This window comes from Argiope bruennichi, chromosome 10 (assembly GCF_947563725.1).
Source record: "Argiope bruennichi chromosome 10, qqArgBrue1.1, whole genome shotgun sequence".
NCBI classification, from domain to species: domain Eukaryota; kingdom Metazoa; phylum Arthropoda; class Arachnida; order Araneae; family Araneidae; genus Argiope; species Argiope bruennichi.
Window position 1 is genome coordinate 15,127,844 of NC_079160.1, and position 72,089 is coordinate 15,199,932.

General features: G+C 28.6%; 3 protein-coding genes across 3 annotated transcripts; 1 reads left to right on the plus strand and 2 right to left on the minus strand.

The window, feature by feature from the left end:
* Positions 1-1,520: 1,520 nt before the first annotated feature.
* On the minus strand, positions 1,521-15,223 carry LOC129989436 (glutamate-rich WD repeat-containing protein 1-like). The gene is made up of 6 exons (XM_056097979.1): positions 14,927-15,223; positions 10,621-10,904; positions 8,841-9,051; positions 5,971-6,113; positions 3,282-3,479; positions 1,521-1,857 (listed from the first exon to the last, which is right to left on the minus strand). The coding sequence occupies exons 1-6, from the start codon at positions 15,147-15,149 to the stop codon at positions 1,552-1,554; spliced, it is 1,365 nt and encodes a 454-aa protein (XP_055953954.1). The 5' UTR covers positions 15,150-15,223; the 3' UTR covers positions 1,521-1,551.
* Positions 15,224-21,966: 6,743 nt separating this feature from the next.
* LOC129988489 (arrestin homolog) lies at positions 21,967-39,178 on the plus strand. Its single transcript, XM_056096729.1, has 10 exons — positions 21,967-22,247; positions 24,596-24,656; positions 26,118-26,380; positions 27,011-27,138; positions 28,274-28,494; positions 30,740-30,812; positions 32,936-33,079; positions 35,114-35,200; positions 36,482-36,550; positions 39,004-39,178. The coding sequence occupies exons 1-10, from the start codon at positions 22,200-22,202 to the stop codon at positions 39,068-39,070; spliced, it is 1,161 nt and encodes a 386-aa protein (XP_055952704.1). The 5' UTR covers positions 21,967-22,199; the 3' UTR covers positions 39,071-39,178.
* Positions 39,179-49,523: 10,345 nt separating this feature from the next.
* On the minus strand, positions 49,524-63,224 carry LOC129989106 (translocon-associated protein subunit beta-like). The gene is made up of 6 exons (XM_056097432.1): positions 63,065-63,224; positions 61,669-61,832; positions 60,181-60,279; positions 57,601-57,712; positions 52,646-52,723; positions 49,524-49,666 (listed from the first exon to the last, which is right to left on the minus strand). The coding sequence occupies exons 2-6, from the start codon at positions 61,830-61,832 to the stop codon at positions 49,553-49,555; spliced, it is 567 nt and encodes a 188-aa protein (XP_055953407.1). The 5' UTR covers positions 63,065-63,224; the 3' UTR covers positions 49,524-49,552.
* Between the last annotated feature and the right edge of the window lie 8,865 nt (positions 63,225-72,089).

The window sequence follows — 72,089 nt, forward strand, 5'->3', positions numbered from 1 at the left end:
TATAAATTTCTATCAAGTTTTGAATGAAATCAATTCTCAGGGAGTTTAATGCCAATCTGAATACAACTGAACATGGTAAGTGATAATTCTCTAAAAATAAAGGCAACCTTGAGCAATAAAGCATCTAAATTTTTTATTATTATAGATATTTCTTCTTTCACTATTACAAAGTAGAAATTGCTTCAATTAATTAGTTTTTATCATTTTCTTCTTGTTATTTGTTTGCACTCTTTACCAATACTTTTTCTACAAATTTATTTGTAAATATTTGGCTTAAATAAAATTTTTATGTCATGTTCATCAAATTGTTGAGTGACCCGAGTGGTCATAGATAGGGGTATGAGATGGAACTACCTTCAGTATTGACTTCTAAAGCCCTGATTTCCATCCTTTATTGCCTTTTGCATCCTTTGATTAATTTTCTTTATTCTTGATTATTTCTTGCTGTTATAACCACCACTCAACCATCCTTTTGAACAAAGTTACTTTTCATGAATATATAGTGAGATAACTTAATTGATTCGATTTAACTTAGAAGCATTTGTAGAATTTATATTTAATTTTGCATTTTACTTAATTTTTTAATTATTAATCAATAATATTAATCTATCCTCACGAATAAAAACAGCATTTATTTTAATTTTACATTTTATTTCCATATAGAATAAAATGTAAATGTTATGATATTATAATAGCCAAAGTAACATCATAACAAATGAAAACATGGAAATAATATCATATACATTTAAGATGAAAGTTTACAACTACTCTATATGATAATCAACTATTTGAGGGAAGATTGTTTCAATAAGATCATTAAGCGTCTTCCATGGAACTGCACTTTACAAAACGAGGTTTAAATGAAGAGAGATTTCATGTCAAGAACAGTGTTAAGCATAACATGATACTTAATAAACATATAAGACAAGTTTTGCATTCAAAAGAAAAGTTCTTAAAAGTTTTCTGGAATTGCTGATTAGTAGACGTTTTGATATGCCTAATTAATGTAATCATTTTTTTTTTCCACAATTTTCACTAAAGTAGCCTCCCATGCATGAAAATAAAATTCAAATAAAGAATTAACTAATAAATCCTGTATACAATTTAAATACATTAAAATTTTGCATTGTTATTAAAAACATACAATTACACAAAATTTTAAAGCTCTAATACATGGATGAAGTACGTGAAAATCGATTACAAAATTTTATTTTTTACACAAAACAGGTAAAATTAAATAGAATTGTTTAAATTTAAATAAATGCCCTGAAATTTGCCTTTTGGAAAATAAAGAAATGACACTAGCTGAGTCCACACCAACTTGTCATATGATTGTCAGACTACTGGCAGGATTCTATTAGCACAAAATATTCAACAATATTTTTATAATATCAACACAATATTCAACGGCAATCCGAATATTGAACAGCATCATAGAATTTTTTATGTTTATAAAGTTGTTACTATGAAAAATTAACCATTTTACAGTGATGGAGAGAAATAAAATTGCACACAGTATATAAAATATAACAAATTTTATTAAATAATATTTTATATACTAATTGTCCTAAAAACATTAAGTCCTGTTTGTGCTGTGGACAATAACACACCAGGCATCTGCTTATGCCAATGCACTTCCTTAACCTCTTTTTGACCTTGGTGGATGAAAAGTAACTGCGGTGGAAGATTCTTCAGTGTTTCATCCTGTTCTGTATCATCTCGCTCCACTGCCAAGTCCCACTGCGTCACAAGATCATCAGAACCAGATGCAGCAAATACCGAATGATCTGTTGGATGCCACTCCACAGAGGTGATGGGAGCAATGTGATATTTAAAGGTACAAATGGCTTCTGATGCCTGTGTAGAAATAATTGGATAGGATATACATATGAAGTTAAGACACATTTAAAAGTAATGTAAAGAAATTAACAATCAATCAGCTTTAGAACTGTAGGTGCGAAAGAGAGAGAGTATTAATTTTGCTATGTAAGAAAATATGCATTATTAGTTTTGTTTTTCTTTATATTGAATAATCATCCAACTTGCTTGCCAACTTTTTCCAGTGACAAAAATTAATAACTATTTAAAATAAATAGTTTATTCTACCTAATGTTGAAAATCAGAATCCAAGCTCTGTTGTTGCCAAGATGAAATAAATGATATACTTATTTTATTATGTGTCTATAGAAATGGTATGATGTTTTTAACAGTTGATTATGGACATTATTTGAAGAAATCTAACAAATTAGTTCCATTTGTACCACTTTGTAACCAGTAAGTAACATCAAAACAGAAAAGATGCAATGATTGATAATGTTTTAAGTGTAGATATAATTACTGATTTCACTTAAAAGTTACTCTTTCAAACTATCTGTGCTTCATTCTAAGGCAAGACCACATAAGCCCTGACATCAAATATAACTGCGCAGAATGATACTAGAGTTACAAAAACTTCTGCAATCTCTTCTTTCAGATTTTTTAAAGCTTTCTCACTTAAAGATCTAAGTAATAAAAATAAATATATAAAGTTAAATTTTAAACATCTTTAAATTAATACTATTATCAATAATTATCCTCTATTTTTTTTTCTCATTTGTTATCAAGATTGTGATCATAAAACATTTTTTCTTAAGAAATACTGCATGTTAAATGAAATAAGGTAGGAGTTCATGTTCTAAATGGATAATAATACAGAATTCATACAGAAGGGACTCTTCAATCAAAACAAACCACAATTAAATTAAAAAAAAAAAAACATTCTTTAAAGAAAGTGTCCAGCTCTTTCTGTACACTGCAATACAGCAAAAATGCAATAATGGGTGAAGATGGAATAACACTCCAATGAATGTCTCAGGAATGATTTTTGCTACTAGCATTAAAAGAAAAATTATAATATATTATGAATGATGGATCAGAATACTGAAAGCAAACTTAAATAAATCTGAACTTGTAATACCAACGCACTAAAACTTATAATTTTTACAATCCTTGAAAAAACCATTGAACAAAATGTAAAGAAATTCCAACCAATATTTCTCAGAATTATTAATGCTTTCCTCACAATTAATTTTAAATTAATTTAAATCAAAAATAATTATATATTGAGCTTTTATTTGCTTACCATAACTTTTAAAAACCTGCATAAATTATCAAAAAAAAAAAAAAAAATGTTGCAAAAGCAAGTATCCTTATTACACTGTTTTAACTCTTTTATAAATGATTATATTATGAAACTACTCAATATAAAGAAATATTCTTTTACAGTATATCTAAACACTTACTGGAAACTGCCTGAGATCCCACACTCTAAGGCGACCATCATCTCCTCCAGACAAAATAAATGGATCACTTTTATTCCAACTGATGACATTGACATCAGAATCATGGGCGTCATTTTTTGTCAACATGCATGCTTTATTTTGCGCAGCCCGGATGTCCCAGATGCGGATGCTTTTGTCAACAGAACAGGAAGCCATTACCTGAAAAAATAAGAGAAAACTTAATTTTATATTGAAATTTTTTTTTTTTTTAATTTGCAAGCAATTTCATATGTATTTATTTGAAAGCAGAATACAATCCTATAAAAACTTATCAAATATAATGAGGATCAAATAATGAAGATGATAATATATGAAATTATAATTTCATGACTTTCATATTATAGCACGTAACTGATAAAAAAAAGTGAATAAGCAGTTTTTTAATATAAGATGAGGGTAATAAGATGAAGGTCATGTGCAGATAAAACAAGCTATTTTAAAAGAATATAATTCCTAAAATCTGCATTAAAATTTGTGTATGAATTGCAACACAAAAAAGAAACCAAACTATCTGCATTACATATGATTTTTCATACAAAATCATAACAGTTTTAGATATTCTGACTTTAAAACAAATTTATTTTGAAACTGTTATAGAAATAATTATTAATAAATATTATCTGACTACAGAAATAGTGTTGAATTATTATTTTTTCTATTCTTTTAGAAATTTAGCAATTTGATCAGATGAATAAACTTTTCCTGCGGTTTATCACAGTTAAATCAAAATACTGAAAACCAATCTTAAAAAAGTAGGAAGGTAAGTAGGGAGATGTTTCTAGTTGAAAGTTACTGCAAATAGAATGTGATACAACACTTACTGCACAAATATCAAGAGAAAATTGTGTAAACTTTTCTGAATTTTTTTATCTAAAATTGTATGATGTATGTTAATAAACCTTTACCACCTTAAATACTAGACCCTCTTGATCTAGAAATTAAACAAAAGTCGAAAGCAATATTTTCTTCAAAGTAATGTACTTTTTCAAGTGAAGCAATATTTGGCCTCTCTTAACTAGTAAATGTGCTCATATTGTAAGTAGACATATAAAATTAAATATGTTTTTACCAGAATATGGTTATAAATCAATATCTATTTCAATATGACAGATTTCTCAAACCATTTGCCCAAGCTACTTTACAAACTCGCAGACAAAAGAGCGTAAAATCTGAAGTGATCTAAACACATGTAGAGATCATTTACTTTTAAAAGATCTAAATTTACAATTCTCCAAAGGAAATATACTTCAGAATAAGCAATTCCAAATTTAAAAAAAGAACAATTTAATGAATAAAACAGCATATTTTAATTTTAAATATGCAAGGAGATTGATAAAGGCATCAATTCTATGGATTCCATTTTCAGAAATTCAAGTTACCTTTAAGGAAATATTGCTTCTGATTTTTTTTTTGGGGGGGGGGGGATTTTAAGTTCCAGAGAGGTTAGTATTTAAGATAGCAAATATTTAATAATTTATTAGTTATTTTTGGGAATACTATTGACCTGAACATAAATATCTTACTTTCTAAATACCAGTATAGTTATAAAACAAAAATTAAACACGCACACAGATATTTCCAGGGCATTTATTATACACCCATCCCTTGTATATGACAAAACATATAAAGACAGAGAAAGATTATAAGGAAAATATTTAAAGCAATTTGAATTCCAGTTTAATACCAACCCTTGAAATTTTTTTAAAAAAAAGAATAAGGTATTAATATTAGAAATAAAAACCAAAAGATGATAAAGACAAAATTTGAAATCTAAATTATCCACAGCATAGTATATGGTTTGCATTAAATATTCAAGAATATAAAGAGCAAGACAAAAATTTAGGAATATGTTTAACACTAATTTAAAAAAAAAAAAAAAAAAAAAAAAAAAAAAAAAAAAACTTAACATAAAAACAGAAACACTGAAATACATTTCGATACTGAAGATTAAAGATTCCAAAACTAAATACAGACAGATTAGTATGCATGTCCACACAGTAATTAAAAACAGTGATCATTGGAATGGTAGATCTTGCCATTGTGAATTACACAAATGGAGAAAAGAATAAAGCAAAATTAGGAAAAAATATAGAGCAGAATTATCCATTCCTTTGTAAACTTAATACTTTTTACCTTTAATGTATTAGCACTTTTTTTATTTATAATAAGCGTTAAGATTTATTTCATTTTAATGTCTTTAAAGATTAATAAATAACACATGTTGACACAATAACTAAATTATTATACAAAGATAACACTAATTTCCTTATCTTCACTATTAGTTTATTTTTGAAAACTTCTCGCTTTTATATATAATCCTTTAAACTTGGCTTATAATCATTAGTTTATTTTCTTCAACATAATGAGTAGATTACTTTCTTCTAGCCACCAGTTACATCCATTACAAGTACTAACAGATGATATACGATTCTAGCCTATTTCAACAGGAAAATAAAAATTATGATAAGGTTTTAAAAGTTAGTTTAAACCCTTTAGATGAGAATTTAAGATTCCTGAAAAGATTAATTATAAACACTGTTCTTTGTATAAGAAAAGCATGGAAATGCATGAGTAACAAAAGTAAATTACAAAAAAGTTTGAAAATTTAAATGAAATAAAGCATTTATAATTCAGTGAATACTTTACATACATTGTTCTCATTAGGTGACCAAGCAATGTCTTCAACAGAATCTGTATGAGCTTTGTAAGCACGTTGGTCAACATGCCAACTTCCTCCTTCAAGGGGTTTCCATAAATGGATGTTACTTTTGCAATCACCTGTAGCCAGTACTCCTAAGAGCATTCAAATAAAATATTATATGAGTACCAATTTTTGGTAAATATATATATTAATTTCATATGTTAAAATAACTATGATAAGATAGTAAAAAAATTAGTTACTTAAAGAAAATCTTAAGTTAATAGTAAATATAACCATATCTAACTTGAAGCAAAAAAAAAAAAAAAAAAAAAAAAAAATCAATATTATATGAATTATTGATATATATTTTTTCACTATCACCCAAAATAAAATATATAATCATATCTATAACAGAAATAGTATGAAACTACAAAGGCAGGAGACAAATAATAAAATTAATATTGAATTATGGAATTAACATCATTGATCATTTTTTTTCCAAGCATCTATTGAAGTATAAATTCAAATACAATCAAAATACAGATAAAAAAAGAAGAAATTACAAATTTGATAGTATTTATTATGAAAGTGGATGCCAAATTTATAATTTCTAAAAATCTTACACAAAATTTATATTTAAGAGAATTTATATGAATCACAATTACAGGAAGGATTAAAAGAATAATTCATGAATTATTCATAAATTTAATTCTACTACTAAAAGATATCATTTCCACCATTTATTCACCGAATGGTTTAATTTTATGCCCAGAATGGAATGAATTTATGTCCAAAGAAAAGATCAGAATAATCAATTATAATTAAATAAGGTTTATAAGTTCTATAATTGAAAGATATAATTCATTGCTCTAATTTTAATAATCAGATTAATTTGTTTTGACAAAACATTTCAGATAGTATCAGAAATAAAAATATTACCACTACTTTATATATCATATTAATAATATACTACAATTTCGATTTTGTAATTTCGGCAGTATCACTCATCACCTATATTATTATTCATAATGATTTACAAATGTTTAATTTTGTCCTATCAATAAAATTAAATATGTGCAAATTTATTGAAAAATTTAAAATTGTTGTATTTTATATTAATAATTTGGGTTCAAAGTAATATAACCAACAAAGTAATACCTACCAAAAATTTTTAAAGTAAAACCTAATAAATTTTATACCTGAAGAATGATAGAAATGAAGTTTCAGACACATAATTAAGCAATTAAAATGTTTTTTTGGTTTATTTATTTTAGATAAAACAAGTAATTTCAAATGAAATGCAGATACATCTGGTATTAAATAATATAATCGGATCATCTTCAGCACAATTAATTCAAACTTCAAAAGATTGCCAATAAATAAATTAAATCTAACTTAGAGCTGTAAATGATTGCAATCATCAGCAGTTACCCAAATATTGATTTTTTTTTGTGTGTGCATTATTGATACATTTCAAAATATTGACAAAAATAAAAAGTAGAATATTTTTGTAAAAAATAATGGAACTGAATTCCTTATTAGATGGCATTTAAAAGGTAATAATGTGAAACGAAACAATGTCTAGAAATGCATATATATATTTTTTTAAATCTCAACACTGTTTTCATTTAATGTTATAGTACTTGCTCTATTCCATTTGTTGCACTTTAGTTTATTAAAAGATTGTGTTAGCATATATAAAGCAAAACAGGACTTCAGTACAATTTCATACTGTAAATATCTGCATAAGAAATGCTTTACATGTAATATGCATTTAAAATGTTTAATAGTATTAAAAAAATAAAGCTTTATTTTAATTTAATTCATCAAAAATTTAAAATTTGAGGCAAAAAACATTTTTTGTTCGTGCATATATCATGCAACCTTGAGAATTAAGAACAAAATGAGAATGCAGTAGCAGGCTCTTTTCCTTTAATTCAAAGAGGGAAAAACATTTTTTGGGCTTCTAGAGAAATGTTTATTGGCTGTCACTGAGTTGTGAGTAGTACAAGTTGTTTTTGAAAAAGAAATTTTAATTAGAGTAAATACTCAACAGGGTTTAAATTATAAACTAACATTTTTGGAACAATAAAAAGTACTTTTAAAATTATATAAAAATTATTTCAATACTTCTTTTAGAAGTTATAGATAAATATGTCAAAATATGAGTTATATTTTAAATATTCAAAATTGAACAAGCTAATGCAAACCTTCAGATTCAAATTTACATATGCACTAAATATATTAACAGTTAGTTCTGTAGACTGCCAACAAACAACCAGGTTTTCATCTTATTGGTTTTAAAGATATATAGTATATAATCTTTTCTACTAAGCTGTGCATTGCCTTTACTTGATATACTTTAATTTTCTTAATTAAACTGATTATCCAGGAGGATTCAGCTTTTGTATCTACTGTCATCTCTTTTTAGAATGTTGCATCAGCAAATTATGACTTAATATTACAATTTGGAAGACTATTTTATTTATTCTTTAACTTTAGAGGTCAATTAAAAAGGGGTGATAATGCTGTTAGCAGGACAATTCTTTTTATTTTAAACCAAATAACCCACTAATTTTATAGGGAAGAAAACAATAAAAAGTTCTCAAAAAAATTAGACTGGTCTTTCAGAGTTTATCTTGAATATTTATATTTCAAAACCAGATGAACATCGTGATTAAATGTTTTAAGTCAAAGTCCAAAATTCAGAGTTCAGTTTATTAAGAGACATTAAGACATTTAAATTAAAGATCACACATTCAAAAATTACAAAAACAATCAATTTCAATAATTTTTTTTAAATATTTGTTACAGAGATAAAAACACGTCAGCTTTAGAAAATATTTTCTTAAAAAAAGGTTGCAAATCAGTAATAATACCTGGTACTAAAGGTGACCATTCCATGGCGAAGCCTTCTGCTTGATGACCAGAGAAAGTGTAAGCTGGTTCAACAGTTTCATTGTTTTGCACATATGCAGCCATTACTCGTTTATCATTCACTGCATTCAAAGGTCGGGATAAGTTCCAAATATGGACTTTTTGTAGTTCAGACCAAGATGCTGCAAATACCTCATCACCCAGATTTGTCACCTGGAATATAAAATTGTTTTTGTTTTTGATAAAGAAGAATAAAAGGAAACAAAAATAAAAGAAAGACATTAAAGAAAAGTTTAAGGAAGAGTTCTTAATTTATCTTGAAAAGCATTTGAATATTCATGACATGAATAGACTGCTTTTACAAGCTTTAATACTTATTTTTTCATTCTCTCATTAAACTTGTTGTTACAAAAAAAAGTTTTTATAAATATTTCTTTAAAAATGAGAAGAGGAAAAGAGCTTTCAATCCAAATTTTAATCCTTATTGGAATAAAAATAGAAAGACAAGATGGAAGAAATGGAAGAAAATTAAAAATACCACATAAATAAAAAAAATTCACACATTTAAAAAACACAAAATGTATTATTTCTGCATTGCTCTAATTTAGTTGAAAAATATCCTAAACTGTACATGAAACTACTTTTATTCCCAAATTATTTTATTTTTTTAAACAAATAAATAAATAATGCAATATATTCTAACTGAAAGCTGTTTCAAATAAGTAAATAATGTTCAATATTAGACGATGGGGGGGGGGGGAATTTCAATGCATAAAACAGCTAATAATAATAATAATAATAAGTTTAAGGGAAAACATTCAACAATATAAAATGTTTGATCTCTGATGCAATGAACTGAATATTTACAGTAAGTAATTTTACAAATAATAACTTTTTAAAACTCAATACGCTCCTCTAAGTGATGAGTACAAGCTGATTGCTAGTACTTTTATGGAGTCCTTTTATGGATAGTGTTAGGCAATTTCGGCATTAAGGTTATAAATTCCAAATTATTTTGTCTCCTGTACTTTATTGAAAAAAAAAAGAAAAAAAAATGATGCAATGCATTTTGAACCTGCTTTTGTGCGTCATTGGTTTGAATAAATCACTTCACGTGACATTAAACATTTTACTATTTAATCGGTATCGCATCTGATATTTATGTAACTTGATAACTAAGTATTATGATAACTTGAGAACTAAGACATGAGATTGAATACATGTCGTTATTTTTTTTTGTAAGATGTTTTGGTTCGGTATTGGACTCAGGTCCTGTAATGACTGTTTATGTTTTTATAAGTTTTCCCCGTCATATCTGTAAATAGTTCATCATGTGTTCAATTCTATTTCCTCGTAATAAATTGTATTTAAATTAAATCTTTCCTTTTGTCGAACCCAATCTTTGGAGACTTTTTATTCATCATCATTTCCACTGCAATACTCTAATATCAAACGGCTGAATTCCCAGCAGTTTTATAAAATATCATTGTAACAGATAGCATAACATGTGGTAAGCTAGTTATAAATTATACAACTTAAAAATTTCAGAGGCACATACTTATTTTAAGCAGCCAATAGTTTGATATTAAGTAGATATCCTAACCTCTAATTCAAATGCAATGTTCTTCCCTGTTTGATAAAATATACCAGGCAAAATGAAAATGAAGATTCATATTATGAGCTTCCACTTATTTTGCTAGGATTCTTAAGAAAAAAAAATTATATTAAGTGCTAAAATTTAAAATTTGTCATATTTTAAATTACTTAATAATTAAAACATACCTTAACCCTGTTGACACAACCTGCATGTTTTATTGCAGCAGTTTCTAAAACTGGTTTATTATCTTCTTCATCGTCACTTTCAGATTCAGATTCTTCATCTTCCTCATTGTCACTTTTTGGAGGCTTATTTTTTTGCATATTAGATAATTTCATCACTAACAAATTATTGTTACGGATTTTTTTCACTTCAGTTCCACCAACAAGTGTCATAGTCAAAGGAAACTGATCAGCTCGGTTTTCTCCTAGATTATCTGGGATGATGTCAAAGCTTAGACAAGGAGAACCTAAAAAAAAGAAAAGAAAAGAATTTCAATGCAAAGGCAGAAATTTTTTTATTTAAACGCACATACACATTTTTTCTCCTTTCTTCTTTTACTGTCTTACATAATATGAATCAAATCAAATATCCTGATTTCAAAGTGTTACTGTGCAATAGATAGTTGCTCATTTATTTATATAAATAAAATTTAATATTTCATGGTTTTGACACTACCATTGCAGAGATTCAATATTGCTCCTTTTGTTATATGGCATGCATAAAGTGCATAATGCTGTATTTGCTAACCTTCTGCAGCACATCTTAGTTTGCATCTGATAATAGAAGTTGTGATGCAGGCTTTCAAACCATTATGTTCCTTGGACATAATAGCACATCACGTGACTCTTTACAAACTGGTGATTTAAACAGAGTGTAATTTGGATACTGTAAAATCAAAAGTAACACTTCTCTTTCTCTCTCTGAGCAATTAGACTTTTGGTATGGTTGCTTATATTTTTGAAATACTATCTACATGTTCAACAACAATCACTAATTCGAAATCTATCATATCTGCTATTACTAAAATCGAAAGCATAAGAGATAAAATTTTGTAAGAATTGTATTTTAAATTTGATATATGACATGTAACAAAAAAAGTATATATAAAAGATTCTGTGATAACTGCATTTGAAATTTGAATTATATTTCCTCTTGAAACCTAAAACTTTAGATAAACACAGTAACTATCAGCTTAATTTGTAGGTACTAAATGTAAAATGATTTCTTTCCTATTATTTAAAAGAAGAAACAACTTAAAACAAAATCAGCCAACTACAAGGGCAGATTTTACATTAAGAAATATGATCAAATCACAAATCAAATTATTGACCAGAATATACAAAATGATCAGAAAAGTCCTTTTAGGTCTTTTAAAACTAGGACATCATTTTGCAAAGCCAGGGAAGTATTGTGCACTCTTAGTAAAGTGAACTATACTGAATTTATTGACAGGTTGTAATGCCCCAAGTGCCAAAAAAAGAAAGCACTACAACTAAACAAAAATAATAAGGGTTATCAGCCAAAAAGTTCATGGAAATTCATAATTTTATTCACAAATATCTTTCCTAATTTTACAGATAACTCCATGAAACTTTTTCCTGTGTTTGAATTATGATATAATTTATACCGTTTTAATAGGATTTTTTTTAGCTGAAATCATTTTTTTTTATTTATTTATTTTGTAGTTGTTGTTGTTAATGTAATTTCCTTATTTTGTCACTAGAGGCAAATAAAATTTTGTCAATAGAGGCAAATTCTCAATAAATTCAATACATTCACTTTACTATAGGTACATGCTATTTCTCTGGCTATGAGAGACGGCATTTCAAATTTTAATAGCTTAAAAATACTTTATAAATTATTCTGTATATTGGATAACACGCAAGTCCCACCATGAATGTAAATAATTTGAGCACCCAATGACTGTTCAAATTAATAGTATACAGAAACCTGTAAGAGACTTTATCATTAGCATAAGAAGATACATGGGGTTCAAAACATTTCAGAAATATAGGAAGAATTGCATGAAGTAAAACAATTTTCATTTCATATTTATATATAATGTTTTTCAACAGAAAACTACTTATTAGTGTTTAAAATTAAATTTTGCAAAAATGTATGTAACAAGCCACTTTGGTGGCAATCTGGTTCATCAGAATTAATTATTGCTAAGATTTTCTGTTAAATTTTTCATTAGCTCTTTCCTGGTGGCTTCCTCAGCAAAATACTTTTAAATTTCAGGTTTAATGAACATGTACTCAATTAAAAACCTCATATCATTCCATACATTTTACAATGAATCTCTCCAATTTCCTGTCATTTCATCTAAAATTTGAGCTTTCCTTTTTAAAACAATGGAGCTGTTTAAACTTCAACTAATCAAAAACTTTCTCACTAAGCAAAACATTTTTATTTAAATCATAAGAACAGAATGTAATAATGCTCACTATTGAAATTTGTTGTGTAATATATAGTACTTTTTATAATTTGAGTAACTTAGATAATTCAATTGAATTTCTCTAATTCAATAAAAAATACAGTATAAAATATGCAGAGTAATAAAGAAAGTGATATGAAAGTATTATGAATAACTCTATATACATCTATACATCCAATTATACTACAATTAAGGCTAATAGTATTTAAAAATGGATGCACATAAAAACAATTTTCATCATTGCCTATTTGAAAAACTAAACCTTGATTCTACGATAAATTTCAAAAAACATATTAAAAATTAAAAAGATAATTTTTCTTAATTCCAAGATGAGTAAAAAATCATTCTTAATATTGTATAATTTTTGAAATTATGGTGAAAATTTTACTAAATTTTCATTAAAACTTTTAAAAAACCATTACAAGCTACATGTCTTGGCATTCCACTGTATATTTGTACAAAAGTTGGTAATTCTAGGTCAAACTGTGTGATATAACATCAACACATTCACATTCATCTTTATTATTAGTAGAGAAGATATAATGGTAAGAATGTAGCATTTACAGGAAGATAGCCTGCTTAGATAGCATGTTGTAGCTAACATTATAGCATGTTAGCTACACTATAATTTTAATATAGTCTTTTATTTTTAAAATGGATGAAATTGTGAGATTAATAATTTAAAAGATGCAATTACAAATTTGTGAATGCTGTTTTATGAATTCTACATAAAGAGGCAAACATATAGCATTTTCAGATTTTACTTACTCAAATGAGCATGAACATTGATCAAAAACATCAAAATACATTATTAAGAATTAATATCTATTTTAAGATGCCCCTTAAAAAAAAACAGTACCAATATTGTAATCCAAATTATTAAGTAAAGTAATTCAGCTGATATTACTTTGGCTAATATTTTGTTATTGTCGAGTTTTTCACCTATTACACACATTTTATAGAACTGAAAATTATAATTTGTTAAGAAATGATTGATTTGATAAATAAAATGTGAGTGTCTAATTTCATTCAAATAACATTATTTTCAATAATAAAATTTTAACCCTAATTTTGCAATAAATTCTTTTTTTTTTTTTTTTACACTAATGAACAAACAAACAGTTGAATTTACTATTCGAAAGAGTTGCTTGTTCTTTGAAATTGGTTTTATTTCACGATTCTTCATTTTTACTATAATCTTCATTTCAATAAATTTTTAGAGCTCATTTGCATGGCTTTATGACTCCTTAATAACATCAGTACTTCACTGAGAAATAAATAGAAGATGTGTGGTATTTTTTTTCTTAAAGAACTGAAAATACCCCGATTCCTTAAGAATGAACTTTTCTTCTTGCAATTGTCCTCTGCTAATATTTTCAGAATCCTCACCTTCAATGATCTAGCGAAGCTATAAAGGGCCCATTTCTGCTCCTACTAAGCCATAAGTATTTCTATCTTTTAAGCTAAAAAAATTTTGCCTGATGCTTACAAGATGAGGTGGCTCACAAGCACAACTTAAATTGGTTCATCAGTGTCATTTTAAAAAAGTACACATTTGTTACTTTGAGCATAGCAGTGCAGCTATCACAGTTTGATCTTGCAGTTATCAAAGTTGTAAGGCTTTTGTTAAGTTAAAAAAATTCTGTGTAGTACAAAACTGAGATGCTGTAGATAATATATGTATATATATAATTCTCTATTATAAAGCAAGGCACAGCTGAACCAAAGAAATTCTTACATTCATAATTAAAAAGAATCATAGCAATCACTGCCCAAACAATTTCACAAAGTTCATTTTGGAAAATAAAAAAGTCCCAACCAAATAAAGAAAATATTTTAAAAGTATATTTAAATTTTCTAGTAAAAGCCACATTATAATAGTGTACAATCCTGAAAAATCTCAGATATGATCTTAAATAAGGGTTTCAATTATCATAAGATTATATATAATTCAAATATACTCAAACGGTCAATAATCAATCAAGATAATTAATAATTTCGAACAAATCAAATTTTGATGGTTAATGTTTACTAAAATCTAAAATACTTGCCTGTCTTGACAGCATAATAACAAATATACGCAGATTCGTCACACTCTAATTCAACATCATCATTATTTTCATTATTAGGGAGATATACCCGAGAAGTAGCATTTTCAGTTTCGTCGTCAGAGGTATTTGTTTCTTCCTCATCACTCTCATCATCATTAACTACTTCCATTTCCGCATCATTTTCTTTATCGTCATCAACAGTTGAAAAATTTGAATTAGCCATCACATAAATAATACTGCTGCTGCAGGAATTTTTGCCAAGTGTTGAAATAACACGTTTTTCGGTGTTTTGCTTACTATTTTAAGAAACTGTTGCCAAATTACAAAATCGAAATATATTGAAACGTCAAAGTTGCTAAACGCATTATTGAAAATTTTAATTGAAATCAAAAAATAAAAAAGAATTGATTAAATTTTGAATAAGAATTAGTATTCTACCTTTATGACCCAGTTATAACGGAATTAATAATTTAGAGTTAAAAATGATGATAAGACAATAGCGGCTATTTGAATTTCACTACAATACTGATGAAACCAGCTCACTTAGACAGAAATGTGAGAATGAATTTACCTTTATTTTTGAATTCTGATTAGAGTTACCTTGATGGAATAAGGCAATTCCTGTTTTGTTAATATTCTCATCCTGACTGCTGCTCTCCTATAGATTAATAAGTTTTTGATCCCATATAATATTCTTTTTAATATAGGAATTAAAACATATTCGCGTGATATAAATATGGATATCAGATTTTTAGCAATTTTGCGTCTAATAAAAGTTTTTAGGAGGAAATTAAATATACTGAGTTAGTTAGTTAGTTATTTTGGATTTTATGGCACAAGAGCCAAATCTGGCTAAGCTGCGCCAAACATATGGTTAAATATAAAAAATATTCAGTTCAGTTCTAAAAAGTTAAAATAAAATTTGCAAAACCAAGAAATATGGAGATAAAATTTTACTAGTTAAATAAAATGGAAAAAACCAATTTCTTTCAAGAAAGTAAAAATATTTGGATGGGGATGTTCTCCCACCAAGTCACGAATGTTTGAAGATGATGTACCGAATAAATGTAATCGATGAGAATTAAAAATTGGACATTCTGATAAAATATGAATAACAGTTAAATTAACATCACACGCATTACAGACTGGACATCGCTCACCAGTATATACTGAAGTATATATTAAATACTCACCAGTATATATTAAATATACTGAAAGAAATGCAGTCGCTTCTTTCACTTTTTTTTTTCTGTAATACTATTAATGCATTAAACATAGTTGGTATCAAAAAAATGTTGTACGATTTTTCTGTAAAAAAAGATTGAATTTCCCAAAATGACCCAACTGAATAAAATTCTTTACATTACCAATTCCTCTGATACTGCTTTAAAATGATCAAAAGTTGATAATAATCTTAATATTCCTATGAAACATGAAGCATCACATCAAGATTCCTTTTGTTAAAAAAAAATAGCTCATGAAATTGAATATGACAATGATTTATTTTTGAAAGAAATTAAACGATTTTCTAAACGCACAAATGTTACCCTCTAGCAAATTTCTGATTACAATATATTGTACTTCTCTTCCGCCACATTACTACTTAGTCTACTAGTAAAAAAAAATTGATTATTTATAGACAGGCCATGAAAGCACGGCAATTTCCAGGTATTCTATCATTCCATTAGTTCTTATAAATCTCATAAGTTGTGGTAAGCAGTGGCGGATTTTGACAACATGAGGCCACATGCACTACATTATTTTGAGACCCCCTTCTAGGCAAATTCTATTTATAACAAGAAAGTAATAAGAATTAAACTTATTTTAGCTTTTAGTTTTAACTTTGTGCTTACTTTTTAGCACTTTCTACAATATATGTATATATTAAACAAATGAAAAAAACTTACCCACTTTTTATAATATAAAATGTTAACGTAAAAGAATAAAATGAAAGTTCTATTCAGTAACAATTAGAAGAAAATATTATTATTTACATTTCTTCCAAACTTTGAATTGGTATAAACAGTGTCAACATCCTTTGACCACAGAATTGAGTGGTATTTTCTATTAATGCAGATTATAAAAATAAGAAAATATATAAAATTTTCTTTTCCAAGATTTTTTTTTAAATAATACTTAGAGAAATTTTAAAATATTTCTTAAAAATATTAGCTAATTGAAGGAAAATTGCTTATTTAAATATTTTTCTCCCATCCTTCAATTTGATGTTCCGGAAATCGCCGTTGCACCTTGTTAATTTTTAGCAAAAATGCATATTAAAAATAATACTTATTTTAAATATATTATTAAATTTATTACTGTTAAAATTATAATTAAAAAATATTTAATAGACTAAATTATTTATTTAAATATTATTGAGTAGCTTAAATGTTTTCGAATAAAAGATTTTTTAAACGAAAAAAATGTAAAAACAAGTCGAAATAACAGAAAGATTTCATTTCCTTTTGCCGAGAAATAAAGACCAAATTATGAAAAAAAATTACGAAAATTGACATTATTACTTTAAAATTTGATTAATCTATACTTATATAAAGCTCAATGTGTGTGTGTGTGTGTGTGTGTGTGTTGGCCTCTACAGCCAGACCGTTCGACCTACAGCTATGAAATTTGACACATGCATACCTTGGAGGTCGGGAATGTGTACCTTCGGTCTCTTTTTTTGAATTTTTAATTATAATTTTAATTATTAAATAAAAACTAACTTTCCCGCCGCCAAATGAGTAAGGCTTCAGTGTTTTTTTTTCCCCCACGCTAAGGAGGATAGGCTTAATAAATTTTCGGCAGATTATTTCAAAGGATTCTGTTTATTTTCTTAATGTTTAATGCATTTAAAATTATACATTGTTAATCAATCGATCCTTCAGATTCATTCTGAAGTACTTTTGAATTAAAATAAAACAGAATAAAGGAAATTAAAAAGTTCTTATCTGCATAGCGTTACCCCAACTGGAGTAGAAAATTCACGCATGCGCATTGTGTTCTGAGTGTTGACAACTGGATGCGGACTTGGTTTTGAAGGCTTAATATGTTTTCGGTAGATTATTTCAAACGATTCTGTTTATTTTTTTAGTGTTTGATGCCTTTAAAACTAAACATTGTTAATTACTCAATCTGTTCACGATGAATCTGAGAAAATTTTGTCGAAAACTTCTTATGATATTATATAAATTAAGAAAAATATTCTTTAGTGCCCATAAGGTTTAAATACTCAGCGACTCTGTTTTCAGTACTCATATTTAAAAAAAAAAATGCTTCGTTTCAGTAAAAAAAACATATTATTATATTAATTGCAGTTTAATCATTTCCACTTTAATTTAAAGCATAAATTCTACGGGAGCTAACAGAAAATTAGAGAGATACATATTACGTTACGACTGAAGGCTTTTATAATATTATGAGTGAATTATATCACTATCAAAATTTGAAGTTTTAAAATATTTTGATGAAGAATCTATTAAAGTAGGAATTGGGTAAAATATTTAATTATTAAAATTTAAACGAACATTAAGATTGGCGAACCGGCTGATTGCCAAAGGCGACTAGTCTGTTATATATCTCTTTCACCGTCTCTTTTCTTAAGCAAGATTTTAATTTCAATGTTATTTATTATGATTACGAAGAACATTTTTATTAGGCTTTATTCTTTGATTTTATAACGACAGTCAACTTTTATTTTTTAAGATTTTCTCTGAATAATTACAAATTAAATGAATAATTAATACAGTTAAATAAATAATCAATACAGTTATATAAATAATAAATATTCCAATGCATTATAAATAAGTAATTAATTATTCTGTGATTTATTTAATTTTTATTTTAATAATCAAAGTAAACATTTATTGCTGTCCTACAATTTGTTACCATATCGAATTCATATATTTTTTATAAATTTATTTATATAAAAACTAAGCTAATAATAATTTTAGGCTCACTGGGCAGAAATCAAATCCAACAATTCAAATCCAGGAGTCAAATCCAACAAGTGACTAACCATCTGTCTTGTAGACGTCTATTAATATTTGAGTTAAATCCAACAAGGGATCGATCATCTGTTGGTTTATACTTTCAGAAGCTTGTACACGCGATAACTCAAAAACGCCATGACTTAATACTTGAAACTTAACATGTGCATTTGTAACTATGATTGCAGTTCTGTATCATTTTTTTATCGGTCGATGAAGAAAAAAGTTTCTAAAATATGAATTCGGTCTTCGGATGCTATTTACCTAATGCTAGAGAATAGTCGCCAAAATTCTTGCCAAGTATCACCCGATAGATTCAGTAACAATACTAAGATAAATATTTCTTAATTATTAGACACCAATGCCAAGCGATGCGTTCTTTAGCACAGCACCTTTACTAGAGAATATGCGAGAAAGTTTAGGTAGGCCATTTCTGCTGGTTTTTTTGTGCATTAAAAGGATTATTCTCATTACTAAATATTTGCTCTCAGTACATATTTCGTTCAAGTATTTGTATGCAACCATATAGTTTTCTTTCCCAAGTTATTCCATTTTTCTTTGATTTTTTAAAAAAAGAAAACAACGTCTGGACTATTAGTTACTTGTATTTATTAATATTCGAATATATTTTATAGAATTAACTCATAAATCTATAGGCTGACATAGAAAATATATCATCTCTGGATCTGCGTATTATTCCAGAAATGTGGCTACACTTTTGATACGATTGATTTTGGAATTAGTTGTGTGAAAACGGAATTCGAGTCTTATCTTTTGGCCCCTAAACGTTTGGAACATTCCAAAGAGCCATACGCCATTGTTTACGAATTGCAAATTCACATTCTTCAGAATATCAAGATCAATACGCGGTAAGAGTCGAAAGACAACATTTATGTTGCTAACCGATCACGCGTACCCAAATCAGAAAACCAACATGCGGCAAGAATCGAACCAAATGGAAAGTCGAATGGAGAAGATGTGCTCATTTCCCGCATTCCCATTATTCCCACCGACATGACTTTTGATTTCAAACGACTGCAGTTCCCCATTCGATTTGTATTCTCAATGACCATCAATAAGGCGCAAGATCAATAACTGCAAGTGTGCGTATTGAACCTAGAAAATCCATGTTTTTCACATGACCAATTGTATGCCGGATGCTCACGAGTCGGACATCCAAGAAATGTGTTTTTGCTGAAATCGGAAAAACAAAAAATATTGTCCACCCTAAACCACTTAAATAGTAAATAAATATTATTTATACTTCTAATTTATATATTATTCAGTTTCAATGAATTTATTTTTGTCAACAAGAAAATAAATATTAATCATCCCATCATTCCTAATAAAACAAGATAGCTATTTCAAATGATATTTCCAAAATTATTTCTTCTGCGGCAGCAACGCGCCGTGTACCAGCTTGTAAAACATAAAAACGATGTGAGCGTCTTGAATAGTACCTGAGAGGAAACATCCGAGTGCGAAAGATCAAATCTTTGACAGGAAACATTTTACTTCTTCAATGGCCGGATGTAAAACTAGATTCAATTTCTTTAAATAGTACCTTAATCCTGTTAGTCTTCGTCTTACAAAATCCTCGCGATACCTTTGGATTGCATTTCGATTGATTTTCAGTTCATCTACGTTGTGTCTTAAGGACTTAGCTGCAGCTTCGAGCATAAAAACGGCATTTCTTTAATGTAACATCAATCGAGTACAACGTTTGATTTTAGAGATAAAAGAAGATTTCTTCCCTCGTACATTTTTTATCCCTAAACGTATCTGCACATATATGTTTTCTTCTAAATACGTCTGAATAAGATTTGCTGAAGGCCGGACGACCAGAAATATCCTCGATATCTCACTATTTGTTTGACGAATCCATATAATTACCAGCAATCGCCGAGCCTTCAGTTTTCGTGTTCCCTAATTCTCAATAACGCCCTTTTGTCCACATCTTTTCCAACTTCGTATCGATTTCGCTAAGATTTCATCTACCCCGCATCACTCTTTGATTCACTAAAAACTGACCGTCTTCAAGTTTTGTAATATAATTTGAAGAAATGTCAAATAAATATTCTAAATCTATTATAAACTTCATGTTTTGACCAAAAGCGGTCATTTTATTTCTCATATACATAGAAAAGATATTGTAATTGTCAAAAAAATTTTAACTAAGTTTTACGTTTCAGATATCCTAGAGTTTAAAAAACAAAATTTTTTGCATTATGTGAATCTTCTCTCCTACCTATCCATGGCAAAAATAATTAAAAAATGCATTGAACTAAACGGAAAAACAGTTTACCACTTCTACCGTGATGGGGGAAAAAATTTCAATTTTTGATTTGAACATTTCAGGTCATTAATTGTAGTTTGCATTAATTTCAATTTGTCCGCCATCAATTTCCCCCCCCCAAAGGGGGGGGGGTTATATAGGGGAAGTTAAGCTATCACAATTTCCTAATGCCTTTTTTTTGTAATTTTATTTTAATACAGAATGGTTTTATTTTCGTTTAATTATTATTAAATGAAGCTTTTCTAATCTGATTAGCGATTCTGAACGAAGTTGCGCAGAAATACATCATAGTGATGAAATATAATGTATTTCTGATGAAATATAATGTATTAACAAGCATTAGATTTTTTAGAATTAATTGAAAAAAGTAGAAACGGCAGTTATGGAAATACGTTAATCGTATGATAGAGTTAATTTTTTTTTTCTGTTATATGTTTAAATAATTATATTTAATCAATATTTCATTCAAATATTCTGCAGACGTTTTCCGAACTGAGAAAAATATTTTGGATTTTTAAAAGTAATTTGCTGTTTAAAAATATATTTGGAAGATAAAAACTTTAAAAAAGCCCTACAAATCTATAAAAGGAAAAACAGTAAGCTTAAAAATATTTCAAAACATTTGCATTCTCTCTTTCTTTTCTCTCTCTTTTTTTTCCTCCTTGGCTCAAATTGGCAAATTCGTCAGTCGCCAAATATGTGAAGTACGACGCCAAATGGATGTGATGCAGAAACCATAACGAAAGCATTTCCTCTGCTGGATGGTGCTGCATTTAGTGTTGGCATTTCTTGCATCTTCCAGATCAGCTGGGGATTGTTTTTTTTCTCGCAGCCACCGAAACCTATGAAGGTCTAATTTTAATCGAATCAGCGGAAAGTTCGCTTCCTCCTCCAATCGATCTGCAGAATCCCCTCAAGGCTTCTAATTGGATGAGACAGTATCGTACACTTGTTTGATTTCGAACCCTCATACCGATCTGGGACTCCGAGGATGGTGGCCACCTGCCGAATCTACAAGAAGGCCTGTCCTAATGGGAAGGTAAACACATTTTTAAAATGGATCGATCTGTACTTATCTATTTTTAGATATCCTTCAATAGCAATCACATTTTTTCGAGTAGATCGAATATCTTTAAAAAATTTAAATGAAATTGATTTCTTAGACAATTCGGGACAAGATCAAGATTTTCATACGAAGAATCTTAAATTTTGAATAATAATAAAGAAATTATTTTTACTACTAATAAAAGAAAATATGTTTGTATGAGTCATTAGGAATGCTTGTTTTGGTGCACGATAGAACAGACTGGTGGTGGGAATGTGTTTCGCAGAATGATTTAAAAAATTTTTTAATTGTAATTTGAATTAAATTACAATTCATTAATTAAAATTACATTTAAGCAATAATTTTTTTTACCGCGATAAATATTACTGCATAAAATTCATTCGATTACTGTACAAAATTCATTTTATATTTTTAATTTTTTTAAAAAAATGCCTTTTTTGTCACCAATTTAGTTGTGCATTTTTTAAAAATATGTTTTTGCCTAATTTTCAACTATGTATCACTTCTATTGCCAATTTCCAACACTATATTTCTTTTCATAATTTTAATTAATTAGAATAAATAAAATTAATAGAAAATAATAAAAATCAATTAATAAAAATTTAATTTAACAAATATTCAGCAAAATTTTGATATTTTTTTCTCAACAGCATCTGACAATGTTGCAGATCAAAAATAACTTATATACAATCTAAAAATGCAAATTGTTTTTTCAATGATATTAATTTTTTTGCAATATGATTTTTTTTTCTATTGCCCCAAAATGAAGATATTAATCGTTAGTCGCTAGTAATGAATAAAAACATTTTGTGTTATAATTTATTTCATACCACAGATATTTAAAATTTTTCTTCCTTATTTTGGCTATTTTTGTCCATTATTAAAAAAAATCCGTTCTAAATTTTGGTAAGAATGGATTTAAACATCTATTCTAAATTTTAATTTGGAAACAACTGTTTATTCGTACTGATATTTCTATTCAAATTTTATCCGAATATGATTGAAATAAGAGTTTTAATTCAATTAATGCTTCATTTTGTAGCAATGTGACGTTTTATTTTGGGATAGATATCGTAATTCGGAATCATGTTGAGATGATGAGGACATACCATTTCTTTCTCTCCTACTTGTAAGAGATACCAGCAGAAAGCACGCTGTGTGACCCCAACCTATTTAGCATGCTCTAAACCTCGATAAGTGTATTACAACGCCGTGTAATGCGGGATATTTCTTAAATTGAATCTTAATTAATATATAACTTGTCATCCCTGTCACAAAATATTGTAAATAAAATTTTAAATGTCTCTTATGTATTATGTCAATTTTTTTTATCCAATATATAAATTAAATTTATGAAATAATAGTAGAATATGAACATAGTTTAAATAATATTTTTTTTATTTAATAACTTGTCACCTCAGATGACCAGCTGGTTCGCTGAGAGTATTGATTATTTTAATTTCAGAAAAATCCTTTTTTAAAACTCCATGTTCATGACACCGACAATTGTTTTATATTAAAGTTGTGTTATATTTTCTTAGTCAAATTCTGTTTATCGTACGCATGGATCTTCTAAATTTCGCGATACTGTAACTTCACTTTTTTGTCTTAAAAAACACAGATGTTTTTTTTTTATGTTAAACACAATCCTTCTTCTTTGGCTATCAACAATGGAAGAAAATCCTGCTATTAAGTGTTTAATGAGACAATGAAAACGGTTTAAATGTTAGGGCTGCAATTGGCAAGAAAAAAAAAATATTTTAAAAAATTGCCAAAATTCGGCAAACATTTTCATGATTATTAAATTGACATTATTAAAAAAAAAACCTTTTTTTAAGTTTGAAACGGTGTAAAATTTATTTTTGTCCAATAATTTTTTTGGAAGTTATAGTGGAAGGACGCCAAAATGGAGCTTCATTTTTAATTAAAATACTAATTGAAATTTAAAAAAAACCGTTCCGAGATGCACATTGCCAGCTTCCAAGGTATAAAATGTACCAATTTTGGTAGCTGTATTCAAATATTTAATCCCTCCCACTTGTTTTTGCTATATTACGAAGCATAAAACTTTCGTGTGTTGATTCATTTTTATCTTCCTGCCTCTGAAAATGACAATCTGTGCCTTCAATGCCGATCGCGGTTTTACCCAATAACAACAATTTTTATTCGATGTCAAAAAGAGAGGACACTTTTTTTTATGGAGGCGTGAGAAAGTTTCCGGAAGGTCTCTCCCACTGACTTTATTTTTTCTTAATAAGTGCTGACTATTTTTAAAATCGGGATATTTCTTTAGCTATATTATTATTATTTCTTATTTTAAGGTTACCCTTTATCTACCAAAAAGGGAATACATTGACCACATCACTTCTGTGGATCCTATTGGTAAGTTGAGAATCTTTTGAATATGCATTAGTATCTCCACGTTTCACTGTAAATGCAGCTGAATTAGATGGTGAATAACCACAAACAGCACATCCCAACCCTGACTCAGTATCGGGAGTGAAATGAATAATTTGGCTTTTCTGATGTTTCTCAATTCACAGCGATGGACCCATTAATCAAGCAAACAATACCTCTATTGTACAGAACAAGGAAGCGAGAGTCTTGTTTCTAAGTTGTAATTTCCTATAATGGTAACTAAAAAGCTAATTTGTCTTGTCTTTTTTTTTATTTTAAATATAAAAGTATTCAAAATTATTCCAGAAAATTTAGACGTTTGAACATCCATCGAATGTTTGTGACTTTTCTTTTCGGTGTAGTTTAATTTTCTATTATTTATTTCCCATTATGAAGCAACAGAAGGTTGATTTTTTGGCGTATATTTAATTTTGAATCGTGGTCAGACGACAGTCTTAACAACTGAGCCGGTACGCCTTTCCCGTCTCCTAACTTCAGAGTCACAGCTGTAGGAAGAACCTTTAACTCACAAAATCAGATTTGGATTATACCAGCCCGATACATACAGCAGTTTTTCAGTTAATTTGATTTCGACTTCTGATTCCAAAGCTACCAGAACACCAAGGAACATTTTTTATGAATGTTTTAATTTGATGAATATCTTGTAAGAAATTTGTTATTTTAGGATGTATATTATGCAGGTTATCTATTGAACTTCTTCTATCCCAATTTAATTTTAAAATGGCAAATACAAATTGGTATCTAAATATCAGAAACTAACCATGCGCTTAAAAGGTTAAAAAAAACCACCCTTGCGAGCAATAATGTTAAAAGCAAAACATGTAAAACGCGCATTTGATTGGTAGTGACTTTTCAAAGCCGGTGACGTAAAAACTCACTCAGTAGAACAGAAGATCATATTTTGAACGATAACCATTAATTTGATAACGTAGAATATTACGAATACCGAAAATAAAAGCATCCGCTAATAACTAATTGTTCTGTTTCATTTCTAACGCTTTTCTGGCATAAAAGTATTGGAAATTATGGTCAAACAAATGCGTTCTATGCACAGAACAGAACGCCGTCTCATACCCCCGTATCGGCGACCATTCTGCCGCATTATTATGTTTAATTATGTTGTGTTTCGTATTAAATCGAAGCTTCTTTACAATTTTATAATTGACATTTTACTCATATCTTGTTCCATTTCCATGAAAGGAATGCTGACTCCGTTGTTTGTCGTCAGATAGAGCTATAACCGACCTCACTATGCAACGCTTGGTTACTTTATTATACTTGAACACCAAGTTTATGGCAATAATTGTCGCCGTTCTCAAGTTAATGTAGGGTATATGAACATTTCATAGGCACTGTGAACTTATTATTTTAAGTTGTGTATTAAATGTTCATTGTCTTTATGTATGTATTTTTATGGTATGACAGAGGGCATCGTATTGCTGGATGATGAATATTTGAAGCAACGACATGTCTACGGTCATGTGATCGCCACTTTCCGCTATGGCAGAGAAGATGATGAGGTGATGGGGCTGAAGTTCGTGAAGGAGCTCTACTTGGCTTCAGAACAGATATATCCACCGCCTCTGCAGGATGATGGACAGCCCATGCCTAGCGCTCAAGCGGTATCCAAGACACAGCAGAAGCTCATGGAGAAGCTCGGCTCTAATGCCTACCCCTTCACTCTGCAGGTGAAATTTATCATTTCTATAATTCTTTATGAACTTCACTTTCTTATTTTAGAAGGAATCAAGTTTTCGTTGCCTTACACGTAAACCGTGCTACCGTGCCTTATATCAATTTTTGAAACAGCATCAAGTATGGTAGTTTCTTTTTGGAAATACTACCTTTTGCATTTGTTCTTATGATTCGACATCTGAAAAATCTCTGCACATCTTCTCTTATTATGATTGGTAGAGCCTAAAAGCCCCTTTCTTTCAAAAATTTATACCTAAGAGTTGTTTATGTTAATTTATGAGTATAATAACTTAATTGTTTTGATCGTATTTGAATAGACGAGAAATATTGTGTAGGAAGGGTGAAAATCTCGGTTAGATAATCTATTTTAAAAGAGGAAGAGATAGTGAGTGGAGAGTGAAAATGTTCATAATTTTCTATAATTCCTTAATTGCTGAAGATGGAAATTAGAAATTCTAATTATCTATCATAATGAATAAATTTTATTCTGAAAATTTATTGATGACTATCACCTATTAGAAGTTAAGAATCGATTTTAAAGTTGTAATTAACCTTTTATTGATCTCATTTTTTTGTTTTTTCATTGCTTATTTGTTTGTTTTTTATTGCCTTGCCTATTTTAGCTTCCAGAGAACGCGCCCCACTCCGTGGTGCTGCAGCCCGGCCCAGAGGAGCAGGGGCAACCTTGCGGTGTGTATTACGAAGTCAGGATCACTGTTGGGAACTCTCAGCACGACAAGGGGCACAAAAGGTGAGCTTTTATCAATAGAAATATTGCCCATATTTGCATGAACATTAATTGTTGAGCGCGAGATAATAAATAGGCAAAATAGGCTTCTTCCAAAGTACAACACTGGTCTGCAGAAATCCGAGATCTGCAAGTCCTTTTTTTTTGCGGTATTTTCAAAATATCATGCATTTGATCTTGTTGGAATAAAATCGTTTAGGTTTTGCATTATTATTCTAAGAGCTTTACAAATTATATAATTTTTTATAATTTAAATTGTTTGATTATAAAATTGAGTAGTATTTAGATGATTTTAAAAATGCTTTGATATTTCCTTTATATTTTATTTAAACTTACTTTTATATTTTAATTTTCTTATAGGCGAATTATTGTAACTTTCTCAAACATAAAATGAAATAAAATATTTTCTTCTTTAGTTTTTTAAAATTTACTACTTAAAACTGCATCTATAGAAATTAAAATTAAAATCAATAAAAAATTATCTGGCTTAATTGTCAGTTTGGGAAGAAGAAAAGAGTTTTAAATGAAAAAAATTGAAAGTGAAAAAAGGTGACCAGCTTTGCCTAAGATCCCCAAAATACTTAATTCATCATAGGTTAAAAAAAAAAATACATTTCACAAAACTGCATACAAATCCCTAGGACAAAAATGATTGGAATAATTTAACCTTTTTTTGCTTGGTGTGTTGAAAAAAAATTGGTCAAACATTGGCACTTGTCCGTGATAATCCCCCCAAAAATAATAAAAAAGTTATTAAATTACTATACAAAAATATTTTTGCTCTATTTTAAGAATTAAAATATTTTTCGAAATTAATAAAAAATAGATAAAATATTTATATCAATGGTATCAATGAGAATATATAAATATATATTTTTAATTTTAAGTTGGCGGTTTTAATTTTAAGATAATGTATTTTTGTGAAACAGTGCCGTGGGGAAAAAATCAAAATTTCGCTTGAATTTAATTAATTACAATTCTTATAAAATTTTTAAAATATCGCTTTAATATGCCTATTTCTACTACCTCCCACCCTCCACCCAAAGTTTAGCTATGCCTCCTATATGGAGCTAATACACACACATTTCTTCTTCATTAGTAGTAGAGATAAAATGTTGTTTCGATTCGTCCGTTGCAGGAACTCGGTGTCGATGTCGATTCGCAAGGTACAGCGTGCCCAGCTCGTCGGCAGTCGTCAGCCGTGCTCCGTCATCAAGAAGGACTTTCTGCTCAGCCCGGGACACTTGGAACTTGAAGTGACGTTGGACAAGCAAGTCTTTGAGCTCGGAGATCCGGTCGCCGTCAACATCGCCGTCAGAAATTACTCCAGCAAGACCGTCAAGAGGATCAAAGTTTATGGTAAATAAGTATATCCCTTTCCTTCCACCAAAGTAAGTATCCACAACAAAACACAATTTCCTAATTTATTTCATCATTGAAATTCATTTGATCTGGATACAGCGGCAGATGCATGAAAGGAGGTATGAGACATAGGTTGTAAAGATTCTCAAATGCGACTTAAAAATATCCATACTTTGTAAAACACAAGAATATAATTTCACTTGCAAATGTATATTTAAGGAGATCGAAAATAAGTAGAAACCGGAAAACAATGGGGATATAGATCCCCTATGCACCAGTCTTGAGGGGAGGTATGGAGGTAAAACAACAGTACGTTTATTCCAATTTTACTTTTTTTGCTATTAATAAAAAGAGAAATTACTACATCCTCTAAAATATTCGAACTCTAGATTTTGACGAATCTCCACGTTTCATAACCTCTTTGAATTTGAAAACACATTTTTAGAATAATATAAGTTCTCTTTATTGTGCAAGGATTAACTCAAAAATGCTTCGAGATAGCCGGAAGAAATTTGTCACGAGGCTTTTATATCAAATTTATAGTTTTCTACTCAATTTTAAACGAAATCCATTCCCAGAAAGTTCGTCTGTCCCTATTGCAGAGTGATAATGAACGCCATAACTTCAAAACTCAAACTAATAGAAAAACAGAATTTGGTAAATTTTTTTTATTTAAAGCGTAGCTGCGTATCAGATTTTAAGCCAAAACTATCAAAGGGTGATTGTTTATCATTTTATATTTTCGCATTCATATAAAAGCAATAACTCAAAAACGCAACGACTGAAATAAATGAAATTTGGTGCGCAATCTTTCACTAAAAATGTAATTCTGTATCAAATTTTATTTTCAATCAATCGATAAATAAAAGCATCCAAAATGCATATTCTGTTTTCTTGATTATAATACAAAACACAAAATTATCATGTACCAGACTTCGCAAATAAAAATCATGAGGTTCACAGCCTCATGAGTGCTAGTCCTCAAAGTCCTCAATTTTATGGGGGAGAAAGGGGAATAGGATATATATTATAGAGTATGGAAGAAAATTTTGGAAAATTTACGCCCAGAAAATTCACCTCCTCACTTTCTCGTATAGGAAGTATAGAGAAAGTATTTTAATCGTCAAAAATTTCGAACTCGAGATTCTGATGAACTCAAAAAGCTATTTGAACACGAAGAATGAAATTTGATGTATGGTCTTTATGCCAAATTTCTAGATCTCTGTAAAAAATATGTGCAAAATCCGTTCAGAGGAATTCATTTATACTGCCTGGCTGTTGGAATATAAATGAACTCAATAATTACTAAGCGAAAAAGATAGATAAAATTCGATGCACAAATTTATCCTCTATGGTATAAGCAACTATCAAATTTTGAACCAAATACAAAGCGAGTTTGACAGTTTGTACTTTCAGAAGCAGCCGGCATCTTGGCGTAGGGGTAGCGCTTCTTCCACGTGATCTGAACGTCCTGGGTTCGAGTCCCCGTTTGGGCATAGTTGTTGTTCTATCTGTGAGATGTGTGAATGTGCCCTCATGTAAAAAGGGGTTCTGCAAGCGAATGAGTGATGTGTGAGTAGTAAAGTCGTACTCTTGGCCCTAGTTGGCGCTACTAAAAAAACAAGAGACGCTGCCCCACCGGCTTAAAATCGCTGTCTTCGTAACAGCGGGCTTGTCTGTGGCAAGTGCCATAAGAAACAACAACTTTCAGAAACATGTGAAAAAGTAACTAAAAAACGCAATGATTTAAATGCATCAAATTTCGTCTGTGATTTTGAGATTGCATTTATAGTTCTGTATCAAATTTTTGTTTTCATTCGTTTCGAAAAATGAGGTTAAAACACAAATTCGATTTTCGAGTTGTATTAGCCATGCCAGAAATTAATTGTCAAAAAAATTCGCCAAGGATTACACGATAGATTGAATAAAAATGTTTTCATAGTCAAAGATCAATATTTCGTAATTATCGTTTGCAAATGGTATACAAAGTATTTTCAGACTTGTCCAGAATTGTATACGGATTGAAAGAGATAGCAACTTTTTCAGAGAGTAGAAAGAAAGTTTTGAGGTGACTACTCTAGCTGGTTTCTTTTCGACATTCGCATTCATTTTACTTAAATTGTTTGCAATATGCAGAAATGTATCTTGCATAAATAGCTGCTTGTATTTTGCTTGTGGTGAAATAATCTGTTGGTAGAATAAAATATCCTTTTTTTTTTTTCTTTTTTCCCCCCTATTTCAGCTATTCAGAACGCTGATATCTGCATGTTTGCCAGCGGTCACTGCAGAACTATCATTTCTACACTGGACACTGAGTAAGTCGTTCCAATCCTTTTTCTCGACTAGTCCTTTGTGATTTTCTTCTCTATTCAAAATGTTCTATTTTAGAGTAATTTACATTATTTATTTAAAAAAAAAATGGAATATTATGTAAGTGTGTGCCTAAAGACTTTTTATACAAGCATGAATATGATCATGCATTAAATCTATTGTAGTAGTAAATAATATGCTTCATTCTCTTTTCAATCTATTGTTTCCAATAAATGTAATTATTAATTTTGGTAATGGTAATTATGTCAAAAAGATGATAATAATAATTTTTAGCAATGGTAGAAATAAAATGGCTAAATGCATTCTAATGCAATAAACAATACTCATCGGATGCAGTGGTAGACCAAGCAAGAACTGATTTTTGGCCACTAGGTTTAATGAGGTTGCACGAAAATTGGTATCATAAATGTTATTAGCCTAGTTACCAAGGATATTTTTAATTTATTCATAAATTTGTAAAAAAAAATATTAATGTTTTTTTAATATGAAAAATACGAATTATAAAATTTTAGCGTGTTTATATCAAATTATTAAAAATATTATTCAATAAGTAGAGTATAACTAATTACATATTTTTAATACGTGGGAATATTAATTATCCATTTAACTACTTACATTTTATTCCATTTAAAATGTTGTGGAAAATAAAATTAATTTTTACTATTTAAAATTTTGGGAGTTTATTATTTCAAGAGAAACAAAAAGTTTAGAATTTTATTACTTCTGCTATTTTTTCCACGATGGACTTTTTAAAAAAATAAATAAATAAAAACAGATATGTTTTCACGAAGTTGTTAAAATAAAAATATAAACTTCTTAAAATAAATCATCTACATATTAATTAAACTGAAAAATGGATGGAATGTGAAACTAGTTGATTATTTATTGATAGAGGAACCTCATAAATCTTAAAAAGTCTACATCTGCCACTGTATAAGTGTAAAATTCTAAAAAAAATTCTAAAACATTTATCCATTTATTCAGCAAATAGTGAAAGATGAATGATGACAAAAAGTAATTAGTAATTATCCAAACATTAGATTGGCACCTGCATCATGGTAATTCATTTCCTTATGTTTCCACAATTATCGCGTAGTAACTGAGATAAAATATTGAACATGTGTCATATCGTCCATACAATCCGAATCCAGCTCTATGTGACATTTTATTGTTTCTTCAATAGTAATTGATTCTCCATGCCAGAAATATATATCAGCAAAGAATTGTTTTGAAGATACTAAGGGTGGTTCTAAGGTGAAGATTATTAAAAAACGCACTCCAGTATGCATGTTTATGTCAAATTTGAACTGATTGGACCAAGTATGCATAATTCGAGGAATATCGCTTAGGAAAATATCATATCTAATTGAGCTTTATTTAATATATTAGGTAATAAACATATTTTCTTTCTGCTTTTGATTTGTCCTTGTAAATCAACTTATTTTTTATAAGAAAATAAATTAAACAATGTAAAACTAAAAAAAAAATATTTTAAAAACTTCATTTTAAGCACTTACGAATTTTAATAACTTTAAATAAATAATAATATAGTTTTATAATTTTCATTTTTTTAAATAATGCAAATAATAACAACCCTTTCCCATTATTCAATTAATACAGTTGTAGCTAGGTTTGTGCAAAAATAATTACATTTCTTTCTTTGTGAAATAAAGAATTAATTTTGGAATAGATAATGATAATTAGAAATGAAATACATTAATGATTTTTATCAATGGTGTTCTTCCTATTTAGGTTGATAACAGTTTGACTGATAGCAATTTTTGCACATTTATTATGACTCATAACATTTCTAGTTCTTATATTTAAGAAAAAAAACTAAACCAAATGTGATTTCAGTAAATCATTATCATTGACTTTTACCATTCAAAGAATTTGCGATAACTTAAATAAGAGATAATTTGATGGTGAGAAGTCCAGGTTTCATGATGAATGCAATGTCACTTCTCGATTAAACATCAGTCACTTTTCTACGAATCACTAAAGATGTGCATGATACCCTGATGTCATGAAAAAACAAATTCCCAATTAAGTTGAAAGATTCAGAACCTGTTTTTTCATCTTCACATATATATTTCATTTTTTGCAGATCCGGCTGCCCTGTGTCCCCTGGAGGAACACTCCACAAAGTGGTGGAGATCTACCCTACTGCAGGAGACGCCCTTATCACAAGAGGCGTCGCTTTGGATGCTCCCATTGGAGATGAACTTCAAAGTCTTGCCTCCTCCACAATGTGAGTGTTCTGTTTTTTCTTCTGTGTCTTTCAATGCTAAGAATGGGAAAACGGAGACTATTCCTATATATCTTTCACTTTTTTAATGATACATTATTACTAACCACCAATAAATATAATTTACTTAATGCAAATTATTTCTGACCTGCCTTTAAAGAAGAAAAATTTATTTATAGAATCTAAAAGTTTTGAAAGCTTCCATAGTAATGGATATAGATGCAAGTTTAATGGTGCCGATCTGTGGAATGTCCTTGTTAAGATTATCGTCAGGAATAGTGGTATAAATATTTTTAGTTATACATCACCAGAGAAATCAATAGTATTAATTATCTAGATTATTAATTGTCAATATTTTACAAAGCGTTCAGTCATTGCAATCAGAACTAATATTTTTCTCACTCAACCGTTCTCTTGAAGAAATGTGTTCTTCCATGCTTCTTCCTTATACATTTTTGATGCCATTCCACTACCTCTCTCTACGTTTATAATGGTAATGTACGTGGAACAGATATCGCTATTATTCCTTACTGCCGAATGGCAACTGTCAAATGTGAATGAATTCCGAAAAATGAATTTCAGATTTCTTCACTAAACATTTTTACAGCTGCAGTGATTTCAGTGGTTCACTTAGCTAATTAATGTAGCTGAAAAATGCTATTATAAATGTCCTGGAGAGTCTTCACAATGTTACCAAAAAGAGAGAAGAATCTAGAGGGAGGAAGATATAAAAGAAATCAAGAAATAGGCGTGAAACAAAAAGTTTAATAGAGCGCAAAAATAGACTTAACCATCGCCTAATGGATGATCGTTATGACTTGCGTATGGAAATCGCTGTTCATGTCTTCCAAAACAATTATGATACAAAAATTATTCTTATATTAGCTTAAAGCTTTAAAAAAAAAAAAAAAAAAAAAAAAAACTTTTTAATGATATTAAACTTATCTCCGTAAAAAATTTTTCTTAATTTTAATAATAATTTTTTATTCAATTTATTACTCAATCTAAACAATGACTTTAAATACGAATCTGCGATGCGGCTTCCCAGCATAGTGAGTTCTATAGGAGGTCCCAGAGCTTGGCGACAAACTTGGCGACTTTGGTGCCAAAATAGATTATACCCGAAACATCGAGAATTTTCCCGATACGTCCAGTAGGAACCGAGTTACGCCTCGAACGTTCCTGATAGGTTGAGAGGCTTCTAGCCCCGCCTCCTGAGACCTATAAAAGGAAGTAGCCGCAGCTGCCGAGCAGTTGCGAACCAGTGGAGTCGAAGAGTAGTCGGAAGCGAAAGAGTAGTCGTCGTGATGGACCAGATCGGAGTCGTAGTCGTGGACCAGTGGAGTCGTCGTCGTAGTCGGAACCGACGGTAAAGAACTGGCCTTCCAAAGATAAGTGGAGCAGCGACAGAGTAAAGCTAGTGCTGAACTAAGCTGTGTGCTACTGTCTGCAGTAGAATCTGTTGTACACGTCTCGGCTGAAGATAATCGTCTTCTGTGCTGTATATAGTTGTCGTCTTTGTGCTGTCCTGTGTGTCTTCGTATAAATAAATGTCGTTGTTTTATTTTCTACTGCCACCTGGTGATTGAGCGTTCTTCACACCATATAACTCCCTCTATCCAAACGAACCCCGGAAATTCCGTAACAATACTTTAAATATTATGATGGAACTTAAATTCATTCACCAAAACATTCAAATGCTTGCTTTTAATTCCGTAGAAGGATTTTTTCTTCACTTTTACTTCACTTTTATTTCTTAATATACTATAAATTGCTATAAATTAAATATATATATTAATAATAATTGCTATATATAATTGCTATAAATTAAATATATAAAATAAATATATTGCTTTGCTATAAATTGATTTGATTGAATTCATGTTTTTCAGTCGTATCATAGAAGATGCATTTTTTTAAATGCTTTCCATATTATTCATTTAATAGCCTTAGGCGAATAAGCTAGCCATAAAGGCTGCTAATTCAATGTTAATTAAGTTAATATGAAAGTTGATAAGCATGAAACTTTTTTTACAGACTCCCCGAAGACCAGGAAAAGGATCCTTTTGGAATAATCATCTCTTATTCCATCAAAGTTAAACTCATCCTCGGAGCACTAGGAGGGTAAGGCAATCCAGTTCTTGAAATTCCTAAAATTTTACAATAAACCCGTGTTTCTTAAACAGTTTCCACTTGCAAATTATTTTCGGTTACCTTTTCTTTTGAGAAAATTTTTCGTATTTTAGCTACGAATTTCAATTAAATATCTTGGAGAGTACTGTTTATTATATATTTTTAAGAAATTGTGGATATTTATGAAATATATATGGGATAATCGGTGTAGATATACGGGTTTGGTTTGGTTATATTAACGTCTCTTTTGAAGCAACACTAGAGCTATTTTGGGATGGACCTCGTAATTTTGAACCTCGGTCAGATGACGAGGACGACACCTGAGCTGGCACCCCCCTCTCCACACCACACCACACCACACCAGCGAGAGGACGTTTGGTCATGACGAATTAAATGTGCAACAGACCCCCTTACACGACGGTTCTTCGGTGGAATCGGGTCATGAACCAGAAACCCCCCGGTTCCGAAGCCGAGACCTTACCACCAGGCCACCGCGGCCTGTAGATATACGGGAGATTGGTAGGGCAAGTTAAAAACAGTCGAAGTCATTCGAAAAATATAATAAAGGTCTTTTATTACAATCATCAAATAAATTTCAATGTCAAGGAAAAGCGATAAACGCTTTTCATAATATAAATATTTTCCGTAATATAAATATTTTCAGTTGATGTTTTACGTCATTCCGACCCATAATTATTTGGGAAATATTATGAGGGAAAAAGCATATACCATGAATGAATGTCAAATCATAGAAAGAAGTTGCCAAGTTAGTGCCTAAAATTTTTATAACCTGAAATTGGGAATAAAGGGAAATATAAAGAAATTAAATTTAAAACTAACTTTGAATTTATTAAACTTTAAAAACAAATTGAAAGAAATGAAATTGAAATCACTGAAAAATCAATTTTTTAAATTTCAAAATGACGTAAAAATGTTTTTGAGATAATTTTAATAACTTCATAATTAATTAAAAGTTCAATCAATATTTTTAGACTTTTGCTATTTTTAATGAATATTTATTAATTTAGAAGTAACAATATGATCGATTTGACATCGAATTTCAGCCGTTTTGAGGCTTTTGAATGATTTTTGCAAGACATTAGACCCAATTCTGACATAGTATCCAACCTTTAAGCATCTGGTGTTAAAATTCAATCTAGCATGTATTGCTTGCATGGTTTCAAATCATATTATAAATAATACAAGAAGTTTTTTAATGTTGTTCGCTTATTAATATGTGTCCATTGATCTGATGTGTTTTTTCCCTTGCAGAGAAGTGGTGGCCGAACTGCCCTTTGTGCTCATGAATTCTGGAGACAATAAAATAGCGGTTGAAAATACGTAAGTTTAAATACAACAGTCACTGCAGTTTTACTTGCATTCGTATAAAATTCCCATCATTAACATTTGCTAAGTAAGCTCCAAACAGAAGTGCCTGTAAAGATATGACTACTATCAAAATTCGTTAAAGAAAATATATTCTTGGTATCATAGATTAGGAAGATACTTACTGCTGTATAGAGGTACTAAACTTCATTCAAGTTGAAGGAAAATTTTTTTCTCTTTTTAATTTTCTGGCATCGCATGACGTTATATCTGAGTTTGTAGCATTTGGCATTCTCGCAACCTCTCAGGGAAACAGAAGAGTGCATCCAAAACATTATATGGCAAGCCGATTTAGCTCTAGGGTGATAGCACTACAATTCTATGGATTTCTTTCCAAAAAATGATTCCAAAAATATATCATGAACATATGGCTTAAATATAGGGTAGTCACTAAATACTATAATATATCCAAAAATAAGAATTAATTTTAAAATTTAAATAATTTAATTTTTTAATTTTTAATAAAAACTACTTTTTTTCGCGGCTTCTGAAATTGGCAATTTTCTATAGTAGCAGACGAATTTTTTTTCAAAAAGCAAAAATTTAGAATTATTTTAAAGATGGAAGTCAAAAAAATAATGGTCAAACGGGTTTTTATCTACAAGGTTATTTTCTATAGGAAAAATACTTAAGAAATTAAAAAGCTTTGAATTTAATAAGGCATATATTTATAAAATTATAAAGGGCTTATTAGATACTAATAGCTATAAATATTGACCATAGGTATGGTCTTTCGTGCTCATCGTACAAATGAGCGCATTCAAACGAATTCATCTAAAAAAATACGAAGAAATCCATATTTTACAAATAAAATGGTTGCAGAGAAAAATACTACCAAGAATTATGCATGCCATATCACAAAAGGAAAGTTTCAGGCTTGATTCAGATATAAATATTAAAAAGATACAAAAATATCAGCAACTTCTGAATAGAAAGACACTAAAATTGTTGACAGAACTATATTTTTCGATGAGAAACTATTCCACATTAAACAACGTTATGATGCTAAATATGATATTATGTATTCAATACATTTCAATGATGCATATTTGTTAGAAAAAAAACTTTGTCTGCTGAAGTATCAAACAGAGAAAATTTGTCTTTGTGATTAATCGATAAAGAGGTAAAAATTAGTAAACAATTTTACAAACAAGGCACAGTGGCATGTATTTATTGCCAATTACTGACTTATTTTATCAAAATCAAAACTGCATACAAAAATAAGTTTTGCACCATCGCAACAGGCCGAATCAACACACTTTTCCGAGAGTCCCGATAATCGAAATAACTAAAAGTCCATTATAAAAATATATATTGAAATACACAAAAAATTTATTCAGTACTGGATTCTCTTTGCAATGAAATTTCTAAGACTAACACAAATTTTCTTATTATCAACAATAATTTCAAGAAATAACTGTAAATACAAATATAAAAAATAAATTTATCCATTTTCTTAACTAACAAAACTAAAATAAATTTAGACTTAACAGTTACCAAAAAACTAATGTGCGAAAATGTATTCTAATTTCGGAAGCGAAGTCTTAACATGACCTCCATTCATTCTAGTGGTATACGAAGTCAAACGTGAGAAAATCCAGAATGCTTTCTCGATTGTACCAGCAGTCTGAAAAAATGGTATGTCCATTTATTATGCATGTGGTGGGGGTCATTTCTTATATTTGTTTTGTTAGAGCATGCTAGCAGTTAGATTAACTAACTCTCCATTTTTAAATTTACAAACGATTCTTAACATTAATTTACAAACGATTCTTAACGAAAGTTTTATCTCCTAGCTCCTGAAATAAAATATAAGCTGCACTTCCATCCACGCTTGAAATATTGGATTTCGACTGATAAATGACTCGAAATTTTCTTTTCTTCTTTTTTCGCACTGTGAAGCATTAAAACAACTATAGAATATTTCTAATTATTTATTCTCTAGTCCAAGAACTGCTGAACATATTGAGAAATTATTATGCCAAATTCAAACAAAAAATATGTATTAGATTTCAATTTTGAGATTTTACGTAAAAAAATTTTACAACAGATAAGAATTAGTGAAAACAAGATTTAAGGATGTAAAACAGCATTAAAACAAAAATAAATGTAAATATAAAAACCAGTGTAACTTCCAAAAAAATGGACTTAGAAATAAAATTCAAACGGTTTTATAAAGAAAATTGTTCAAATATTAAAATGATTAAAAATTTTTAAAAATCCTATTTTTGCTAAGAATTAAAAATATCTTCGCTAAAAAAATGACTGATTTTCAGATTTCCTAATACCTATAATAATTAAATTTAAAATTAGAAAAAGTAATTTCCACTTTATAATTAATTTTTACCAATGAAAGTGCCTTTATAAAAATTGCTTTCATAACGATACATTTTATTTCTTCATTTCAGTACTCTCACTGCCAACCGGGAACTGTCTTCTGAATCCACCAAGCCCCTCAGCAAAAAGGAAGCATGAAAAAGAACAATTTAAAAAAATGACTCTAAAGACGATTTCAAAGAGAATAAATTATGTATCGCAGTAAAATTCCTGTAGAATAGAAAATAAATAACTTTTAACTCTTCAGTTTATTGTTATCTATATATTTTTTTGTTTTTACAGTATATAATTTACGAGTTTTAGATCAACATGTTAGCCAGAAAATTAAATTTTGCTTAGCTTGTTTGACAATGAACTATTTCATTACACTCGGTTAAGAAGTTAATATATTCTTGCGTGCACTTAACTTTTGACTGCTAACTGCTCTAAGTTGAAGCGCTTCGCATGGATCACTGAGTAATGAATACTTTTTTTTTGTAATATGGATCTTTACAGTCCGATATTAACACGTTATAATAAGTACACAATCCAATTACTATTATTTTTTCCACTCAAAAACGGATTCGGACATTTTTTTATTTTCTTTATATATTGTTTTTTCACCAACGGAAAAGTTTTAAAACGTCATAAGTTGATAATTATTATGTATATATATTTGGATAGTGAAAATTGATGAATAACAAATAATATAAATACTCTCTCTACATATGTACATATTTTCTTAGAAATACTCTCTCTACATTGTACTACCTATTTTCTTAGAAAATTGTACTCAGAATGTTACGATTACATAAGACACAATCAGGGCCGGCTTTTAGAGACTTATAAGCAATACATACTTCAGGGGGAAACATATTCCTCTTTATCTTGTCTACATCCGAAACACTAAATATTTTTTTATCGATTTTAATTTTATTTCTATATATGTAGTTCTTAAGTGATAATTATGATGATACACTGAAATAAAAAACGTATTCAAATGCTTCAAAATGTTTTTATAGAATATCTTAGACGGAAAAAAAAAATTAAAGTCTAAATCTGAATATAATTTTGAAAAGAAAAATAGACAATTTCTTTAATACAATGAAAATATATTGAAACAATATTTGTCAAAGTTGTAAATAAATCAGCCTACAGCAATACAATTTGTTTACGCTATTTTTTTTTTTTCAAATACGCTAGTTTGCAAGCTGATATGAAAATAATATGGGAAAATATGGAAATAGCTGATATAGAAAAAATTTCTAAGAATAAAATCTTGAATTTAAATGATATGTGGATTGAATTTGTGAAGCTCGAACCCATATATGGTCAGTCAAGTGAAATTATGACTAAATTATCTTGAAAATAATGCTGTAAAAAAATAGAAAAAAACTTCAAAGCTTCCCAAAGTTGTGGCGCATCTTGACAATTCCTTATTTGATAGCCGGTCCTGGACGTCTAGATACTGATAACCTGTATGCATTAAAGAGCCAGAAAAATTGTACAAGTGTGCATATACAAATACAGAAGCTATGCAACTAGTCAGCGTAATATGATACGGTAGGCATCGCTTATATAAGACAACAGTGTTTGGGATAGGTGTTAGACCGACTTTTGCTGATACAATGGCCGATTGTCAAGATTTAATTGATTTTCTACATGACGTCGACACACTAGATATGGGAGCATCTTCGAAATAGTGTAATTTGGATTTTCGAATATGACTTGAATAGAGTATCTGGTGAAACATCATATCTCCGATATCGGTGCGACTGAAAAAAAAGATCTTGAAAGAACAGGACCATCGACGACTGACGACACTCCTTAAATTATATAGACTTGCAACATATTCTCAAATTGTCATAGATTTTAATGCTGGGATATCAACAAGTATCAGAGTAAAACTATTCAAAATACCATCATTAATATGGCTTTTAAAGCCGAAAACCCCACTCGTGTGCCATTTTGATTGCACGTCACAAAGCTTTACATTTTGCTTGGGATCGCTAACACCGTTATTAGATTATTAAAAAACACATAGCCTTGCCTTAAAAATTTCGTTTCTAGTTGTATCGAGCGGATGGAGGTGTACGGATATCGAGACAACTTCATAAATCCATGGACGTTATATGTCAACAGGGGACGGTTCAATCTGATTGAGCCTCAGAGACTGCATGGGGCGTATGCATTTCGCTTGATATGGATCCCCTGATATGTCAAGAGATGACCATGAAAAGTGACAGGTAATTAAGCATCCTGTCCATTCACCTACACTCATTCATCGCCATTGTGCATTTTGACAATCCCAGCAGGACAGTGCGACACCCCACATGTCGATAATTGTTATAGAGTGATTCCAAGAACACTTTTCAGATACTTCTATTGGTCACCTAAATCCACATATATGAATATTATTGAATATATATGTGATGCCTTACAATGTGTTGTTCAGAAGAGATCCATCACATCGCACTCCTATAGATCTGTGGACTGCCCCCCGGAATTCATTATGCAAATTCGGCAGGGAGTGTACCTTCAGAGGTAGTAGAGTCGAGTCCATGCCACGTCGCTTTGCGGTATCTCTGTGTGCTTCTGGGGATAGGTAGGTAGGTACATGATATTAAGTAGGTTTTGAGTGAGATTACAGCTCATTGGGGCTGCTAGGTAGGTGTACTAGTTTTTCTAGTTCTTCAGTGTACCTACCAGAACTCAAAATTAAATAGCCCAATTAATAAAATCAATGATGGAATCAATATTCTGAGTTTTAGGTCAACTTTTAGACTTAAAATAGAAATTATTTATCTACCAGGAAATTTGCAGATCTACCGATTATAAAATATCATTTTCTCAAATCAGGTCTTCCTGAATTGTGTTCTGCTTTGATATAGTTTTAATTTTTTTCTAATCCCACTGCTAGAACCAAAAAGTATATTTTCAAAATTAAAATTAATAAAATCACATTTGAGGAATTCCAAAGGATAAGAAATGTACTCCATCTATCAAGATTTGATAAGTTTCATTTCAATAAATGCAGAGACTATGGAGAGAGAATAAAAGAATTTTCTTTACAGATTAGATGTCGTATTTATGATAGAAGATGATGAAAGTTTTGGAATTCAAAAAAGAAAGCTTACCCTTTTAATTAATTTGATTTATTTTTACTTTTAACTTATGTTTATAAGGAAGGAATATTGCAATATTAATTATTTACTCATTTCCTAATCTGTTAGAGGTCTGCAATTTAAATAGAAAATCTGAATAAAAATTGAGTTATATTAATATTCGTAGAGCTTGGACATCAATTAATCATTCATTAAACTGTTGATTCCTAATCAGTGACGCACGCTTCCTAGTAGAGAATATGAAAAGTAACAGATTTCAAAGAATTTTAAAAAATAAAAAAAATTCAGTTAAAAAATCTGTTATTTAATTTATTTATAAAAATGGGTTTTTAATCAATTTTTAAATTTTTTCCTTTAAAACTATATGTCTTGAAGCTTGCTCATCTCATTCTCTCTCCCTCGTATATACAAAGGAAAAAATACTGTAATCGTCAAAAATCTCGATCTCGGGATTTTGATGAATTTTAACGTTTTAGATTACCCACCCGCAAAAATCCATTTTTAGAATTAAATCTGCCTTTTGAACTCAAAAATGGTTAGAGCTAGACAGATGAGATTTGATGTACAATCTTACTTCTAAAATCAAATTCCAAAGTCTCAAATTTTAGGTAAAATACGTCAACTAGAATGCTATCTGCTTGTACATTCTTAAATATAGAAATGCGAGAACGCAATGAGCTATACAAATTGAATTAAATGCATGGTTTTATCATCTAAATTTTAGATCTATTTCAATTCTTGTTCTAAATTTGTCAAAGGGATGACCTTCTATCTTTGTGTCTTTTCATACTCATGCGAATGTGTCCCTCACGCAGGAAACATGAAAAATCGAAATTATTATATTAACACGAAAACTGTGGAACCGAACTAAATTTTGGGCTAAATCGGACAAAGGAAAAAGAAAACTTACCAAAAAGCATATTCGAATCAGTACAATATATGACCAAGATAATCATTAAAAAAAAAAAAAAAAAAAACTTTCCATACTGGGGAAGTATGGTAAAAAAACCGATTCCATTATTTTTTTTTTCTTCCGACATTCGAAATAGAAATTTCTTTTATACCTGTTTTTCTTATTGAAATAGAAAAAACAAATTAAAATAAAAAAAAATAATAATAAAAAACTAAAATTTGATTATTTAGAGAAAACGATAAACAGAATAGAATTATTAGTCAAAAAATGTTAGATTCAGATAAAACGTGATCAATATAGACAACTAGAAATTTGAACAAATTGCAATCTCTTGCTATTCAATCACAAATATAGAAATTTATCCTCAGCTCGGTTAAACAAGTGTTCACCATGTAAAATAGAACTTATCATAAAAGTAAGCATCAATAACATTATAAAAAATCAACAACATTAATAAAGAAATCATAAAATTTCTAGAATAAAAAGAAAAAAAAATGTGCAGGAAAAAAAAGTTACGTAAAAATTTCTGACATCAAACTGATCAGCGAAAGGAAATTTTTAAATATTTTTTTCTTAATAAGATCAAGAGAGTAAAACTGATTTTAAAAATTAATGTTAACAAAATGAGTTTTAAAAGCCGACTTATTTTAGTCAGTTGTTTGAAGAATCCATATTTTAAACGAAAATAATCGCGATCAAAAGAGGAGGTTCAGTGTTCTTAGAAATGCCGATGCTGCATCTAAAAATAGAAACAATCATTTCTCTCAGGAAATCCTAGAACAAAGCAAATCAACAATCACATGAATACATTTTTACGAGCTGCCCACGCCTTGGCTACGGATAAATCCTCCGTTGCCATGGGGATTTAGTAGTTATAGCAACCATCTGGGCTTCTCGATCTATACATGATAAATGACTTTAAATTCCTCTCTCGGTCATCGGATCAAATTATTGATTTTAACCATTTGTTAAAGTTAAGATGAAGAAGTTTTTATTATATTATATTTTTTCCAATACAGATTTATCGGTCGAGAATCACAAGCTTAACTCTTACTACATTAACTCTTTTATTTACCGAATTATTTTAGTATCAAATTTTCAACTTTATTTTTGCAATGGTTAAATTTCGCTGCAGTATAAACCTAGGGAAAAGGAAAAAACAATGTTTAATCATTTGTTTAATTTAATATTTTGATTTTTGCCTTTAACTTTTTCCAGATATCTGCTGCGTGCTGTCTGAGTTGCGTGTTTTTAAACCTTAACTAGGGACGTGCGGTCTGTGAGACCGCTAGCGATGGATTTTCGGTTACCCCTATTCGATTTTTAGCACAATTGAATGGATTGACCTTGTAGCTTCCTGTTTTGTGATCTTCAATACACGTGCACTTTTTCAACCAATTTCAGCGGAATTTTTTTTAAATAATTCAGTTATTTCTTTGAGCGCGGTCTCTAAGACCGCATCCCCCTGTTAGTGTCCCAGTGATAAACAAGGCTTAGCAGATGGCGCTAAAACTTGGGTCCCAAATCCAATTTACTGATCCTATTATGAAGCAGTGCTCCAGACACTTTTAAATGAAGCAGAAAGTGATAAGGAAAATTGGACAGAAGAGTTTTTCGATGAAAGTTCGCATTCAACTGATTCTGATATGTATGTTCAAACAAAATTAATTTTTCTAGTGATAATGTATTTTGAAAAGCTTATAAAATATATTAATATATACAAGGATACAGAATTGTATACAGAATTTATCTATACTAGTTCTTAACCTGTAAGTTTAAAATGCCCTAGAAAACTGTGGTATGAAAATCACACAAGCCGATAAAAAGGGACAATTTTACCCATTGTCAATTTTTATTTTTTTTATTTTTCACATAATTATTGAATTTTAGATTATATTGTCTTCTATATACCTTCAATACTGTAAAAATAAATATGATTTAAAAAGTAATATGTTTTTTCAAGAATATTATTTATTGTAACATGTAATTTGAGAAGAAAATGTATGTTCCAACGCATTTACTTTTTTCAATGACAATATATTTTGAAAAATTTCAATTTAATTTGAGTGTAAATAAAATGCGGTCTCGTAGACTGCACCTCCCCAGTTAATGGTTAATACCGTCAGAAAAAATAATAGTCACATTACGAAGATATAAAATAAAATATGAATAAAGGATCAACCACAAAAGCGTTGTCCTTTCAGTTTTCCACATACAAAAAAAAAAAAAAAAAAAAAAAAAAAGCGTTTTTACAGACTTGTAGCATTGACAAGAATCGAATATACATTTGGACCTATTTTCTTTGGTAGATTATTCCCAATATTTGATATAAAATTACAGTCATGCCAAATTTTATTTATATAACTTAGCCGATTTTCTGATTTATTGCACTGATAATTCCATGAATACGCAAAATGAAAAATAGCCAACTTTTTGATATATTTAGTATTGTGAAAACGAGCTATTAAAATAATCAGTTAGAGTAACCTAAAGTAGTTCTAGTATACCAACTGCCTATACCAGTGAAGTCTGAAAAGTACAGATTCATTCAAATCTTGAATTGGCATTTTCAATATTTTTTTTCTCTTTGCATTCATTCTCAATGTTAATAAATTGCTCGGTTGACAATTGATCTTGCAAGTTATGTATAAAATAGATTTTTAAAATTCCTTAAGCATGTACTGAAACTAACATGGTTATTAAATAAAACTTCCATTAAAAAATACCGATAATCATATGTCCCAGATGTAAAAAAAATGTCAATAACATCATTCAAAATATCATACATCAGAAATTAAAAATCTATCACTGAATTCATTACTGAAACTTCATTTTGCCAATAGATACCAAGTCGCCAAAGCTATCTTACTTTTCAACATCTATTTGATTTTTGAAATACGATCGTTTCTGCTTTTAATTCAAAGTTCGTTGCTTTCAGTTATTGTAAATTGTATTAATATTATCAAAATGTAATGAAATATTTAAAGTATCTCAAAAGATTAAATACAATTTAAATAATTCTGTTCTAGTTTTTGTCTCTTACAAAATAATCTCCTATTCATATTCCCAGGATTTTATTTCAAATTAAAAAAATATATATATGCTCTCCCTTTTTTTTATAGAAATTTTTTATCTTCTTTATTACTTAAATTTTCATTAATAAGCTGCAAGGTTGTTGTTTTTTTAAATTTTACAATTATTCGTTTTATACTTCAGATAAAGTTCAAATATTTTAAATTAAAGATATCAGGGGAATCTGAATCATTCATTTCTATATTTACGAATAATAAAGATAAATGTTGTGTGCTGATGCTCTACAGACTACATCGCTTGATTTACAGCTACCAAACTTGGCAAATATATAATTTAGAGAATAGAAATGTGAACCTAAGAGAAATTTCCAAACATTTTAATTAAGCCTAATTGAAAATTATGGGTATAAAACAAAGTTTTGTTTAACTTTGAAAAATATCAGGACAAAAATGATTTTTACATCATCTTAACACAAGCATGTATATATTTCCAATGATACTAATTCTTTTTGATAATTTTCTTTCTAGTTTAAAAAAAATATTTTAAGCATATTTCACAGCATTATATTTCATTACTGAAATGAAACTCAAATTGTTTTCAAAACTCTACTAATATTTAATGCTATTTTTTGTTTCCTTCTTTTTTCATTTGTTTATGATCAAGATAAGATTCAAACTTACTGAACATGGAAAAATAAACTAAGTTCAAGAACATTTTGAAATTAAACTGGAACTAAAGTAACTCAAAATTTTGCTGTATTAAAGTTAATTAAGAAATGGTGAAATATTTTTTGTGTCCAATTTCAAACACTTCTGTTCTTTCCTATAACATTACCGGATACACAAAGACATAGAACAGAATATAAGGAAAATGTATATAATATTAAGCAAAATGGTATTAAGGCTTCTAAATTAGTATGAGCTGTATGTCTGAATTTGAAATTAAATATTTTACTCAGAAAGCCATTAAAATCAAATAACACAAAATATTTAATTGAAATGTCTAAGAAACATTAATCCAATGGGTTGCCAAAGATGCCTAGCTATTAATAAGCAGCTGCTTTTAGTAAACAGCTAGATCTCTAGGAATGTTGGTTGAAATTAAACTAATGTTCATGCTTCCTTCAATATTTTCTTTTTTTAATAGATGGATTTGAGATCCATATTTTAAGTTGCATCATTTTAGTAGCTTTAAACCTTTTTGTGCACAAGAAACTGCATAATAAATCATAAGAAAAAAATTTGTTATCTAACTGTATAGTGCCATTTGCAATGCTTCATTTATTTATTCATTATAAAGCATTTGCAGTTATTCATATATTAAAATGGCACGATACATATTACTCGTATTAAAAGTGTATGTCAAAAAGCATGAACTAGATTGAAAAAAAGTAGAGAGTGAGAGAGAGAAAAAGAACAGTTAGTGCAACCTTTTACCTTGTTTAATATATAAAAGAGGTTTAGACACCAGAAGTGTCGAGAGAATAAACAACTAAGCTTCATTTAATAATACTGTTTCAAATGGTGCACATGCATGAAATTGAGTATGTGTACAAACACTCAGAATTCCTCATGCAGAAATTAATATCATTTGTGAATCTAATGAGAATAAAATGTTAAAGAGAACAGAGTGCCTCGCCAACTGTAAAATACAGTCAAATCTCCAATTATTAGCAGCAAGAAACAAGAAAGATGTGATAATCATTGCCAGAAGTGTTGAAGATTATGAGAGTATAGTGATAGAATTGTTCAAAATCTAGAAAATACCTAAAAAATATCCACAATTCAAGCTAACACAATCAGATTCAAAATCTGTTTAAATCTTTTGGATGGGAGGTATTTGATAATAAGCCAGGCAGTTTAGCCCTTTCACCTAGCAATTACTGCCTCTTACTTACCTCTTCAGTTATCTGAAATTTCTGGGTGGATAGCAATAGGACACACTTAAAATGAAATCAACAGGAGATAACAAGATAAAATTGAAGGCTGCAGAATTCTATTATTAAAGTATCCAGAACCTCATTATTCATTGTGATAAATGTTTAAATTGATGAGAAAATTATGGAAAAAAAAAAAAAACTGAAAATTGTATGTATCATCGGAAAATATTTTTTGTTTATTAAGTTCGTTTTTTTTTTTTTTTTTTTTTTTAAATTTTAAAAAAGATCTTGCTTAAAAACAATTTTTGCAATACTATATGAAAGCTTAATTAATATAGCAAATAATGATAAGTAAATAAATAAATAAAATGAGAAAGCAAGAATTCATTACCAAAGAATAAGAAAAGATAAAATTTCAACAATGGAAGGAAATTATGTAGAAATAATAAAATGATTTCAATTTCATTGCAGCAATGAAAAATATTGCAAATTGCACATAAACACTTTTTTATAATGTTTTTAATGTTACATGGCATCTATATAGATATCATTAGAAATATATTTTTTTAAATTTCAAGTTGATATAAAAATTATTTTTGAGTGACAATTCTTCGAAGTTATTTTAAAACACACAAATGTTTAATTTTTAATAAAATTTTGAAAGAGGCACAAAGTTTCATATTCTCATCCTTCAAAGCACGTTGGTGTACTATTTAATAGCTCTAGGTCAAATAGTCTTTTCTGTAGAGTGCTTTTATTAAAAAAAAAAAAAAAAAGATGTAATTTTCAGTGTTTCTTTTACAAATTTTTCTTTTTTATTAGTGTTTTATTATTATTTTTTTTTAGAAATAAACTTTTTTTAATAAATATATTTTTAAATGGTTTCTGTCTAACATTCAAAGATAGAAATTCATTCTAAATAAATCTTGCCTTCAAACTATATAATCATAACACTAACATATTAATATTTAACCTAAAAATTACTTAAGTAATAGAAGATTAAAAAAATAATCATTAAATATTTTTTTTAATAGTAATATTATGGATGCAGATTTCTTTTCAGAGTATTTCATTTTAAATCTTTTAGAAGTTTAAATCAATTGCAGAAAAAACAATCAAGTACATGATATCAGACAAAAATTTTGAAGATTCTTCAAAAATATACTTAAAATGCAAACACTGTTTAAAAACTGTCAGTTTCATCATTTGAAAATTATTATACTGTAACTTATTAAAATATATAATTTAGTACTTTAATAAAGTACAAAAATTAAACATTCCATAATTTCAGGATATGAAAGATGATATTCAAATGTTGTGGTGCAAAACAGACAGAGTGCTTTTCCAAAACATGAATTTTTAAATGTCGCATAATGCATTAAATCACTGACAAGCATATAACTTGTATTAAATAATCTTTCAAATTCTATTTTATACATTTTGTCAGGTTTTAAGAATAGCATATTAATAGAGCAAAATGATAGTTGTTGGCATTAAATGCAATTCTATATAATAGTCAGATGATAAAATTAATATTCTATGGGATTCTAGAAGACTACTTTCTGTAAAAATACACTTAACTGTTAAAATTTAGTATTTGAATTCGCATATTTAAGAGAAAAGGAAATTTTAATTGCATTATGGACAATAATGAGTAAAAAATGTTAAAAAAGTCAATTTATTAAAGGCCCCTAATGCTTCTTTTGCTTGACAATGTTTTCATATTTAGACTTGCTTCTGTACCACAGAAGGAAAGGGATGCCAAGTGAAGGCAGTGTCATCACAGCAAAGGCAGCCCAGTCAGTCTGAAAGGAAAAATTAACAAAACAGTGATTAAAAAAAGTCTTAGTTCTAAAATACTTCTGTAACAAAGTTCATGTACCCTATATATATAAAATGCAGTTCAAAAGAAGCATGTGTAAAATTTGGCTATAACCAAAAGGGAGTAGTCACCCCAAAACTTTCTCATACATTTTCTAATAAGGGTATTTATGAAATATTAACCCTTGATATGAATTTAGTTTTTTTGGTGACTAATGCCTGACATGGGTTAATAGTATACAAAAATCAAATTTGCGTTTTAGATACATTTTTTCCAACTGATTGGAATCACAATTTGACATAGAAATGCAATTGTACACACAAAATTGCATACCAAATTTGATATATTTAAGTCATTGCATTTTTCACTAATTGTATTTACAAGCAGCTTTTGATAGTAAAGGGTGACAGATGGTCAGCCAGGTATTAAAGTTAATACAAAACTTGAAGGGTGTCTATACTATATATGTTAAACTTGTGAACCAAATTTTATTCATCTAGCTCTTTTCATTTTGTAGTTATTGTATAATAGAGCAGTTGGACAGATTTCCTCTGAATGGATTTTGCTCAAAATTTGACAGAAATCTAAAAATTTTGTGTAAAGACCTTATTGTGTAAAGGCTAAATTTCATCAATCTAGTCTAAAATGGTTTGTTTGTTTTTATTACAGACATTCAGAGTTTATTTTTTCAGACATTCAGACATTTTCCAAAATTGCTTATCTCAAACTCAGAGAGATCTAAAATGTGCAGATTTGTCAAAACCTCACTTTTTTTATGATTACAACAGTTTCTTTAAACTTTGTAAAGCAGAAAGTAAAAAATATATATAGAAACTATACACCAGAACAAGGCAATCTACGAAAATCAAACTACAAGCTGTCGTAATAAATAAGATGCTTTGAATCATAGTAATTACAAATATATCATTCCATTTAAAAACTGTTCATCAACGTACAAAAGTCATGTGACCAAAATTTATTGTTCAATATTTTAAATCAAAAATTCACCACTAATTTTACATGTGAGAATCAAAAAGATTTTTAAGCATCTGTAGAGCTGAATTTATATTAACACATATTTAACTGTAAATAGCTTTATTCTGCAAATTTTAATAATTAGAATTCAGCAAAATGATGAAGAGAATAAACCCTCATAAAACAAAATATTTTATCAAAAATAATAAAATTATCTTCATTCTAAATTATATGTGAAATAATACTTGGAACAATAAATATAAAAATACCCCTATTCAAAAACATTTAAAGCAACAATCGGAAAAGATTTTATGCCATACCCACAGTGAAACTTTCAATTAATAATATGATTTATGGTAATTAGATAAAAATTAACACAAATGTAAATTCCCAAAAGTAGACTAAATGTAGATTGAAAATTAATAAAAAGGCTTCCATGCATAATTCCATCCACGATTAGAAAATATTTTTACCTAAGCAGGGCTGTCAGCTAACAAACATTTTTTTTTTTAAAGCAGTTCAAAAACAATCATTTTGCTGCTGACAAATCAAGGAAAGACCAGACATTTAAGACTACTCCACAGATTTAAGCCTGACACTGGATTTTTTTTTTTTTTAATATCAAAAACATCCAAGGATTACTACTTAAAGGAAATCATATTTCAATTTTAACATTATACAAACTACAATATCCAAAGAAACTTTGTTAAATCCTTGAGGATGTATGACAGTAATTAACATTAACATTTTTTTTAATAATTATTAACTGACAAAGAATTTTGCAATTGTGTTCTTTCCCTCCTTTTTAAAATGTTCACCTTAATAACTATTGAAAAACACTTAGCAACATAACACAACTTAATTCTCTATTAAATATAGATATTATATATATTTCTAATGTGATCTGCAATTTTTCAGATTGCATGCTTTAAAACAAAACTGCAATATTTGAATTTTTATAACACCCAAAATTATTTTTATGTCTATGAAGACAGCTATAAGCCAATTGAGTATACATATCTAAGTGATCAGAGAGATTACCTATGCTTAATGGAAAGTTAATTTATAATTTAATATTTATATTTCTCAAAAAAGAACTATGGACCATTAAATATTAAAAACTAACACTTGCCATTCACAATTTGATCACTAATACTTACTTCTCAAAAGATTTAAATCATTTTTCTTCATTTAATTACTTTCTTGTGTACAAAGAGTAAGTACTTAAATCGTTAAAAAAATTCAACCTTGAGTTTTTGACAAATCTCCATGTTTCATATCTACCTAATTCCAAAAAACACCTCAGAGATTATGTTTGTAGGTGCTCTGCGACAAAAATATTAAAAAACTATTAGTTAAACAAATTACATTTGGAATGGTGTCTTTACATCAAATTTGTGGAGTTCTATGCAAAGAGAGAGAGAGAGACAAAATTTGTTGCATAATTTCAGTATATAAAGTACAGAATTGTATTAAATTCTAAAACCAGCCCTTCAATGGGTTTGATTATCTGTCAGTTGGTGTATTTTCATGCATATAAATACTTAGATCACCGAAATTGGTATATGTTCTTGTTTTTAAAATTATAGGGTGAAATATGGTTTTAATCAGTTGAGAAAGCATTCAAAAAGAATACTTGATTTTCTTCAATAAACTACCCTATACTCACTATAAATGGTCATAAAGTACTATGAAAATAAAAATGTGAGCACTTATGGTATTTACTATCTCATTGAAAGTCCCTCAATTTTTTGTGAGCGAAGAGGAGAAGGACATCTTTATTACACAATATGCAAGAAAATTTCAGGAAGACCACTTCCACTAATTTAAAAATATAATCGTGAGCAATGCGCATAAAAATACTTTCTGCATTTTGATAAGTATTAAATGTTACTGAAAACCAAGCTAATTATATTAGAATCATAAATTAGTATACTCAAATATATTAATATAGATTATGTCTTTAAACAAAAAGAAGATTTCTTACAGTGTGTGGTGAAAATTTTCTATCAAAGTCTTTGGCAGGAATGATGACAGCTTCACCAGGTTCAGTTGAATAGCAGACCTAAAAAGATATAGAGTAAAAAATTATTTGTCTTAAGACTCTGAAAGGAGGAATAGAAATAACTTATAAATAGTTTTAAAAGATTTTTTCATTATGTGATCAAATGGAACAAATTTTGAAAATTCTCTTAAGAGTTTTTAAAGGTTCACATATGCACAAAGAGATCTTTCTCCTTTCCCCTTGCAATCATATGTAACTTTAAACTGGTGAAAACAGAATTTATTTTCACTTCTTAACTAATGCTCTATCTAAAGCAACAGAGAAAATAAAAATTAATAACAAAAAATAACAGAAATAAATTTTAATTCTGAAGTAATCAAAAACTGATAAAATTTTCTTTTCAAAACTTTTTATACATATTTTTTTTTAAAAAAAATTAAGATATAAGAATCATTATAGCAACTTATATATATATAATTATGATTGAAGAAAAGGTACATCTCTTAGCAACTTTAGAATGTTACTTGTTAATAAATGACCGAGAAGGACATTTAACAAAGCAAAACAAAAAAAGGAAAAAAAAAAAAAAAAAAATTTGGGAATGCATTTAGCTTATAAAATTTCAAAAGGAAATTTCTCCAAATATTAGCAGCACAAGCATCTATTTTTACAAAGTGACTTTTGAGTAAAACATCAACTTCCTTTTAGGTAATTAGCATTACAGAAAAAATTGTTTAAAAGCCATATGCTCAGTATTACTTAATTAAAACTCGAGTGGTAAAACAAAGAATGTGGATAAATAAAATATATTGCCTGTATATTATTTTTTTAAATATAGTAAAATATCAAAAAGACATTCTTGAAATCTTATAATACATCAAAAATAAAATAGAGGAAAAAACAAATCTAAATTGACGACATTTTAATTTAAGATATTGTTAATGGATATGTACAAAGGCAGTTTGTCATTCAGAAATTAGTGGTGCTGCAAAAAATATCTACCAAGAGACTGCAATCTTAAAACTATTTTACCTATTAGTAGGATAAAATTAATTTCAAAGCCAAATATGAAGCTTGTTGCATTTCCAAAATATTAAATAGCTAGTAAATACTATAATTTTTTATAGTTTCAACAATAGAATATGTATGGTTAATAACTGATTCAGCAAATAAAAGTATCACTCATTCACACACACACATTTCAATCTTTGTCCATTTCACTTGAAAACCTTTCTTCAAAAATGAATATCAAATAAGACAAGCAATAATTGATTTGCCATTAATACCATTTTCAGTAAGTAGTAATAAAAATAATTGGTATCTCCTTATAAAAATATAAGTTAAAAAATATTTAAGAAAATTATCCATAAATGTTTTTTTAAATGACCTTGAACAAAAGAAACCAAGTAGCAAGAATCAAAGCTCATAAACAGCTAATAAGGGAAAAACAGAATGAAGACAAACTTTGAATGGGAATGAAAGGTGGAAGAGTCGATTTGTCATATTCTAAGCCAAAGGAAGTCTGAATGCAGCTCAAGCACTTTTGAATAAAAAGAGTTACTTTCAGATTCAAACAATTAGTCAGTTGGGTGAACAAAGGTCTTTAATGAGTTACTTGCAATCTAATCCCTGTCTTATTAGGACTTTTTATTAGTTCATCATTGTACTCTCAGAATTAAAAAGTAAGCAAAGAGTATCGAGTACTCAGAATGGAAAAGGAAGTAAATTAGATTTTTAAAAAATGTTAATAATAAATTAAAGGGATGTGAAAGTTCTGCAGCCCTTATGGATAATCCATTGCAAGGCATATACAACCTGAAAACTATTAAAGTGTTTAAGAATGTATATTGACTTCTGCACCACAACTAAAAAGAACAAAGGTGTTTAGCCAAGAAATAAAATATACATGTCTTGCAAAGAGGAGGTTCATATATTAATCAGTTAACATGATGAATGTGGTGGGAGATCATCAGTGACCGGCAGGCTTATATGAATTACACTGTAAGAAATTTAGTGTGGTAGTCAATGTGTTAAAGTACAGAATTTAAGAAAAAAGAAACATAAAAAATAAGCAATAACTATGAAGACAATGGCATAACTATAGGGTGGTAGACCTACAAAATGCCTATGGTTTTTGGGACTTAAAATGAGGTATTAAATTACATACACTACTTCTGTTCATGCTTTCAGTACTAAGAAAAAATAAATTAATAAAACCAATGTTGTGCTTAATAGTGTCAAATTATAAAACACAGAAAATTAACATTTAAATTTCAAAGAACATAGGTTATTTAACTCTTTAACATCCAAGCACTTTTCAAGTGGCACTCCCTTTAACATCCAGACTTTTTCAGCGTGGCTCTGAAAGACATGGACTCTTCCTAGCTGAGGGGCAGTTACCCCCCGCACTCTGAAGTAATAAAACTGTCGACGCTCTACCTTGAATAATTGCCTTGCGGTTTTCGACAACGAGATTCATTTTCCATCGGCTTAAGAGTTTTATTCTAATGTATTTATATTTTTTAGTGTGAAGTGTTTCGCTCATCATCTTTGTGGGGTATTTTTTTTTTACAAAAAATTTGAAATTTATTCTATAATTTAGAAAATAGTTTTTTTTTTTTTTTTTTTTTTTTTTGTAAGTTTTGTTAGGCTTACATACCATTTAAATAAAAACTTGCTTTACTAGCAATTTCAAAAACATTTTTATGTTTCATTTGATTCTCAATAGGCTTTTACATTTTTTTGTTGCCAAAATTAAATAATATGTCATATATTACCATGTAAAATTTTTTTGCATAGTAATGTGAAACATACATTATATATATATCAATGCAATTAGTTAATTTTTTAACATAGTATAGATGTGAATGCTTTTCAGTGATAAACAAGATAATGTATTAAATCTTCATTTAATACCAAAATAAAAACAATCGTTGGATAAAAAAATGTTATTGCTCTTTTTGAAAGATGTTTCGAAAATAATATGTTCTTTCAACACTCAGCTAAGATTTTTTTTTACTGTCTTTAGCATTTTTTTTTCAATATAAAGGATTATCTTTATTGAATTTTTAAATATAAAATATTATTTTGCATTTACAATAGTGATACTAAGAGAAAAGTTTTAGAAATTTTTTTAAAGAAGTTTTCACATTTTTTCCCCCAAAACCTTACACATTCTTGCTTTTACATTAAATAATCGAAAAAGAATGTAGGGTAAATATAAATTCCAAAAATATCTTTATTTTGCCACTCATTTTTTACTAATCTTTTAAAATATAACTAACTATTAAAATTTTTTTCTAACCAAGGGAATGTATTACGTCAAATCTTATATATCTCATCTATTGAATTGTTTCGATAGATGAGTTAACATATTTTTAAAACTTCATTTAATAATGAAATACAAACATTTATGAAATAAAATTCAGGGGAAAAATTACCCAGCGAAATATATTTCGAAAATACATTCCTTCAGTTTTCAGCCTGAACATTTTACTAAAACATTACATTCTTCATAAACTAAATATGAAGATTTAACACATTTAAAATTACATTAATCATAAATATTACTTTTTTAGTATGAACTGTCATGTTGAATTTTTCAAGCTGAATTTCTGATTTTAAAATGTTATGTGAAGTTTTCTATAGTATTGTTAAGACAAGATAAATTTTTGAACGAAAGCTTCATGTTAAATTTCCACAAATTTACCCACGAGGGAATGATTTGCAAATTTTTGATAATATGTACATTATATAACATTTTTTGACTCCTCATCTCTCTCGTTCATCTGACCGACGTTAGTTTCATCTCCTGCTTCTTTGCTTAGAATAAACGAGAGATCAGCTAAAGTATCATTTTTTGGCCAACCATCATCTGATAGATCACTGTCACTTTCATCAGAATCAAGTAAAATTGCTTTAATTTCTTCTTCAGTGTGTTCACGATTTCTTTTACTCATAATGAAGAAATAATAATCGTTTCAATAGAAAAATTACTCTGATAATCCAAACACCCGATTCACAGTACATAAAATAAAGAGAAGCAATTCACAACTGAAGAGAAATTTTCAGAATGGCATTCTAAAAAGGAAGTCAGTATTTATATAACTTATCTCACTCTTTAAAGAGAGTGATAAAGAATATTCCCAATCTTTTTTTTTTTTTTTTGTCTTTTAATTCTAATTTAAAAGCGGTAGTTTCTACACGGCCTCAGAATTTCCGACAGTCCTTTGATGAAAGAATAAGATGCTTGGAGTGTAAAACGACTTCCTTCCATAGTAACAACTGTCGCTACCCATTTTGTGAGAAAACTGCGATGTGAATAGGCCGCTGTGTCAATGCAATGGTTTGTCTTTATATCATTACAATAGTTTTACTACTGAAAAGGGCTTCTGATGCTTGTCCGAAAAATAAACAACGTGTCGGTATCGTTATATATCATTCATCGTTACCAGAGAACTTCAGTGGAAAATTTCTTTTATAAATGGCCATAAAATCTTTCCAATTTTGAGCTAACAACACGTGAAAATAGAAACAAAAACCCTTTCAAAATACAAAATGTACACCAACAACCTATTTACTGAATCCCTCCTCAACCCCTACCGCCCTAAGGCACAGGGGAAACTACTGTGAAAAAGCCGCGATTGTTGAAGATAACGAGGACCTCCTGGAGTGTTCAGTAGAGGAGCCTCTTTTAATACCCATCTCCCCTAAAACGGCTAACAGCCGCCGCCCCAAACCGACCCACGTGGATATTATAGGGTAAATTCTCAAACCGCCCCGCTGGAATCGAGAGGGTTAAAAACATCTAACAGTATTATAAAAAGTAATTTAATACTTTTATATTTAGAAATAATAATGAGCAATCTTTCAAAAGGTCAATAATAAAAACATGAAAGTTAACACACTATCTAGCAACATTATTCAATAATTCAGACCTGAACTTCTTGACCATTTTCAGACAGATGATATGTAACCTCAGCAGCAGTGAAATTGAAGAGGCCAATCCTTTTAGGACGCAGGACAACGGTATGAGAAACATTGGAATTGCTATTAAAAAGGAAGTCAAGGAAAATAAAATCTAGTTAACTTTAATATGAAAAGAAAATTTATTATTTTAATTATGAAATATAACAATGCTAAAAAAATAGCGTGGTTGTTTAAAAATAAATTTTCATTAAAAAAAAGTTTAAGTTATAGCACATTTTTTTGATTTTTCATATGTGCATGCATATAATGAAATTTGTGCGTGTGTGCATGCTCTAAGTGTATAACTATCAAATATGTTTAAATGTCTGTCACACAATATTAATATGGAACTTATGCAAATGAAATACAACAGATTAGTTAGTACTTTTTTTTTATTATTTATTTGTAGAACATAGAACAAAGTAGGAATGTATATACAAGTGTATATATTTTAAACTTTCTAAACTGATATTTTGCTCACTGTGATATTAACACGGCATATACAAATGCAGAACAAACTTTTACTCAATTATATAAGATTTTATTCACACATTTCTATTATGTTGCAATAAAATCCATGGAAAACAGCTCAATTTTAAAAATTAAATTTCCTCTTTTTTTTTTTTTTTTTTTTTTTTTTTTGCAATTTAACTTTTTATAAAGCTTGTTAATCTCAATAAAAAAGTAAAATGTGTGTTTGAGCATGCTGGTAATCTATAGAACATATTATTGGAAGCTAATCATGTGGTACAAACACATTGGGAGGTGGAAACATGCTCCTTTGAGTAATTATTTTGAAATTTATATTTGTTTATGTTCTACGAAACAGACTGCTGGAACTAGAACTCTGAACACAAGAGGCATTTAGGAACAAATATTTTTTTAAGATCGACAACTTGCATTTCAGCATTTTTTTGAAAAATTTAAACAATTAAAAATTTATCAAAATTTTTGCATTTTCTCTAGATAATTGAAAATATATTTTGGCAGAAAAATGGTTTTTAAATTGTCTGAGAATCCTAAAAGCTACCTTTTCTATGATAACAATTTAGATATCATACAATATTTTTCTCTGGTTTTAAAATTAAAAAAAATATTTTACAATACGATTTTTGTTTATTGTAATGAAATTCAAATTGTCTTCATTATTACTATAATTATTCTACTTTTGGTTTTTCCTTCACTGATGATAGTCAAGTGATAGATGATAGTTATTAGATAGTTCACTGATGATAGTTATTATTGATGTGATGGTTATTAAGATTTATATGTGGTAGTTTATTTTTCATTTTAAATAGTTTCTTACTTAAGCAGGACTTTAATAAAATTTTTAATATTGCTTTAATTTTGTAGTAATTACAGATAAGGTTTAATTTAAATGTAAGAAATGATAAAAAAAATTATGGTTTAAAATTTCTAAACACCATTACTTTTCATTACAATATTACTGGATGTATATAAAATATATAACTTTTTAAAGTTGAAATCTTGTTCACTTATTGTAAGGCCCCCAATTTTTTTTTATTGAATCAATAAGCAAAAATTCTCCAAGATATTACAAAAATTATAAAATATATTGAATACTATTCAAAAATAAATTTATAAGTTGAATGATGTCTATTATAATCTTCTATGAGCATGTTTTAATTCAGCAAGGAATTTACTGGATCAAATAAAGAATTTATTTCTGGTTTTAGCTGAAAGCACAAATTTAAAGCAAGTTGACTGAAAAAAATAGGGCAGGTGCATAGAAATTTTCAAAATATTTTGATGGAAGAACTAGCAGCTTAGTATAAGAAAGATTTTATATAAATTTTAGGAAGCAATTATTCTGGCAAACCAATTATTCCCGTTTCAAAGGCAAATAGTAGTTCATATTAAAATCAGCTAGTTGAGAAAGACATCTAAATTTTTTTAGCAGTTTCATGGCTAAAGAGAGAGAAGACGCTTTGAATTTTTTTTAAACTTCGCATTATTCCATCCTGGGAGACATAATTTATGTACAAGAAGCAAGGACAAAACTGATGCCATTCACAAGCTATACAAAAGCAGAAGAGCGAAAAAGAGGCAGAAATATTTTTCCTGGTGATTTTATACCACAAAATTCTGATAGGAATTTCTTTACATGTATCGATTTAGGTAAAGAAATATAGGTATCTTTTAAAAGAATTCCTTTAGCTTGACAGATTTTTATCCTTTCATTCAGAGTGTGAGAATTGCTAATTTAAGCATTTTTAGAGCTTGAATAGCATTATTTAAAAAAGGTGGAACTGGATCAGGGAATAATAGAACATTTTAGAATGAAATTAATATGGGCTGAATTAAGATAAAAGTTTAGAAATGAATTAGGGTTTAATTTAGATTTAAAAATATCATTGCACACATACACATATGTAATACAAGCTTTTTCATAACATTCATAAAAAGAGCAGTTAATATTAAATTTCTACAAAATTTTAAATAAAGAGTATTTACAAACAAAAAAAATTTGAAAAATAGTATATATTGCTATTGCAGAAAATTTGCAGTGAAATCTTTTTAAAGGATACGGTCCCATTCGATCTAATTTCATATTCAAGAATCCAACGATTGTTTCAAAATCGGTGGACGGAAAACTTGCATCTCTTAGCTGAACACGGTAAGCGGCACTATACAAAATAGAATAAATAAATAAAAAACAACAAAAAAGCATAATAATATCAAAAGACTCATTTCTTAAACACACCATAAAGGATAATAAAACTATAATAAAAAGTACAAAATAATGATAATTTACACCACTTACATAATAAATATTTGCCAAAATAATAAAGGATCAAATAAGGGAGAAATAATTGCTATATATATTTATAATTTCATAATTTAAAGGGGAAAAGCTATATTAAGAGTAATAGAAGCATTTGACTATATATATATGTGTGTGTGTGTGAAAGAAAAAGAAAATAACTCAGGAATATAATTTGCTACAGAGAATCCAAGTAATTATTATTTTACAAGGTTTATTCACAAAAAGAGAAAACACCAATTGACAAGGAACACATTCTTTCAAAAATGCTTCATTTCCTAAACTCTTAATACACAACAAATGAAAGTAATTATTTACAGTCCTCAACAGAAATATTATCTCTCATCTATTAAGAAATCTTATTTTAAAATGTAATTTAAAAATTTAAAATGCTATTAGTTTTAATATTAATATTCAGAACTTATCTATAATATTATAGAAGTCATATATTACTATAAGCAATGCCTTAAACAACAGTTTAGCAAAATAAGAAGTCAATGCATATTAAAGATGACATTAAAAAAATTAAGAAATATTCAATCAAGATAGTTAGAAGATTCAAAATGGTATTGAAAAATCTATGAAGAATATGAAAGAAAAATTGACTTTCTATTTCAGCATTTTATAACTAGCAATCTTTATTTCAGCATTTTTTTAAATCATTAGTTTATCTTATGAATTATATTTATGCATTCAGATTTAATTAAAATTACATTTTTGCAAATAAAGCCAAAAGGTTTTGCAATTTTTATATACCTTTAATAAAAATAACTAATCATGATTCAGAAATACATTTTATTATTATTTAATTTTTTAAAAATTATATACATATTTAAAAATAAAGAAACAAAGGTAAAAAAAAGAATTTCAAAGTTAGAAAAAAAAAAGATAAAAAAATTTTAATAATTACATAAAAGTTATGGATTTTAAGATAGATTATATTTATATCAACTTTTATCTGAGTCTTTTGAGGCACATTTGCATGAACTAAACATTGAAAGTTTAACTGGCATGACAATTCCCATTATTTATGTAATTTATAAATTTTTTATATTCTATACTCTATATTTTATATTGTAATTTAGATTTTAGTATTAATCTATCGAAATCAATCGCCAATTATATCAGAGGGATGTAAATTTGAAAATTTTATATTAGATATTAAAAGTAATAAAATGATAAAAAAAAGAACACATGCTAGCATTTAAAGAAATTTGTATAAAAGTCAGAGATTCAAATGTTACTTCAATACCTTTCACCAATATTATAAATATTATAATCAACAACGACATCTCGTCCTTCTACTAAATATTTGTTGAGCAATCGTTTGTGAAGTAGTAAACGTGGTGGGCTCAATTCATCGGCATATGTTGAGCCAAGAACAACTATGATAGCAAAAATTAACAGGAGCTTCATCTGAAAGCAATAAAAATTTTAATTTCCAGCGATATCAATACTAGTAAATTAACGATAATTACAAACAAAACATAATTTTAAACAATTTCTATACAAATAATGAATACAATTACAAACTATTAGAAGAATTTTTATAATTCTTAGATTTCTTAATAACAAATTGTAAATCACTTCATACAGTTATTGTAACAAAATACAGAATCTTTCTTCAGGATCTAAGATAACTCACGACTTAGATTTTAAAGTACAAGATCAAAAGATTAAACTTCAATAATAATACTGAAATATTAAATTACATTCTGAAAAGTTCTTGGTAGAGTTAAACTCACGAAAAAGAAGATAGTACAAACACAATAATATTGTTATAGATCAGAAATATTCAATAGTTGATAGTAAAATGTGAGGTTTAAAACATTGTACAGTTCAGTGATATTGGATATTTTTTCCATTAGCAGGATTAACAAAATGGTAGTACTATTTTGTTAATAGCAACATTCACTGTTAAGAAAATAGGTCACTAAGATTAGATAAGGAATCACTACCAAGTTGATTAAGTTCACACTAGGAATTAATGAAAAAGTACCTTATTCTGTCTTAAGGAATATTAATGTACCCTTTATAAGCAACCATATATCTTATAATCTTGTTATACAGATCATAATATTTTTTCAAAATAGAATTTTACATAGTTAAAATATTTTCGATAGTAAGAATTGCAATCATACACATTCTTTATTTTAGAAAACAATTAGAAAAAGCTCTATGCACGCTTAATGCCATACACTGTCAGAAACGGTGGCGGATATGAATTTTTATGCATAGTTTAGGGAGGATAGTTTAGCATTAGATAGCGTGTCATGTGAGAAAAATAGGTAATTTTATTCTTTACGTTCTCATATATTAATTTTTAAAAAAAAGGAATGGTATTTATAACGTTTACTACCTAATCGAAACAATTTATAGTAATGCGAAATAATACATGCAAAATTAATTCATCGGCCGGTATTCTAGTGTCCTATTTGAACTTATATAAAAATCAAATAAATTTCAAGATAACATTCAAAGCAACAAAATTCAATAATAATGCACGAAAAATCTGGCCATATTAGAGTAAATGATTCTGTAAGATCTTAAATCCAGTATTTTGCACATTCAAGCCATACGAAACTACCTTGTTAAAAATAATCAAATTATTTTATACAACAGATAAAAATATAATTCAATATCAATACCTTTAAACTATGGAATGTCTAGATGAAGAAAACAATTTCAAAACGATGGCACAACAAATATAAAACGAAACAAGATCACAACACGATGACCGACGGAGATTTACAAATTTTTGTACACTATGCTTTTTAAACGTGTCGGTGCACACGTTGCCAGATGGCTTTGGAGCATGTCTATGGTCTCTTTTTTATTATTATTAACTTTATTAAAGCAGAAAATAAAAATAAAAACAAATAATTGAGAATAAAATCAAGAATAAAAAAGAATCAAGCAAAAAACCTTGATATATTTACTTTGATGCCTGAATACAACAACATTTAATTCTTAAGAAATATTACCTCCAAGATTTGTTACATTCAATTAATAGGCTTTAGGACATGACAGGATATCGTCCAGATTTATTTTTTTATATCATATTAACATTTTTGAAAGATATTAAAAAATACTTTTAAGACACAATTTAAAATATGAAATTTTCCTATTTGGACTATTTAATTCTGAGCAATTAAATTTACTTTTCTCTGGCCAATCAAAAACATTTGAAACGGAAGGTGTGTCCATCACCTATAGAGATACATAATCTACGACTTTTTGAATAACAAATGCTATAGTTATTTTTAAACATTCGTTCCACATATCTGTTATTTCAATCATATCATTCATTAAGATTTATAAATTATTATTAAATATAAAATTTATAAATTGTGATTAATACTTAATTTACTATTTTAAGTAGCGTGTGATTGAATTAATTGATCTATCTCAGCTTACATTTTAATTTAAATTTTATTCAAAACTATTAATTTAATTTATTTATTGGAGTAAACCATTTTCTAAAAAGTTGAATTGAAAAAAAAAAAGTAATTTCTTTAAAATGTTCACTTTAGTTCCATATTCTACCAATAGATGGCGCCTGCAAGTGAAAGGAATGTATGCTATTAGAGAGTCATGTCACAGGCAATTAGAAATTATCTTAGTGGGATAACGCATTGTCAAATGCGAATATCGGAAAATCAAGCGGAGCGGTTATCATAGTGGAGCGGTGACTTCACAATTATGAACACATTCCTGTGATAGCTCCACTTTCTGCGATATGCGATTCAATGATACGATAATTCTAAGAATAACCGGTTAGTTCACCTTTCAATCCATTCATAGATTGCATGATTGAATTCTTGTTTGAGAGCTTCCATTGGACAAATCTATCGATTGTTAATATCATGATTCAAGACCTTAAATCGAAATGTCACCAGTAAGATCATGTCAAGGATTTGAATCACACCCCTTTTTGAAAAGTATTGATCACTGGTATTTGTGACTTTTTGATATTGGTTACGTAATAAACGCTGTTAAAATATTCGTCATCCCTAATCACCTACCAAAAATTTTCATGATACAGCCATTGCTAAATCAATGCAAATTCAAACATTGTGCGATGTTTACACTCTTCTCCCATGTGTTTGATGATGATGATGTTATGTCCGCGTAACCACGGAAAGGGGGGTACAGTAGCTTCTGAAGATAAAGACCCCTGGGCACCCGAGGGCAGAAGTCTGACATCTAGTTCATATGAAGATGACACTCACACATTCGCTTGAACAGCCCCTTTTTACATTGGGAGGGCTCTTTCACACACCTTACAGATACAACATAGGGTGAAGAACAACCATGCCGGAACTAGGACTCGAGCCCGGAATACCCAGATCACGGTGAAGACGCGCTGAAGAAAGTATACTTCAAAATATCAATTCCATACAGCATGTACTATATTAATTTTTCCCTTTGCGTTTATTATGACAAATATAACACTGAAAAGAAGAAATGCTAATCGAACTTTTAATTAAAAAAGAATAAAAATTTCTGATTTAAAGCGTCATACAAAAACTTCAGGAAGTAGCATTACACAAGTGTCCTGATATCAGTCTGAAAAAGTACTTCAATAACATTATCATATTTATCTCAAAAGGGTAAAATTAGGCGCCCATCCACCATATCGGAAGTATACTCTAAATATATATAGGATGAAGCTTCCCTAACAAGAAAAATTTGTGCGTATATGCATTCAGTGCAAGAGGAATTAATTGACTCTTGCATTATTAAAAAATGAAAAAATAATAACTAGAAATTCATATAAATCTTAGTTGTGATAGATTCCTAATAACCTTCATTATGTAAAAACCATTCGTCTCTTTTTTTTCTGAAAAATGAACATGAGCTAATACATTCTCATTCTTTTTTTCATTCAATTTTAGAAATGAAATTCTTCAAATATTCAGTGTTTCCACCTTGACTCTTAAATTATATATCAAAAATTCTAATTTTTACAGTTTTTAAGTCACTTCACTTTTTTAATTGATTCATCCCAATGAATAATTTTTGGCTTGGATTTTTAAGATATCAAATATTTTTCAAATCTAAACAAGTATGTGTAAATTAACGATAATTTACTTCTACTTAAAACTAATTAAATTTATATATTTTTCTTCAGTTTTTAACAATTCATAACTAAATTATTAGATATAAAACATTTATCTAATTTATTTTTATTAATATTGCCAAATGGTTCATCTAACATTTGATACACCCAAATGAAAGAAAAAAATAGATAGGACAATTGTTCGCCTCTACACTAAATTTTTATTTTCCCTTTTACTTAACACAGAGAAAATATAGTAATCGTCAAAAAATTAGAACAAGAGATTTGGATGAATCTCCAAATTTTAATTTATCTGCTTCTCTGTGACAAAGATAACTCAAATATGCTTTAAGCTAGGCTGATAAAATTTGGTATGCAGTTCATATAACAAATTTGTAGATTTTTGTCAAATTGTGAGCAATTTCGTTCCAGAGGAAGTCTGTTTATACAGCTGTTCGAATCTAAGTTAACTGGATAATTACCAAACGCAGATATTTAGATGAATAAAATTCAGTAAACGGATATAACATGACACCTATCAAAGTTTGAAATGAATCCAGAAAGGGGATGACCGTATGTCGATCTGTACTTTCAGAAGCATGTAAAGACGTTAACTCACAAACGTAGTGACTTAAATATATCAAATTTAGTATGTGATTTTATAACTACTTGTGTTAAATTTTTGCTCTATTCAGTTGTGAAAAACGCGCCTAAAAAACCTAGTCGATATGCGCAGAAGGTATACCTTTTCTTAGCATTGTGCTTTTAGACCAGTTTTGCCGTATAAAGAATGAAGTTGGATTGCTGTTTTAAGACTGAAAGACCTTCCACGTTAAAGGAATAAGTGGCTTGGAGGTTAGAGTGACAGGGCTAATCCTAGATTTTTGCTGGTCCTCAGTTCGAGTCCCGAAACCGAATAATTATTTTGTATATTTTCATTTTTTTTTATTTTGAATATTATTTCGAATACTTATTCCATGATTTCTGTGAATCATTCAATCCTAATAATTAAAAAATAAAATAATTCTATAAATTATTTATAGATTTATTTGAAATTCTTTTTACGGACATGCGCAGAAGGTATACCTTTTCTTAGCATTGTGCTTTTAGAGCAGATTTGAAGTATTAAGAATGAAGGATTGCTGTTTTAAGACTGAAAGACCTTGCACGTTAACGAAATAAGTGACTTGGAAGTTGGAGTTACAGGGCGAGTATTAGATTTTTGCTTGTCCTTAGTTCGATACTATTAATCGCATATCAAGAATTAATCACCAAATATCTCACCAAAGACCACACGATAGATTCAGTGACTAGGGGAAATAGTCTCCTAAAATCTTTCTCGAATATTATCTAATAAACGTGTCAAGCCAGAGAACTCCTTACATGTCATTGGCGTACAATAGTTACGAAGTATTAAACGTGAATCTAACATTTTTACTGAATATATCGTGTCATCTTTTGCGAGTTATTTGGCTATTCATCCCTAATATGCGTTAAGAGAATTGAGAATTCGAATTCGTGTTTTAGAAATGTTTTTCTCAACTTACTGAAGCAAAAATTTGACATAAAACTGCTGTTGTAGACAGAAAATCGATACCAAATACGATATGTTTAAGTAATTTTGTTTTTGAATTATCGCGTCTTCATCTTTGTGACAGTGCAGACTGATAGACAGTCAACCAGTCGTTGGATTGGGCTCAAAATACGACAGGTGTCTATACTATAAGTGTTAAATATGTGTACGAATAGCCGGACTTCCTCTGAATAGATTTTATCAACATTTGATATAAATCTGCAAATATTGCGTAAAGACAGTATACTCTATCTCAAAGTGTTTTTTAGTTACCTTTGTCACAGACAGACTGATCGTTTACGATTAAGCAATAAATATAATCATGACTGATTGATTCTATTTTATGTTTTGGTATAATAATAATATTTTATTACCTAATGTTGTTTGATAAGTAGGATTAATATGATAATTCTCATTATTTAATAACCAATACTAAGCTCTTGCTGTATAATTTTTATCCAATGACCAAACGTTATATATTTTAATAAAAAAATATTTTTTGTATAAGATATCTCTTTTAAATTCATCTATCTCCCCACTAATTTCTATTGTTTTCCACTCAGAAACACACTAAATAGTTTTTAGTATATTTCTGTAAAGAAAACTTTTGAAGGCTTCGAAAGCTAATGAAAACTTCGTTATTTCATTGTTATGGTTATTGCAGAAATTCTATTTATTTTTGTAAGAACTCTTACTTTTTTTAATTAGCATTTTTAAAATTATACTTATTCTTTTTTAAACGCCAATTACTCCTTGTATCATACTTATATTATTATCTTAAACATAGCGGAGACATCAATTAAAATATTGAAGGTTCATGTTTCAGCTTTTTCTACAAAATATTCAGAATTTATTTAATTTTGTCAAGTAAAATGTATTTAAAACATTGTTTATAACGAAAGAAATTTAACAGAATAGTCACCTTACATATTTTTTTTTATATATTTTGATTGAAAATTAGATGGTTCTGCAAATGTTAATGCTAATCAATGGAAGTATCTTAATTACATTATTTCTAGCTCCATTGACAAAAAATTTCATTTCATTAAATGGCAAATCTCCAAATATGCCCTAAAATAATTCGCCATATTTTTGAAAACTATTATTTTAAATTGCAGAGTCTTTGTGTTATTGTTTGTTGTTATGCGATACATGCAATATGATAATTTTTAATACCAAGTAAACTTAAATGATTTTCATTTTTGCTTGATTAATGTTTTAATAAACAGGATATCGATCATTTGACATCTGCTTTATTTAAGACTGAAAATATATAAACAATAAATAACATTATAACACAACTTTGCTTCCTTTTTTCTTCTTTCTAAAATTTGTTTCTAAAATTGTTTCTAGAATTGTTTTTAAATCTGTTTCTAAAATCTGAGGTTTTATTCTTAAAAAAAGGAATAACTTTTCATGATGCAAAATACTATCCATCGATAGCTACTACTTTTCTCCATTTTTTTTGGCTATTGTCAAAACCGTGTGCCATTGATCGAAACATAAGGTAATCAGAAGAAATTAAAGCCTAGGGAGTACAGTAAGTTCGGACAGCACTCACCACTACAACCATATGTCACAAAAATTGCAAAAAAAAAAAAAAAAAAAAATGTATAATAATAATGTAAAGTTTAAACAGTTAATAAACAGGACTTTTTAAGTGAGGAAAGATAATTTAAATAATTCTTTCCTATAAAAGTGCCATAAATATTTTTTTCACTTCCTTTATTTATTTATTTACTTTTAAGATACTATGGCATTCAGAAATGCTTATCTGTTCCTGAATTCTCTTCTTTAATCAAGCTGGAATTAATTGTATAAAATGTATTTCCCCAATTTTAAGTGTTATAAATGAAAAGGTAATTAATCTGTTTAAATTATCACAATATTTACGCATTATATCTGTGCATTTATAAAAACCGAAAAAATTACTTCTACTTTACTATTAAATAAATAATAATTAAATTTAAAAAAAATATATTTGCCAAGCTATTCCGAATACTAATTCTATGATTACTCTGAAATATTCCAATACAGTAGACTCCCGATTATCCGCGCCTGCCACACAAAGTTTTTTTTTTTTGACTGATTTTTTTAAAAAGGTGCAGTTTTACAATTATGCTTTTGTAATTACATAATACATTACAGTATTAAAACAGTACATATGTATTAATTTTTCTGTGTATCCTTGACGCCTCTCGTAAATACAAAGCACTTTTCTGTTTTCATTAACAAAATGCATTTTAGGTTAGTTTTGAGTGATATACTAAAATATTAAGCGTTAGTTAAACATCCTGCTGTTTATTTTACGTTTTATTGTACATAAAACGATTGTTCAAAGTTGGAATGATTGTTTTCTTTTTTCCTATACACGTTTTTAGCATTTTTCGGATAATCCGCGATTTTTGTTATCCGCGGCGGCCGCGCCACCCAATTCCGCGGGAAATCGGGAGTGTACTGTACTTATAAATGAAAAAAAAAAAAAAAAATGTCGATAAAATATTTTTATATTTATTTGAAATTTTAAGTGTCCAGTTCACGGACATGCGCAGAAGGCATTCCTTTTCTTAATGTTACGCTTTTAGACCAGATTTGCCGTATTAGGAATGAAATTGGATTACTGTATTCAGAATGAAAGACCACACAACAAGTAAAGGAAGCAGTGGCTTGGACGTTAGAGCGGCAGGCCGAATCATAGATGGTTGTTGGCCAACAGTTCGAGTCTCGAACCCGAATAATAATTATATATATATATATTTCTTTTTATTTAGAATATTACTCCGAATACTAACTCTATGATTACTCTAAATTATTCAAAAACAAAATATTTCAATAAAATACTTATAGATTTATTTGAAATTTTAAGTTTCAAGTTCACACTTAAGCGCAGAAATCTTTCCTTCTTTTCTTAGCATTGTGCTTTTAGAGCAGATTCCCATCGTACTTGAATCCTGGATTGCGGTTTTAATAATAAAATACCCAATAGCAACACGAGGATTATGTGGGTCGGAGGTAAGAGCGACAGCGGGGTTCGACGATTTTTTTCTGTTCCTCAGTTCGATTCTCGATACCAAATAATAGTTTTATATATTTTTATTCTTTTCTATTTTTATTTCGAAAATTAATCCGAATAATAATTCTATGATTACTCTGAATTATTCCAATAATTATAAATCAAAAATAAAATATTTCGATAAATATTTATAGATTTATTTGAAATTTTATATAAAAGATTTCACGCACATGAGTAGAAGGCATTCCTTTTCTAAACATTGTGCTTTCAGACCAGATTTGCTTTATCAATTATGAAATTGGATTGCTGTAATAAGAATGAAAGAACCACTAACCAATCAAGGTATAAGTGGTTTGGAAGTGAGAGCGGCAGGGCGAATCATTGTTTTTTGCAGGTCCTCAGTTCGAGTCACGAAACCGAATAATTATTTTGTATATTTTTATTCTTTTAATTTTTTTATTTTGAATATTATTCCCAATACTAATTCTATGATTTCTCTGAATCATTCAATCCTAATAATTCAAGAATAAAATAATTCTATAAATTATTTATAGATTTATTTGAAATTCTATTCACGGACATGCGCAGAAGGTATACCTTTTCTTAGCATTGTGCTTTTAGACCAGATTTGCCGTATTAAGAATGAAGTTGGATTGTTGTTTTAAGACTGAAAGACCCTAACACTTTAAAGGAGTAACTGGCAGGGAGGAGAGAGTGAGAGTGAGAGGGAAAATCATAGATTTTTGCTGGTCCTCAGTTCGAATCATGAAACCCAATAATTATTATATATATATATATATATATATATATATATATATATATATTATTTTTATTTTGAATACTTATTCCGTGATATCTCAGAATCATTCAATCCTAATAATTCAAAAATAAAATAATTCTATAAATTATATATAGATATATTTGAAATTCTTTTCACGGACATGCGCATAAGGTATAACTTTTCTTAGCATTGTGCTTTTAGACCAGATTTGCCGTATCAAGAATGAAGTTGGATTGCTATTTTAAGACTGAAAGACCCTTGCACGTTAAAGCAATAAGTGGCCTGGAGGTTAGAGTGACGTGACGAATCATAGATTTTTGCTTGTCGTTAATTCGAGTAACAAAACCGAATAATTATTTTGTATATTTTTATTCTTTTTTTTATTTTGAATATTATTCCGGATACTTATTCCATGATTTCTGCAAATCATTGAATCCTAATAATTCAAAAAGAGAATAATTCTATGAATTATTTATAGATAAATTTGAAATTCTTTTCACGGACATGCGCATAAGGTATACCTTTTCTTAGCATTGTGCTTTTAGAAAGGATTTTTCGTATTAAGAATGAAGTTGGATTGCTGTTTTAAGACTGAACGACCATTCCACACTAAAGGAATAAGTGGCTTCGAGGTTAGTGCAACTGGTCTAATCATAGATTTTTGGTGGTCGTCAGTTCGAGTCCCGAAACCGAATAATTATTTTGTATATATTTATTCTTTTTTTTTATATTTTGAATATTATTCCGTATACTTATTCCGTGATTTCTCTGAATCATTCAATCCTAATAATTCAAAAATAAAATATTTCTATAAAGTATTTATAGATTTATTTGAAATTCTTTTCACGGACATGCGCAGAAGGTATACCTTTTCTTAGCATTGCGCTTTTAGAAAAGATTTGTCGTATTAAGAATGAAGTTGGATTGCTGTTTTAAGACTGAACGACCCTTCCACACTAAAGGAATAAGTGGCTTGGAGGTTAGAGTGACAGGTCTAATCATAGATTTCTGCTGGTCCTCAGTTCGAGTCCAGAAACAGAATAATTATTTTGTATATTTTTATTCTTTTTTTTTTATTTTGAATATTATTCCGAATACTTATTCCATGATTTCTCTCAATTATTCGATCCTAATAATTCAAAAATAAAATATTTCTATAAAGTATTTATAGATTTATTTGAAATTCCTTTCACGGACATGCGCAGAAGGTATACCTTTACTTAGCATTGTGCTTTTAGAAAAGA

Bases quoted from the DNA above. Each gene is read 5' to 3' on its own strand.
- LOC129989106 (XM_056097432.1), bottom strand. From the start codon at position 61,832: ATGAAGCTCCTGTTAATTTTTGCTATCATAGTTGTTCTTGGCTCAACA. The intron at 52,724-57,600 runs GTCTGAATTATT...ATATCTTTTTAG, and splicing joins AAAATGGTCAAGAAGTTCAG to GTCTGCTATTCAACTGAACC. The intron at 49,667-52,645 runs GTAAGAAATCTT...TTTTCCTTTCAG, and splicing joins GAAAATTTTCACCACACACT to ACTGACTGGGCTGCCTTTGC.
- LOC129988489 (XM_056096729.1), top strand. From the start codon at position 22,200: ATGGTGGCCACCTGCCGAATCTACAAGAAGGCCTGTCCTAATGGGAAG. The intron at 26,381-27,010 runs GTGAAATTTATC...TGCCTATTTTAG, and splicing joins CCTACCCCTTCACTCTGCAG to CTTCCAGAGAACGCGCCCCA. The intron at 27,139-28,273 runs GTGAGCTTTTAT...CGTCCGTTGCAG, and splicing joins CACGACAAGGGGCACAAAAG to GAACTCGGTGTCGATGTCGA.
- LOC129989436 (XM_056097979.1), bottom strand. From the start codon at position 15,149: ATGGCTAATTCAAATTTTTCAACTGTTGATGACGATAAAGAAAATGAT. The intron at 10,905-14,926 runs GCAAGTATTTTA...TCTTTTTTTTAG, and splicing joins TTATTATGCTGTCAAGACAG to GTTCTCCTTGTCTAAGCTTT. The intron at 6,114-8,840 runs GTATTATTACTG...GAATGCTCTTAG, and splicing joins ATGGTCACCTTTAGTACCAG to GAGTACTGGCTACAGGTGAT.